Genomic DNA, 71,511 nt, shown 5'->3' on the forward strand with positions numbered 1-71,511 from the left:
ATGGCGGCAGGAGGTTGAACTCTAGGACGCGGTGCAAGAACACCAGGGTGCCAGGTGTTGAGTGGCCACGCCTGGATGACGCCTTGCCAGGGGTTGTAGGAGGACGCCCACTGTGGCATCGGCGCGGAGTTGCCACTGGGCACAGGTGGGCGCGGACGGTTGTCCGACTTGCGCTTCTTGCGATGGTCGCCGCGATCACCACCGTTGGAGGCAGGGACCGCAGGTGTGGGCATGGGTGGGGAAGGAGCCGGTGCAGACTTGGTGGGGTTGTCATGCGCCGCAAGAAGGACCGTCTGTGCCTCCATCTGTAGGGAATGCTTGATGCGGTGTTCCTCCTGCAGAAGATAAGACTTGGTGTAGAGGAACGTCGGCGGCGGCTTGAGAACGACGATCGCCTGACTGAACTTGTTCAGTCCGCGAAGGGTGTTGATGACAAGAGATGTGTCAGAGACCGCAGCGCCGCAATCGTAGAGGGTGTCGGCGAGGCGCTTGAGGCGGCCACAGTACTCACCGACCGTCATGTCGCCTTGGTAGAGGCTGTGGAACTCCTGTTGAGTGTACACGGCGCGTTGAAGACTGTTGTCGAGGAACTGGCCGGTGATGGCGCTCCAGGCGGTGTAGGCGGAGTTCTGTGGCCGGTAGACGTCGCTCCAGATGTCCTTGGACACGGTGGAGTAGAGCCACTGGACAATGCAGGAATCCACCTGCAACCATTCCGGGTCATCGATCATGGAGGCCGCGTCGACGGTGCCATCAACATGGCTGACGAGACCGAATTTTTGGAAGGTGAGGGTGAAGAAGGATCCCCATTGGCGAAAGTTGCCATCATCCATGTTGAGAGTGACAGGAACATGGTTATGAATATTGAGGAGGGTGAGGGTGGAGGCCTTGGGAGGGGTGGCTTCAGAAGCGCTGCCAAAGGGATTGGAGCCGTGAGAAGCACAGGAGCCGGTTGGGCTGGCCATGGCCAGGGAAGCAACGGAAGAAGAAGATCAAAGGAAGGCTGATACCATGTAAGAGTGTAGAGAATGGGAGAGAACACACCGCACAGTTTCCATTACATTCAGGAGGGGTTAAATACATGAACCGGTGAATCACACACTACCAGCCGATCCTATAATTCAGGCATGGTGGGTGATGGAGCCGGTGCTCAGCCGTTACAACGAGAGGACTAGGTCCTGACCACTCAATCCTAACTAACATGCTAACACTACTGAGGCACCGACAATGACAACGATGTTTTTTCTTTGGCTCGCAAGACTTCTAGCTCATTAGGATAACAAGCCTAGCCGCACTGAAAATGTGGCACGGAAACATTCAGCAAGGAACCAAATATGCCAGAAATAACCTTCCCTGAGTTAAGGTATCTAATTATGTATTCAAAGTTCTTTATCTCTACAACTAAAAAATCCCTCCCCCTCCCCCCGTAAACACACCCACCCCGCGTGCGATACTCGCTCGCTTTCCCCGGCACGCACGTGATTTCCTCCCTGCTCTCTTCCCCGACGGTCACGATCTCTTCCTGAAATCACGCAGATCTTGTCCATCCACCGATCCAATCATGTACAAAGGAAATCGCCTCCACTCACGCATAACAGATCCACGGAGAGCTCGACCTCGCCGTGCGCGCCCGCTCTGTTGCCCTTGCCCCGCCCCGAGCCCCCAATCCACGGCCGACGGATCGCCGAGAAGGAGAAGGACCGCCGAGGTTCGCGCCCACGCCATCGTCCTCCCTCACCTTTCTCTCAACTCGGCGCGGAACGGCGCTGCTCCGACCTGTCCTCGCCTCCTTGGCAATCAAATCATGTCCACGCTGATAGGTGAATGGAGATCAATGGATGAACTGTTTGTATCACATGCTATTTATTTGCTAGGATCAGATGTGTCATCCTAAGTGTGCTTAAACCCCAAATAACTGCTTACTGGTGTTTCCCTCGTACTATTAAAATCGAGTAAAGAAATAAAACGTGATTTTACTAATTTACTCAAACCTTCAGGTGACATGCTGCAGCAGTTTCTGATGATATTTTTTGAGAAGCTGGATAGAGGGAATTCCTAGGATGACGACTTTGATTAAAAAGTTCAGCCAGTCTAGCAAAATATATGAGGTAATTGCCCGTACAGATTGTGTCTCTTACATTAGTTCCATCAATCATTTGTGGTACACACTATAGTTTAAGGCAACAACAAATCTCACAATGGCATTTGGTTCTCTTACATTACTTCCGTCAATCATTTGTGTTACAACCATTCTGCGATTTGGACTGAAATCTAGAGCTATGAATGTTTAGCAGACAATCTTCGAAAAAAGTTTTGAAGTCTGGTTCTGAATTTGCATGTGTTCTACTTAAGCAATTGTTCTACTGGAACTAAACTCATCAGGTTAGTTCTGGCAGTGGCTATCACTTCTTAAGGTCTACTTTAGTTTTGAAACCAATTTTATTTTTCATAATACGGGGTTCTCTACTTGCAAAGAATTTATATGACAAGAGTTTGATTTCCAACTGTGCAGTTTCTTATTTAATAAACTCTGACATTGGAAACTGATGGCTGATTGAATCGCAGGACCATAGGAATTGGAAAATCATTCATGTCTAACTCTGATTAGTTTCACTTTAGAAGTGTGAGGAAGTTGCCTTAAGCTTCCTTGAAAAACAAAAACATTTTAAGAATTTATCAAATTCTGAACATTTTTGTTAGTCCAGCAATCTCATCCTCGGATGGGTTTTCTTTAATGATCTAGAGAGAACAAACAAATTAGTGCTGCACATGTAGGACAGCAACAACCATTCTTCATGAACCCTTTGTTTCTGTAATTTCGTTTTGAACGAAACAGTTGAACTTGCCTAAGTACAATCACATGAATTTGCAATTTGATATTTTGGAGCCATTTGGTGCATAAGTAGAATTTCTATAGCATACAGTCTTCTTGCTCAGGTCTGAATTTTGAGTTGTAAGCAAATGTGAAATACATAGTTGAAGTGAACTCACTGACTACTAATTACTCAAATACAGTGAATTAAAATGCTTGTGACATTCTCTAATCATGTCTGTTTTTTTTCTTGGAGTTCTACACATACAAGCAACACTTGAATAATTATTAGTGTGTTACTGTACTGATAAGTTTCATGCACAAGTGCCAGCTGGCATGCAGCACTGGCCATTAGATCACTCATATAAATGCTGTCACATATCTCTTCTCTAAGCCCTCGAGAACTGTTTTACTCATTTTTTTATTGTATCGTTAAGGCTATATAAATGAATGCTTCCACTATGGCCGTATGGTCTAATTCTAATAAACCTAACCATGGGGCAGGACTCCTACTGCAGTTCTTAATGCATAATGTGGATACCTCTCTCTTGCTAGATCTTGCGATGTTATTTTGTTTTCCTTTTATTTACATGCTGCACGAATTTGATGTCGACTACAAAGTTTCTCTCAAATTTTTTAACTACTGAAAGCCTCGGTTGCTTGAACTTCCTCCAATTTCGTTTTATGAATTACCCTGTTTACTTCTGTAATGTTGGATTGGGTGACATGGCTTATCTTCATGCGAATAACTTGATACAGCTCAGAAATCTCATATTGACCAATACAAAACAATCAAGATTACATAATGGTATTTTGGCTTTATATATTCCATTAGTCTTGTACCAAACTTAAAATAACTATGAACTCCATTTCTGAATGGAACCAATACTATGTTTGTAACTTGAATTATTTTCGTACTTCGATTTTTTTTGTTTTTCTAATGGCACCTAATATTATTTGCAGGTGAAATTATTTTATTTGAACTCATTACTTCATATAATTTTCATAGGTCATTTTAATGGAACCTTTGTAGGTGATTTACGGTATGGCCTACAAATCTGTGTTCGTCAAGGTAATATTTACTTCAGTTTATATGGCAGAACATGTGTTCTTCAGATAATAGTTGAAGAGCAGTAGCCTTTTCAAGAACCATTCGACTTTTAGAGATATCAGCTAAAATAACAGAAGGTAAACCAATGTTTCAGGAACCTTTTTATTTTCCCTTAATTCTAAGTTACTCCTTTGACATTCATGAATCATGGCACACAAAACCTCCGCCCAAATAGGTAGTCAATCGCTTCATCCTCGTCTCTGCACTGGGTACGCCCTTTTTGTATAATCCACTATTGCTGCAGTTTTCACTTTTCAATGCAGTGCCCAACGAACCAAATATTAGCACTTAATTGACGTAACCGACAAATGAGTTAGCGTAGATAAATTGTTTGCAATGCTAGAAAAAAACATGTTCACTTGATTTCAATACTGATTTTCATTATAGCATTTAAATGCTAATTGTATTATTCTATTATAGATTCATACAATAGATAATAATTCTCGTGCACCATTGGGAGCCTAACATTGTATCAAATATTACATGGCATGTACTATGTGTATGTGAACTTATATTAATTCAAAATGCATTGCAGTCGATGCTAAAGAACTTAAGAGGGAAAGGGATAGAGCTCGATGGCAACAACAAAAGGATGTTATTAATAAGAGGCGTCGTGAAACCTATCATCAAAGAAAAAAGCAACATGTTATTGGAACTACCAATTGTAATGCATCCTAACATATTAACATTGTCATGTAATGATGAATTGACATTTTTTTTCTTATTACAGATATATGTAATGTGTAAAATTTTGTAGATGACGACGTTGCATCAAATAAGGAAAACGTTGATCATGTTGAAACAAATGATTGGCTCCATAGGAATAATTTCTATCAGACCAACAATATTGTTGATGAGAACATATCCACACGATTATCATGTAATTGAAGATGCTGAAATATTTTAGGTCTTTCAAAATGATATTGCAATAATATTACCCAATAAAGCTAATGAATGTATTTGTATGATTACATTGATAGATGAGCCAGAAAAGCAAACTATAGAGAAGGAGAGCACTATTGGTTTCACCAGTACCCCTATTCCCGATACTAATGAAACATGTGTGCAAAGTACATCAAAAGGTAACTATAAGAGTGAATGGTACAAAAACATGACACCTGAATAGAGGGAAGCAAGGCGTGAACGCCAAAGGCTGCACAATAGGGAACCCAAGCGTAAAGAGGCATTAAAATTGTCTAAGAAAAAATTCAAAGAGGTGCGAAAGCACACCCTGCACCCGGACTCTGTCGCAATGGAGAACCCGTTATTTATTCCTGAGCTTGTGTGGCCCGCTGTGGGCCAATCTAGAGCTCATGGATCCACGGCGAAATCCAGTGATTGGGTTATCCCAAAGCCTAGTGCAACACCTATTTATATTCCTCCACCTCATGAGGAGGCCGATGATGAAGGATGCGATGAGTTACTGCCTGGCCATATGACATAGAGATCACATATTCCATCAGGACAAAGAAATGCGTTGTTGACGCGTCGTAACACGATGTTTGAGCATTGCATTGGTTCGAACACAAGGGCACCTAATAAAGATGGTGACTGCATGGCTAAAGACCGAGTGGATGCTAACACACCCTTGCCTCAATTAGCCATGACCAACAACGATAAATACAGGTGCCTCATTATCCCATTTAGGTGACCTATATACCATATTATATCTCACCGATCCATGGTCATTCTGTGATTAACAAAAAATGCAGCACCGTACGTTCAGGCTGCATCAGGCACACCGATGGCACCACTATTTGATAATTATGAATGCATGGCTGAAGAACACCTAAATGATAACACACCCTTGCCTCAATCAGTACTGACCAACAACGGTAAATATTGATGCCTCGTGATCCCATTTAGGTGACCTATATTATATATCATATTATACCTAACTCAACAATGGTCATTACATGATTTTAAAAAAGGACAGGACCTAGCCTTCAGCCTACATCAACCGCACCGACGGCACCACTATTTGATGACAGTGGTAATTTACATTATTTTCTAACATTCTATAAACTATTTAAACTCCTTTGTTTATATTTACCCATAGTTCTACTAACTCACGTATGTTTGACGGCCATAGATGATGATGAGGGAGATATATTTGAATAGGATGAGAAAGAGAATGAGGGATACCTATTTGCTGGGCAAGGTATTTGTGCGAAAGACCGAAAAGAAATCAAATCTTCAACTGCTTTATCTAAACTATTGTGGCTTAAATGTTATTTCAGATGATGACGATGTCCAAGACAATGACCTTGAGAAAGACATAGCTTATGTCCCTAAAGTACCTGACCAATACGAAAAGGTGTATAGTAACATGCCTACAGATACCCATATGCTAAAACATGTCGCAAATTGCGAGCACTACGATGCGAAAAGGTTTGAACATGAACCACCTGGGTTCTGTTGTCGCAACGGAAAGATCGAGCTCAATGAACCGAACGTACCTGATGAGCTTATGAGACTTTGGTCAAGTAACGATGTAGATGCTAGGCACTTTCATAACAACATTAGGTTTTTCAATGGTCATTTCTCTTTCACTTCTCTATATTGTCGCCTTGATAGCGCTACTGCAAGCATGAAAAACTGTGGCATATACACCTTTCGTGCACACGGCCAGATCTATCATAACATAAGGTCATTTGGCAAAGAAGATGGTAAGGAGCCAAGACGTCTTGAGCTTTACTTCTACGATGATGACCCAAGCCTTGAGCACCGCTATCGACGATGTCATGAAGAGAAGTGCCAAAAAGACAAGGAAGTCATTAAGAGGGTTGTGGCCATCCTTCGTGACAACCCATACTCACATTAACTTAGGAGTTTAGGCCAGGCTGACCACGTTGAGGACTATCGTGTCACACTAAACCTTGACCAGAGGCTGGACCAGAGAACATACAATGTGCCATCAGCTTCAGAGGTAGCTGCTGTTTGGATCGAGGGAAGCAAACTCCTTGGTCAGTTCCAGAATAGTGTTGTCCTACATGGGAAAGATAGAAGCAGACATGGCATCCGCTCATATCATGGATGTTACGATGCTCTTTCAAACCCTCTATTCTTCCCTAAGGGTGAGCTTGGGTGGCACATGGATATTCCAAAGAAAGGAGTTAGTATGGAAGAACTCATCGGGTATCGTGCCCTACAGAAGGCTCGTAGTGGGTAAGAAGAAGAAATAGGTTTGTTATTCTTCTTATTTAAATACTTCGCATACATGTACCTCAGTGGTTATTCTACAAACAACTCTAATTCATGGCTATTTTTTGTAGACTCCCCTGGTAGACTATGTGTGTCTATGCGTGATTACTACTGCTACAAGTTTCATATATGTCTAGAAATATTTAACCCCATACTATACGGCAAGCGTCTATTCCAGCAGTTTGCAGTTGACATGTACATCAAGATCAAGAGTTCTCAATTAGATTATATATGCAACCATCAAGATGATATCAAGGCCGACCTCTACCAAGGATTGGTTGATATCCTACATGCCAGTGAAGGTAGAGCAGAAGCTATTAGAAAACGGACAGTGATGCCTTCATCATTTATTGGAGGCCCCGTGACATGAGGCGTCGGTACATGGACGCCATGGCTCTGGTATGGAGTTTTGGTAAACTGAACATCTTCCTGACTATGACATGTAACCCAAACTGGGATGAGATCAAGCATGAACTCTACTCTAGCCAGACACCACAGGATCGTCCAGATCTCGTTGTTTGGGTCTTTAGAGAAAAACTACAAGAGCTGAAGGATAGACTACTAAAAAAGGATATCCTTGGAAAGGTGTGAGCACATGTTTATGTTGTAGAGTTCTAGAAGAGGGGTCTACCGCATGCACATTTTTTGCTAATCATGGATAAGAAGTACAAGATCATGTGTCCAAAGCAGTATGATCGCCTCATCTCAGCTGAGCTCCCGAACAAGAAGTACCTAGTCTTGTACAAGATGGTTACCAAACATATGATGCATGGCCCTTGCAGATTGCTCAATCATGATTTTCCATGCACAAAGGGTCGTGATTCCTGCAAGAACTGTTACCCTAGACCTTTCTACGATGTCACAGTACAAGGCAAAGATTCATATCCAGACGGCGTAAAGATGGCTGAAAAGAAAGAGTTCGCGGACACGAGCTTGACAACAAATGGGTCGTGCCTTACAATCCGTATCTCCTCTATCTATTCAACTACCACATCAATGTTGAGGCATGTGGGAGCATCAAAGCAGTCAAGTATCTGTTTAAGTACATTTACAAGGGTCATGACTGGGTGTCTGTGGCTATGAGAGAGGCTAACAAGGAGGATAGTGAGGGGAACATTGATGAGATCAAGCAGTACAGAGATGCTAGATGTGTAACCCCCCAGAAGCCTTGTGGAGGATATACGGGTTTGATTTGAGTGATAGGTACCCTTCTATTTTGTCCTTATAGCTATGTCTTCCAGACATGCACATGGTGTCATTTCATCGGTGCCAGTGGATTTGACGAGTGCTTGATCATCTAGGTGCTGACAAGTCAATGCTTACAGTGTACTTCGAGAAGAACAGGATAGATGAAATAGCTCGAGCTATATTATATCAGGACTTTCCCGAGTTCTATACGTGGTAAGCACAGGGCAAAGTTTGGCAAAATAGGGTGCGTCGTGATACATTACGACAGATTGGAAGAATCATGTCTGCCAATCTAGCCGAGGGCGAGCGTTACTATCTTAGGGTTCTCCTAAACCATGTGGCAGGTGCAACCTCATTTGAGTATCTAAGGACCGTGGATGGCAAAATCCTACCGACCTTCCGTGAAGCTGCAGAAAGAAGGGGCTTAATCGAAGAGGACAACACGCTGAACGAGAGTCTCACTGAGGCAACCGGGTGGATGATGCCATATGCGTTGCAAAGGCTCTTTGCAACAATATTAGTATTTTGTGAGCCCAGTGATGTGTTTGGACTATGGGAGAAACACAAGGAGGCAATGTCAGAGGACTACAGGTGCAATAATCAATCCACCTTCATGGTGGAGCAGATGGTCCTCATGGATATTCGAAAATTGCTACAATCAATGCAGATGTACCCACTTCCTGATATCAACAACACATATGATGCCTCTCATGATATTCCTAGAGAGATTTTTGAGGAGGCTAGCATTGAGGTTAACGAGGATGACGTGGCTCTGTCAGACACCCTTAACAAAGAGCAGCGGGCTACATACGATGAGATCATGTCCTCGATTGATACCGAGGAGGGGGGTCTCTTCTTTGTGGACGGTCCTAGCGGGACCATAAAGACTTATCTATACAGAGCACTTCTCGCTACTATACGCAATCAGAAAAAGATTGCAGTGGCAACAACTACATCTAGTGTTGCGGCCTCAATAATGCCTGGTGGCAGAACCACCCACTCGCGCTTCAAGATTCCCCTCACCATCGATAATGGGGCCTTTTGGACCTACACGAAATAGAGTGGTACTGCCAAGCTGCTTCGGACCGCATCCCTTATTATTTGGGACGAGGTGACAATGATAAAGAGGCAAGGTGTTGAGGCACTAGACAACAGCCTTCGTGATATAATGGACCGACTAGAGTTGCCGTTTGGAGGGAAGACCGTTGTAACACCCCTGGTGTTACGAGCTTGTTTAGCACCGCGATTTAGGCCTAAGTAAAATTTCCAGAACGAGTTTCTTGAATTTTAAAATTTTAAATATTGAGCTTATGTTTAAAATGCCATTTTTAGCAAACTATATTGAGCAAAGTAATTAAATAGCACTTAAATATTTTGTCTCTATGGGTTACTGCGAAGTATGAACTTTTGCGTAAAATAATTATTGGTGGAAATTAATCGGGTTAAAAACTTATAACAAAATGGAAATAAAAATGAGAGTGCCGCTGGCTACTCGTCCCACCTACTTCACTGGTACGACGGTGGTGTTTTCCCCTGCTCTGAATCAGTCGCCTGATTTATTTGCGTCGCGCCGTGTTGCCCTTGCCCTTACTATTATTATTTCAGCATCAGCAGCATGACAAGCCGCCAGCATCAGCAGCATGACAAGCCGCGACTGTTGGCGATTGATGTGTCGTCCGCCGTACAAAGTGCAGTGACTCTACATGCAGCGCTTACCACTCACCAGGTTTCCAGCGCGTGTGCCATCACTGTCGCTCAACCATGGTCTGCTTTTGTTTTTCCGTCGCACTATTGTCCTTGTCGCAGCGCCGTGGCCTATCTTCGCGTACTACATGACCAATGATGGCCGAGCCATGTAAATGTTGTTGCCCAGCTAGTCTAGTTCACTCGCTCGCGTCGTGTCCTGGCCTTGCACCACTACAACGTTGTCTGCCCCTGCCTGCCTCTGTCTTGTCTCTGTCCTCATCTATCCTTTTGCCTCTAAGGCCTTGACTCACGCTATCTTTCTCCCGTGCGTCCTTTTCTCTACGAATGCCTTAATGAAAGTTGGCTGAACTTGCTGCAGCACCGTCCTTCCTGTCCCCGTTGCTCGCCCAATTCCCTGCTCCATTGCGTTGTCTTTATTGCCTCCGTCCATTTCCCAATCTCAGCCTCCTTCCTAGACCAAAGTCATGGCACCACCACGACTGTGTACACTGACACCTCAGCTTTGTTTCCTTCCTCGCTCTCTTCCACGCGCAGCACCGCCTGCCGCTGGAGCCGGTGATGCGCCCGGCCACTGCCGCAACCCCCATGGCCGCACTGGACGCCAGCCCTGTCTCTCCCAGGTGCTAATGCCTCCCCGCGCGTGGCCCCTGCTCTGCTTGCCTCGGTCGCCGGTGCGCGCCATGCCCACTGCCTTCTCTCACCCACAACAGCCCTATGCCCCACCGTCGGCACACCTCCTAGCGCCGTTCGTCCCCGCTGCTGCGTCCCACAACGCCTAGTAATGCTTCCTGTAAATGCAATAACCCATAAGCCAAATAGCCTTGCATATCCTTGGAGTCTTTTTTTCTTTCCTCCTGTTGGGTAAGTCTAGCTTAGTACAATTGAGTACTCAGGGTTTTATTCCCCCTGTTGCAGGTGACAGGTGGATGCTAGAGCTGACCCTTGTGTGTGGATACCTCCTGGTGGGCTCAGCGAGGATTCCTTTACGCTGCGATCGTAGTTTATTTATAACTCTCACCAAATGTTTTTGTAAATGAAAGATTTATAATCTATTGTCATAACTTATATACTAATGCTTCATCATGCCATGAATATCTATTTATTTTCGTTGTAATTCTGATCACATGTTTATATTCCGTTGTTACAATAAATTATTCATAACTTTGGTAATATGATTGCATTCCACTATTATACTAATAAATAGTATACTCTGATGTTGTACTACAAGTGATGTAAGAAATAGTTAAGAATGATGTAAGCTTTATTCTCTCATTTATGATCCTGATGGCAAAAATGTGAATTTTTGGGTTCTCCCCTAGGGTGTGCCCGACGAAACCGAGTAATTTAGTGTTCTTTCTCGAGTGTTTAGTGTATAATGGAAGATAAGCACTCCTAGAGGCATCAGATTAGGTAGTTCTGCCACAACCATGGTGTTCGGTGGAGATTTCAGACAGGTTCTATAACATCCTCGGTGTTACACTATTTAGTTTTTGCTAAAACACCACATGAGCATCATACTTATGTGTAATTGTGTGTAAATATATGAGTTATAGAGTGTAAAGCAATATACAAAACTTGAAATGTTCATTTGAAACACGAAACGCATGTTACATTTCATGTCGCGTTGTATTACTTAGGGTTCTAAATGAATTTTTATTAGACGGAAATGCTATGGAACGCATATGCGGAACATTAGTAAAGTTTGTAGCACGAACTTCATAGGCGATAATGAAATACGTGCAGTTGAGGATGGGGTTCGCTAGCTAGTGTTTCAAGTAGCTTGGTATGGAATTCGACGCAAAACCGTTTGAAGCTTAGTCAATTCTCGTAAGTCTAAAAATGGGTCAACGAAGCCATGTTCGACAATTTTTATAGAACAATCGGGTTAAATAGTGGCAAGATATTTTGGCTTAGTTTGGTAGCCCTATGTACCCTCTTGAGTGTAGAACAACTGGTTTGGCTTTTGAATCATCAGGTTTGAGTTTTTGGGATGCTTTAAAAAGCGTGCATGAGATGGGTGCTGTGTCTGGCCACGGTTACAGTGCCGGCGCTCGGTGTCACCGCGACTGCTACCCACCGCAGCTGTCGTTCCCATGCCCTACCCAACTGCCCGTGTGCCTGCCACCGCACTGGTCGTCCCTACCACTGGCCCTGCCCTACTGGCCGCGCCGTCGTTGCTGCCTTGGGACACCACGCGCACGCACACACGCACGCACCGCTACCGGGCCAGCCTCTGTCCACCGTCGCCCGCACCGCTATGGCCGGCCATGCCACTGGTCCCGTGCTGCAAGCCGTGCCGCGTTGCTGCCCTAGCACCCCCACGCGCGCACACGCTCGCGCTGGCTGCTCTGCCGCCCCGCGCTCACCCGACGATGTCGTGTCGCTGCCGTGTGGGGACGCTTGGCTCTATCGCATGTTGCCTTGCCGTGCATGGGAGTGCCGCCTGCTCTGCCATCACCTTGGCATCAATGTTGTGTTGTTGCTTCCCCGGGTCGGCGCCGTCCACTGAGGCGTAGTGCTGTGCCGCCGTTGGCTTGTGGGTTGTGACAGTGCGGCCATGCGTCTTGCGCAGGCCTCGCTGTTCCCCATTGCCCGTGCGCACTTGTACTTAGAGTTGATGGCCGATTCCACCACGACAGCACCGAGCCAAACTCTGCCTACTTTCCCTGTTCCTCTGTCGCCGGACCACGCCGAGGCCTGCATGCAGCGTCGGCCAAATCAGTGAAATTGCGTGCGCCCGTGGTTGGAGTGGAGACCTAGCTACGTGCCGAAGCTTTCCACTACTGCTGTCGACCGTTGTCGAGCCTCAATTTGACGGTTTCGTCGCTGCCGGTCACTTTAAGACTTCATGGCAACGCCCGCCAAATTCCCCTAGCTCAGTCCACCTCCGTCCAATTCATTGGCACTGAACCTTCGCCCTGCTCCCCTCTATACCATGTGCACCCCAATTTGCCCTGCCACTGCCTACTCATCGTTGCCGCCATAGTCGCGCCATCGCTGCCGTCGTGAGGCTTGCCGAGCGCGCGTGGCCAGGCTCGCTCGGTTAGTCTCTGGTCAAGCCTTCACGACCGATAGGATCGGAGTGAGTCTCTGTTGCCCATACTTGAGCTTGTTCACGATGTCGGCACCTTGGCTTACGGAACATGCCCGCCGTCGTAGGGAGAAGTTCGCCGCCGTGGAGGAAGCTCGGGACAGCGTCCTCGTTCACCGTATCGCCTCCCACCGCTTTGCGTGGACATCGAGGTGAGCATCGGCTCCTTAGATAGGGTTGTGAGGGTCTAGTGTGGCCGGCGTAGCCACCCAGTGCTAACGTCGCCGCGCCGGTGCGTGCACGGGTGCTAGGGGACGTGGCCACGGTGAAGAAGGGAAAGGGAAGGGTGGTAGATGCAAACTCCGTGACTCGGTGAAATAGTGCTCGGGTGGGTTTCGTGAATAGAGTAGAGAATGGGGGGCCCTTTCACAAAAGAGCCAGCCACGTGCGGGCTCCACCATGGGCCGCATAGCGTGGGCCGCGTCGCGCGCCGCTGCATGGGCCGCGCCGGTTGCTGTGCATGCACGTGGGCGGGACGCAGGGGTGGGCTGAGCCGTCGCTCGTGGGTCGCGCTGTGAATTCATTTTTCAATTCTCCAGTGAATTACAAATGTTTATTCAATATAATTTTTAGCTGAACTTTGATAAATTATAGTAAATCTTATAGATATCCAAAAATAGTGAAACCAAGTTTGTTAGGTTCATAAAAATGCCATCTATCTGTTAGTGTAGTTAAATTACAGTTAGCTGTGATACTGATGGGGTCATAAATCCAAACTAGAAAGCTTAGTATTATGTAGATTAATATTTGTAGGAATTTTTTTGGTAAATTGGGATAGCTATAGCTATGAAAAATTTACAGTAGGCTCACTAGATTATTCTGTACTTGCTGTAAATTTTGTAGCCCTAGAATAGGTTGATAAATAGAGTAGCTATTATCCTTGTTTTATCATATATAGCGTAAATCAACATTAGGAGTAAGAATACATGTAGTTGCTATGATAATGAATGCCATGTTTCATACTTGTTATTGGTAACAATAGATAATTTAGTACCTTGATTGATAGCACTAGCTTAGTAGTTAGATAGATGTATTTTTATTTTAAGAGTTGTTGTTGTCGTATTACAAAGCATTGCACTATCATTTCATGTATGTAGATCATAAGTTGATAGAGTTCGTGCCCGTGGACGAATAGGAGTACGAGGAAGTGATTGAGGAGTACGAGGAGGAGATCCTCGTGCAGGAGCAAGCCCCGGAGCCTTTTTATGCTGACTTTGTTGACTTATCGTCTGCCCAAGGCAAGCCCCGATGCATAACCCCTATTTTATTATCACTAAATATATATATATATGATGTGCATTTAAGTTACAGGCATTTTATGAAAACTACATGCATAAATATATCTACCTATGAGTCCTACTAGTATCGATCGAGTAGTTGCTATGCTCAGGATATCGGTAGCGTGAATAGCCTGTCGTTACTCACAAATAGGTGGTAAATATGATCACTCATGATAAAATGGTGGAAAGAAAAATGGTGATCGGGCAGGGATATGATTGGGTACTGGTGGGTGTAAGGGGTTGTGTCCTGCAGCCAACATGGCATAGCTCGGTTACGTTTTTTCCCTGTCTATGTCAATTAAGGACCGGTCGTTGCATAAGTCTCGAGGCAAGTCACAGATCTATTATCCCGAGCACATACTTGGGTATGGGCGCAAGAAAGACTTGTTGCTCTCTTGTCATGGATCCGGCTCTTTTTAGACCGATCGATTGGAGGTGGGGATGGTGGAGGTCCTTGCACCGCACTGAATCTAGAACTCAGGAGTGGGGGCTTAGAGTCCAAGTTTGGACGGGGACCTAGACACCCAGGACAGGAGGATGATGGGTTAACCCTGCTTGTGCCTAGGGTACAAATAGGGCATGTGTTTTTGAGGTACCCAGCTGGGGGCATTGATTCGTGAATCACCGGGTAATCCAGTACGGCTTGTTTTTTGGTCTAGCACCGTAGTAAGAACTGAAAGATGGAAGACGATGAAATAGAATTGATTGCTCAACTCTTGCTTGAAAGTAGAACAGATGCTTACATAGAATGGATAGATAATAAATTAATACGGCTATTAATAATATCATAAGTAAGGACTCACTAATAGTATTGCTTTCTACCAAAAAGAAAACCAGCAAACCATAAAGTTTATCATATTCCTTGGAGTCAGAAAATTATCCCCACTAGTCGGATAAGTCTTGCGAGTACATTGTGTACTCAGGGTTTATTTACCCCTGTTGCAGGTAATACATGAGAAGTACCATTGTGTGGAGGATTCTTCTGGTGGGCACATATGAATCCTCGTTCCTTATCGCTAGATGTTTATTTTTAAAATTCCGTTGTTTATTATTTTGTACTCTCACATTTGGTAATGTAATAATGTAACTTTTAAGAACTTCTGATGTATGAAATGGACAAGTATTGTAACTCGTTCTCATTATTGGATCCTTGGGAAAAATATGGATCTTTTGGGTTCTCCCTTGGGGTGTGCCCGGCGGATACCGCCTACTGTAGCTTGCTTTTGGGGCGTTTAGAGTCTGGTGGAAGACGAGCACCTCCATAAGCGTGTTATTTCGAGCGGTTCTACCACAGGTTCTTCCCGTTGTTCGGAGAGGGTCAAGGGCTCAGGTAGTTGGTGCCTCGCTGCGGATGTCGTACCTTTGGGATTCCATGCGGCATCTAAAACTGGTGCGCAACATGAGGGCAAAGAGCAACCCGTGGTTTGTAGAATACTTGTTGCGCGTCGATGGAGGTTCTGAGGAGGTGACTGTTGATGATGAAATCCGTCTTCCTCATGATATATGTGAGACCCCACTGATGGGCCTAGCTGGGCCAGTCTGATGGGCCGGGTCGAATTGCGAGTACTGTAGCGACAAGGTGGTGTGAGTTATTGTAGCATCGCGGAACACTATAGCTACCGGAAGTTTAGTACCGTATCGATAGTTCAGAGTTCGTTGAACCAGCTTAAATAGCTAGGCCAAGGACGTATAGTAACCTTCGGTTAACCATTTTATGTGAAGCGAGGATGAAAGCGTAAACGGGTTGCTATGTAGGTGGGGCCCATCCCTCGGTAGAGTGGGCCTGTACCGTGTGCCGGGCCTGGGGCGTTACAAATGGTATTCAAAGCCAACTCTCATGGTTTTACGGACATATGACTCAGGAGCTTGGACAGGTTGCGCATGGCTCTACAAGAGCATGGCAGTTGGGCCGAGGAGCTGGGAATATAGACGTGGGCCAAGAGAGTCTCGTGGTTTCACGGATATATGACTCGGGAGCTCGGACAGGTTGGCACTTGGGCTGAGGAGCTGGGAATATAAACGTGGGCCAAGAGAATTGGTCCTAGACATTTGCCCCGTTTGGTAGGTTGGTTCGGCCCTCGACGAGGACGTCGAATCCTAAAGGGTGGGTGTATGTGAGACCTCGCTGATGGGCCTAGCTAGGCCAGTCTGATGGGCCAGGCCAAATTGTGAGCACTGTAGCGACAAGGTGTGTGAGTTACTGTAGCATCACAGAACACTGCAGCTACCGAAAGTTTAGTGCCGTATCGGTAGTTCAGAGTTCGCCGAACCAGCTTAAATAGCCAGGCCAAGGACGCGTAGTAACCTTCGGTTAACCATTTTACGCAAAGCGGGGACGAAAACGTAAACGGGTTGCTACGTAGGTGGGGCCCATCCCTCGGTAGAGTGGGCCTGTACCGTGTGTCGGGCCTAGGGCGTTACAATATATGTGTTCCGCACACCGGGAAAGATAGTGATCTTGATACTCTAATTGATTGCATATTCCCTAACCTTAATGCAAATATGTCAAGCAAAGATTATATCACCTCTCGAACGATATTATCTATGCGGAACGAATGGGTTGATATGATTAATATATAGATGATAGGTTGTTTTCACGGGGATGAGATGGTGTACTATAGCTTTGACTATGCGGTGGACGATCCGCACAACTACTACCCCTAAGGAATTCCTTAACACTTTGACACCCAATAGTCTGCCTCCACATGTGTTGAAGCTGAAGATTGGTTGTCCGGTCATATTGCTTAGGAACATTGACCCTACGAATAGACTTTGTAATGGTACCAGGCTTATCATACGGGGGTTTCAAAAGAATACCATAGACGCTGAAATTGTGTTGGGACAGCATGCTGGAAAGCGGTTTTTTCTGCCTCGAATACCCTTATGCCCGTCGGACGATGAGATGTTCCCTTTCCAATTTAAGCGAAAGCAGTTCCCTATTCGGCTCAGCTTCGCAATGACTGTTAATAAGGCACAGGGGCAGACTATCCCTAACGTCGGGGTATACTTGCCAGAACCAGTGTTCTCGCATGGCCAATTGTATGTGGCACTATCAAGAGCTACAGCAAGATCGAACATTAGGATCTTGATTGTGCCGGCTACTGAGAAGGACGTGAACAAGGGAAAAGGGAAAGGAAAGGGGAAGAAGAGACCGACAAATGATATATTCACAAAGAATATTGTATATAAAGAGGTTCTAACTCTATGAAAGAGGTAATGCATTACACGTCGATACATATTTTTTCAAGATATATCAATAGTACTTTAACTTTAAAAATTAACAAACAACTTATGTGCAGGATACTTCTAACTACAGCTTCAACTATCTACATGCTTCAACTGCAAGAAGTTAGATGCCGCATCTTGGACTTAAAAATCTTCTGGATTATCTTTGATTGGTGACCAGCTGCAGCTTGATGTTCATGCAAAGCACGTTCTCTTGGTCGAAACATTGAGAGATTAGATTCTTAATTGTACAATATATTGTAAAACATGTATTGTAAAACACAAACTTGTTATGATTAAGGTGAATGCTCGTATATTGCAACTTGTAAAACATCACGATTACAGTATCTATTTTAGATATCGTATAACACGCATTCATACATATGTTATCGTGATATTATGTGCACCCGTTGCAACGTACGGGCATTTAACTAGTATTATATAATTAATTATCATATACTAGTCAATAACACTAATACAGAAAAAAATTGTAATGGTCAGTACGGCTCCAGGCAAAACCTCATCTCTATCGAGCGCTTAACAGAAGTGACTTCTTAAGATGTTCGCCTCAAAATGACTATTAACATATTTAACATATTTGATATTCAAATTTTTTTAATTTTCAAACTACGTCGTATGGAGACATCCTAAATCAAAATTGTAGAGCACGAGAAGGTCGAAGACTTTATAGTTGAAATGTTTTGATTTAGAATCATTTATTGGGACATTCAATACAAGATTGCGAAATGTTCATAAAAATAGAGTTCTCTCTATATTCACAATTAAGTATGTAGTGTTGTGGTATAGAGGTGCTTTATGTGTTAAAGGTCATGATTTGAAATCTTTGCACGAAACATGTTTCTTGTGTTTTTTAGAAAACGCAGGCGGCGGGCGTCGTGGTTATTACCGGTTAGGCTGCATACAGGACAGGGGCCGTAGGGCCGTATATGCTTTGCATCCCTCTTATTAAAAATTAACTAGTATAATACCCGTGCTAACGCAACGGATTTATCTTGGAGACGCATATGAAAACAACCAATGTTTTTTTTCCATAGTTCAACTTTTACACAATATCTTTGAGTATGTATACAATCCGAGAAACTAAGAAGTCGTAGTAAAATTTTTCTCATATAACATAGAATATAAGTGTTTTAAAAAAGTATAATATATATAAATAAAATATAAAGGAGTACATTGAACATATCTTACATTGCTACAATCTTTAAATTTGTATTCCATGTCAGGCCAGCACTCGAGCACTTATGCTAGTTTCTTGTGGTTTAGTTTGCCACAACATCGCGGATCTCGTCCAAACTGGGTTATGAACGGTTGATTTTGCAAAATTTATAAGTATTTGATTAATTATAGTATATTGCCGGTGCTAATGCTACAGTAATATTTAAAACAACACAAATTAAACAACCAAAATGATGTATATGCTTTGATGATTTTTGAAAAACCATCTCCTAAAAATAGGCAGTTCTGAGATGGCATTGCTCATTGCAGGATAAGTACAATCCATAGAAAAAGCTACTGCAAAATCTCTCCACAGTAATAAATGTGGACTGATTTGTCAGCCTATTTGGTTATTCCTTTACCGCACTTACTCTTGGACTTCAAGGTTACCTTGTCCTGATTCCTTTTTTACTCTCCATGGTTTCTCCTTTCCTCAGGGCTAATGTTGATGGTTTCAGTCTCTCCTTTGCAGTTTTTACTATATTTTCACACTGTTCTGATGTCGCAAATTGTGGAAAGTACAAAGCACGAGGCTGCCAGCTCAAAATCTGCTCAAGAGTTCAGAATACATTATTAAAACAGCACAGGTGGATTTCAGGAACATAATGACAAATGGAAAAAAAACCCAGCAATTTCTAGTGAAGCTGAGGTCATGGTGTATTATGTAACAGAAGAAATACAATTAAAGATATTACTGAATTCTTACCCTGCAAACAAGTAGTGTCAGCCTGCCAGGATATAGGATGCACAGCCATAAGCTAAATGTCAGAAGTCAGATGCGTATCTCGTGCCACGGTGAGAAATCTAGGGTGTATAAATTGTTCGCACGATATCAAATCAACCCATTCTATACCTAAAAAAGTATGCTCAATGTAGCCGATACTCTGCAGAATTGTTCGATGCATAAACACAATAAAATCTAAATGTGCTGCATCCATTCATTGCAACAACTGTTCTTGAGTAATAGGAACCTACATTAGCTGCACGATGGCAGAAACAGAGATACAACTGTGATTGGTGAGGGTGCCACGAAAGTCCCACAACACCCACACCTCCTGCATTTTCCTCTTATGCCAGGAAGCCTGCTAAATTTGAAATGCTTATCAATCTTCCCAACACGCAAGACCATGAGGCCACGAAAATTGCATGCACGCAACTGACCCCCAAACTCCGCCACAATCACATGCTAGTTATCAGGGCATCACAGCAAAACCGCTGCCCACAAGGTGCAGTCAAAATTGGGGAAACATTACAATGACAAGTTAGTTTCACCCCAGAGTGGGTCGCTGCATGATATCATTCACATCAAATACCCACAAGATGAATTCTACCAACCGAGGAATATCACCACCAAAGTCAGTTCATTCATGAGCTAGCTTAGAATTAATTCACGAACATACGTGCCCGCACCCATGCTCATCACGCCGAATGTGGGGCAACCGCCCTCGCGGAGACGGAACCGGAACGAGACATCACCTGGTATGGGATTACGGACGGCGCAGCCTCGCCGGACTCGCCGTATGGCATCTCAGGCCACGCCGTCTCCAGCAGCCGCTCCCTCGGCACCGGCATGTCGGCCTCCTCCGGATCCTGCACCGCGCCACCCGCCGCACGTACCACAGCCAGCCCACCCAGATCAGGAGCGGCGCTACAGGGCAGCAACGAATCGGAACGTGCCGCGGGGCTCGCCGTTGCGTACCTGGGTGAAGAGCAGCGAGCCGAAGAAGCCGGCGAGGAAGAAGAGGGAGCAGGAGAGGAGCACCACGGGAAGCCGCAGTCGCGTTCGCATCAGACCCGCCGTGTGAAGTGGGGAGATCCAAAGAATATCGGCCGTCGTACGTGGTTGAGCAGGGAGAGAGAACGAGTGAGAGTTAATCTGGTGCATACGTTTTTAATGTATCTTTTTCTATATGCATTTTGTGAGGTGGACATAGTTTAGGTCTTGACTGTACATGTGTGATTTGTTTAGTGACTGTAGGATAATTTAAAGTGGTGTATTATAGGGGTAGAGATAGAGATAAGTAAATTTGTGAGGCAAACAGTAGCACATAAGACTAGTTGCTTGGTTGCTTAACAGGGAATAGGCTTGTTTTGTGCCCTGAGGTCAAGGATTCTAAAAAAAAAATTATAGATTTCAAAAAGTTATGCAACTTTGTAGTTAACAATTTTTTTATTAGAAATCATTTATCCAAGAAAAATTATGGCCGAATTTCCTCATATTTGAAATTCAAAATTTTCAAATGACCTTGGATGGACAAATGACCTAAACTAAAGTTATAGATCTCGAAAAGTTATAAATCTTTGTAGTTGACAACTTTTTCATTTAAATTCGTTTAGAGTCTCAAATACTAATTTTAAAATTAGATGGAGATAGAATGAGAATGACGAATATCTGATTTGGCCATAGGTGTCTTATAGGTGGAGCAGTTAGGGGATGAATGCGTGAAGCCTGAGGCCATGGGTCTGAGGTCATGGGTTTGAGTGCCGGTGGCCGCGAAGCGTGCATTTGGCTATGGGTCTCTCCTTGTATTTGAAAAAAGAAATCTTATTTTTCTCATCCCGCTTTGGTTGTAAATACAATAATTCATTTTTAGAAGGCAAGACCGGAGGAGTATTTTCAGATATGTATATACGCTAGCGAATAAATGTCGCAAGTCCAAACTTTGCATGCTCGTAACAGAAATAGATAAGCATGCATCCTATACTATACGTCTGGCTAGCTTTTACTACGTTCTAGACTAGACAGCATGCATGACTTGACCATTCTTCCAAGAGGTCCTTTGATTTGTACAATGCATGCTGTAACAGAATCAAAGTTGCCTCGACGATATGCATGTCCTGTTCGTGGAATTCTACGCCCCCCTTGAATTCGTACGTAGAAAAGATTAGCACGCCGGCCATTTAGGTACGTGTGCACTAGGAGCATTTTTTCCAAGCAAACCGTAGAAAATCCACATGCTTCTCCCACTATAAATACCCCCACATACTTGCAATATATCTTCACAAAACACACAACTAGGTCAGCTGCCTCTAGATAGCAGCTTCTACTATGGAGCCATCCAACAAGCTCGCTGTCTTGCTCGTGTCGTTGGCCATGGCTGCCGCCACTGCCGTGCACCCTTCCTACGCTCAGAACTCGCCTCAAGACTACCTCACTCCCCACAACAACGCCCGTGCCGCCGTCGGCGTTGGCCCGGTGACCTGGAGCACGAAGCTGCAGCAGTTCGCGGAGAGCTACGCCGCACAGAGGGCTGGCGACTGCCGTCTCCAGCACTCCGGCGGGCCCTATGGGGAGAACATCTTCTGGGGCTCTACCGGCGCCGACCACTACGCCAAAAAGCATTTGTAGGGGCGGTTATAGATCATTTGTGGGGGTGGTTTACCTAGCCGCCCCTACGCAAGGGTCTCTACAAATCATGCATTTGTAGGGACGGTTCCCAGGCCGCCCCTACAAATCGATTCGTAGGGGCGGCTCTTATTACCAGCCACCCCTAAAAATAAATTTGTAGGGGCGGCTGGAAACACCAGCCGCCTCTACAAATAGATTTGTAGGGGCGGCTGTAGTACCAGCCGCCCCTACCAATGGATATTTGTAGGGGCGGTTCAATCTAGAACCGCCCCTACAGTACGTTTTTCTGCTAAAAAATTACTTTTTCAATTCAAAATCGCTTTGCCGAACGTCCCACAACCAACGTTCTGAACCGCGTTCGCGTTGCCGAATGCCCCGTGACCAGCGTTCGCGTTACCAAACACCCCGCGACCGCGACTACAAACATAAGAGTATTCTATAAACTACAATTACAAGTCCAATTCACATGAATATATACAATCCATCATTAAATATACAAATTACATACACATTGTTATCAACGTCCTAGAGCTAGCCTTTCTGTCTCACAAAGGTGTTGGTACTGAGGATCTGTACCTAACTCAGACTCTCGGTCATGGTAGGCGCCTCTGACGTGTACAATCTGGTTCAATATGAAGTTGCAAAGGTCGTCGACGAGCTCTAAGAGTTGGTCATCCTTGTATGGGTCTCTTTTCATTCCTTTCTCTTCTCTCCACTATAAGAAAACAAGTTTCGGTTTAGTATTTTATACCATTTACGAAGTTTTTATACTATGGGTGAAGAGGTTCAAACTTACCCTTAAGGGGTGTCTCCTGTAGGCACCGGTGTTACCCATCATAGAACATATATAGTATCCACAATGAACACTCCTAGGCTTCTGCTTGGGGCACTGTGTGTTTTGCATATGAAAATGTTTAGTAATGCTTTTGACAGCCATGTAACGGAGTACTGAAGAAGTAAGTTACACTTACCGCACATAGTATTTTTATAGTCAGCTTTTCCTTCCTTGCTGGATCATGCCTTCCATGATGATTAGTGACATAGAACCTAAATGCCCTGTTTGAATTATTTTAGCAAATACAACTTATTAGTATCCAAAAGTGAACGTTACAAGTATGTATACAAACATATAAGCTAATGAGGATTGTCGATATGTATACGTCTTGAGAATCGATATGAAGTCTTTGTATGTCACCGTGTCCTTATCTAATGAATCAAAGACCCATGCCATGCTTCTCCTGACATCGACGGCTATACAAATCCAGTGGTTGCTGCATGGATTTAATCATAGAACTAGATAAGCCCTTTTGCATCGAATGAAATATATCGAACAAAGCTTTAAGTATAGAGTTGAGCTTACTCGAAGTTGTATGGTAGCCATATAGTAGAGTGGTGTTGGAGATTTTTGAAAGCCAAGGCAATGTATGCTGCAACCTTAAGTGACTCTTCCCTTAGCTTCGCACTACGGATGCGCTCTTTCTCTCAAAGAGTCTTTGCAGCTGCTAGCTCTTTGGCATCCAGTGTTCACCGTTTAGGGTAATTAAAATTTGTTTGGGCTATAGCTTGAGGGTCTACATACCCGGCTTTCACACTTGGCATTTGTTTAACAATGTGCACTTGCATTCTACAAATCACGGCGTGGGTTAGTTACAACATAATTCAAAGATTACATTCATATCATATCGGGAGGACAAGGACTTACAGGCACCACGTGTGAATTAGATTCATCTCTATTTCTCCCAGGTGAAAGCATGTGTGCATGTCATTGAAGTCAAAGACAATTTTCCTGGCTGGGCTTCCAAATGTGCCGGTGGGAAAGCATGCTTGTATGATATCTATGCTCGTTGGGAGAATACGCAAGTACCAATCATGGAACCTTCTCATTCCAAGTGGTAGGCGCTGGATGTCCCGGTTTGGTAGGAAGGGCTTGCCTCTTTCATATTTTTTCAGGCAATCCTTTGACCATTCGATGGCATCAATATTTGGATACTGCTTTGCAATTTGGTGGAGTTTGCTACTGACGGCCTCCTCAGAACCCCGTGATGGGACTTTTTTAACTTGATTTTCAGGCTTGAACTGATCATGGGAATACCACTTGGACACCGACGAGACGTCTTTGATCGGAACATAAACTGGCCTTATGTTGATTGGAATCTTCTTTCGGAGTTCCCATTCAGGCACGTCCTCATCTTCTTGTGCATCACCTTCTTCAGGAGACACTCGTTGTTCATGTATCGGTTGTGCTTGTTGAGAAGACTGTGGCATCTCATGATGCACTTGCCCGGTATGAGCTAGAGAAGGTTGTGGCATCTCAGGCACATGCTCGATAGGAGGCGGGGAAGAATGTGGCATCTCAGGAATGTGGGGGTCACGAGACGGTGAAAATATCTCCCCGTCCTCAACAACTCGCTCCAAATTTGGGAGAGGGAGAGGCGGCAAAGAAGCAGTCAATATAATGTCCCGTTTGTGCCAGAGGATGAACTGCCCCATAATGTCTCCAAGTAACACCAGCCCCTCGGGAGTTACGTAGTCTATCCTTCACTGTATGAACTCGGGCTTCACTGTATGCACCTCGACCCTAGTGTATTCTGACAGTATCTTATTATTGTGGTGTAAGCCACCAGGAGGATGTGCCACACCCGTTGCCACCTCCATCATAGTGTTCTGCCGGCCACTGAGAAACACCAAGGTGCAACTAGTAGGTTCCCGTATGAGATCGACTGGGATTGTGGCTGCAGTGGAACCTTGGCTACTAGGAACTTTCGGAGGGCTGCCAACTAATGCCAGTTTTCCCGACGGCGTCACTAATATACGTGGCTCCGTAGACATTCCTTGCCCCTCCAGCGCCTTCGCAACTAGAGCCTTCACTTGGAGCTCAAGACTAGTCTCCCGGTCTCAGCCATGTTTCTTATACATGTGCCTGTCCTCTTTGAATCCTTGCTTCTAGGTCATCCTTTTCCCTAGCCCCCTGGTGTGGCCCGTGTGCTCCTTGTTTCCCAAGCCAAGGCTAAGCTCGTCCCTCTCTCTGGAAGGATTGAATGAGCCCGTCTCTTTGTCTTCAGCATATTTCAGTATCCTTGATACCGCCTCTTGGGTCTCTGGCTTATCAAACTTAAGATTACTGCCGGATGGTTCTGTACTCCTCGCATATATCTAGTTCCTTGAGCGTACCTTCAAGTTCGTCACATCGATATTCCCAGCAGCTGCGGCCTCTTCATCCATCTTCCTAAATTGCTCTTCCTTGGCATAGTAGCCACCGGGGCCTAGATGATGGTGGTGTTTGTTTCTCTTCATTAGCTCGGTGTTACGGGCACTGAGCTCCAATGCCTCCGCTGAAGTCTTCTGAGCCACAAGCTCCTCCCATTGACTAGGAGTTATTTTGCCGAACTCGTTGAAGGGAGTTAACCCCTTTTGGATATACTTCGTGTTGAGCTCCGACCTCCAACGTCGAAATGACTCTCCCATCATCCTGATAGCATTTTTTTATCAATTCGTGCTTACCCTTCGGAAATCTAAAATTGACCTTCAGATGCCTATCCCATAGTGCATTCTTTATGTTCTCTGGTACCTCTTTTCAGTTAGGGATTGCTGGGTTCAATTTATCTCTTACTAGGGCCCCGATCGCATTACGGAATCATCCTCTTAATTCCTTTGGCTCAAGGATCTCCCCTACTGGCCCAACCTCCGTTATCACATAGCAAGCCTTATCTGGATATAGATTTCCTTTTCTATCCCCTCGTTTCCTCTTAGGCTTGATAGTCGTGGTTGTGTCTTGAGTTTGTTGAGCAGAGGATCATGATCCGTCTCTGTGGTTGTTGCCTCTGCTCTCCTTTTCTCTACTCCGTCTTGTCTAGTGAGATGTCGCGGATGTCGACATCGTCTTTTCTGAGTTTCAGGAGGGACCTGTATATATGATAGATCAAAGTGTTAGCAGAGGTAACACAACCAAAGCTTTAGCAAAATTTACATGCTAAGGCTTCTTCCCTACCTCCTCGTTCGGGTCAAAATCCTTGTCCAAATCTTCCTCCATTGGCCTCCTTCTTGCTTCAGGTGGGAAAGGATCCTCGGGACTTTCATATCCCTCTTCTGACGCATCATCCTCTTCTTCTTCGCCTTCAGCATCCTCTCCTTTGGGGCCTTTCTCCTCGTCACACTCCTCCTAAGTAAGCATCACTTCTAGATCCTTTTCTACCTCGTTATCGAACTGTTCCTGAGTAAGCTGGTCCTCTAGTGCTTGTTCCTCAAGGGTTGGCTGCTCATCATGCTTGGGGCATCGAGCTGCACTGTCTGTTGTCCGTGATATTATTTCGCGCTTTGTTCTAAAATATGCAAGAAAGTGTGCTTTAGGTACGTGAGAAGGTATAAGAAATCAAAAAGGTCTATAAATCAAAGTAGTCCTATAAAACAACAATATAAAAAATGAGAAGTAGCAGTGGTAGAGGCCTCAGAAACATGTCAATCATCATTTGATCTTGAACTTGGAGCATCAAGGCATCATAACAGAGAAGAGAGGAGAAGGTAATGTAGGGGCGGCTGCTAATGATGCCAAGTTCCTCATAAGTTCTTGATCATCAGCTCATATTCCATATAATGTATGGACTTGCTCATATTCCGTGCTTTCAGACCATCCTTTGACTTGTCTGTGTCCATCAAGGTAGCAATGAGACTCTCAAAGATATTCTTCTACACGTGCATAGCATCAATAGCATGGGGGGCCTCCAAGTCTAGCCAATAAGGCAGATACTGAAAGAAGATCGATTGTTTCTTGAAAGGTACGCCTTCGACAGGAGGTGTGCTTCTATCTCTGTTGGTCCCATCCAGATTCTTCTTTCCATAGACGACGCGTATGTTTTTCACTATTCTGTACACATGTTCTCCGTTATGACGTCTCTCCGGAGGGGGTTCAATCTCCGAGACGTTGTCATAAAATCTAAAGAACAATTTGCTGTGGTACTTGTGACTTGTCTTTAAGAAGCGTCGGTTTCTTAGGTAAACTATCTTCTTGGATGCATCCAGGTACACCCATGTAGTACCATCCAAGCAAACCAAGCATCTCGTCTTTCCTTTGATCTGTCCAGACAAAGCAAACAACACAGGGTAATCATTGGTAGTAACAAATATTATTGCTCTACATATAAAGTCCTCCTTTCGGAACGCATCGTACATCTGCTCCCCATGCCTCCATAGCCTCTCCATTTCTTGCATCAAGGGCTCGAGGAACACGTCTATATCAATGCCTGGTTGTTTAGGGCCAGAAATAAGAATAGTGAGGAGAATGTACTTTCTCTTCTGACACAACCATGTTGGAATGTTGTATATGGTCAAGATCACTGGCCATGTGCCGTGGTCGCTCATCCTCTCATTGAAGGGATTCATTCCATCGGTGCTCAGGCCAAACCATACATTCCTTGGGTCATCACTGAATTCTTTATGCTTCTCATCAAACCTTTGCCACTAACTACAATCAGCCGGGTGTGCAATCTTATCATCATCCACCTTGCGCTCATCATCCCACCATGTCATGAGTGTGGCTTCTTTAGGGTTTAGGAACATACGTCTCAAGCGGTCGGTCACTGGCAGGTACCACATTACCAGGGTAGGAATTCTTCTCTGCTTTGCATCGTTGCCTAATGGAGTGTCCTCTGGGGGCTGAGATTCTTGTACCACCTTTTTTGTACCCTTCTTATTCCTCTTTTTCCCCGTGGATGGTTTGTCCCCACCGTAAAGGTCATTGTTCTTGTACCGGCTGGCCCCACACCGGGGATATTTATCCAATGACTTGAATGTTTCGCCACGAAAAAGTATACAGTGGTTGGGGCATGCATGTATTTTTTCAACCCCCATTGTCAATGGACTTATGACCTTCTTCGCTTGGTACGTGTTGGCGGGAACTGAGTTTGGTTGTGGCAGCACCCATGACAGGAGATGCAATAGATCATTGAAACTACAGTCTGACCAACCGTACTTAGCCTTCAGGATGAGCAGCTCAAGCACAAAACGTAGTAATGTCCAATGTGTCGGACAACCCTTTTCAACACCATACACAGTCTCCTTCGATGCTTTTGTCACTCTTTCCAAATTTTCTAGACATTTCGGGCTATTTAGTAAAATCTCTGGTCCAAGGGTTCGAATCATATCATCTAAATCATCTTCAACTCCGACACGTGCTCCACCATCATTATTGGCACCACATTTGTCGTTACCATCCCAACCACCAGCATCACCACCTTGTTCATTGCCAAACTCAAAATCCATTCGTGCATCAAGCTCTGCTGAATATTGGGACAGAGATTCTATGGTTTCGTCGTCGTATTCCTCCCCATCCTCGTCGTTAACAATAACCGTTTCACCATGATGAATCCACACTGTGTAGTCCTCAACAAATCCTCGCATAATCAAATGTGATCTTATGATAGTCACATCTATCCATGCCATACGGTTCTTGTAATCTTTATAGGGGCAACTAATTGTATCCTTATTCTTTTTCAATATCGTTGCATGCTTCGTTGCGGCTTCAATAAATTTATCCACCTCTTCACAAAAACCTGCCTTGAACCTTAACGAACCATACATCCAAGAGTTCCTGTACTCCATCTTTTACAACAACAACAAAACAAATATTAAAGGACTACTTATTCAGATATATATAAAAATGAATCAAAGTAATAATTATTCGAGAATAATTGTATATACCTCAGATATATATGAATATAAATCTAATATAATTACATGAAGCATACAAACACACCATGGTAGAGAAAAATTAATTAATGGCCCATTTATCCATAAATAATTAAAATACATATTTATTGATTACAATAAACAATTTCAAAGACAACAATTAGCAATAATTATACTTTACCCAATATCTTTCATACAAACCATAATCCAATTTTATCAAACATAAATTTACAAAAACGAAATTAATAAAAAAACCAAACCCTAGATCTAGATCACATGCACATGAAACATACATAAAACTAACTAATGGTTCACTAAAATCAAGAAACATGGACCAAATAAGGGTATGATCTTGTTTTCCTCCCTAATTTACCCTAGTACATTTAAAAGTTGGGTCCAATTTGCTCATAAATAGCTCAAGCACCATAGAAGAGAGAGAAAAACAAAACTCTAATTATTCACTAACCAACCATTAAAACTTAAAAAAAAGTTTGGAATAGCATTTTCTTACCTTCTACAACCTCTCCACCAAAGGATTTGAGACCAAAACCTTCCCCCCTTTAATAGAGCAATTTTTAGGAGGTGCCCAAGGCATCCCCACCTTTTTTTCACGAGTTGGAGTGAGTGACCCGAGGAGGAAGAAGGAGCTGCATTTGTTTTATATGGGGGGCATTTGTAGGGACGGCTGGTGATTGAGCCGCCCCTACAAATCAGTGGGGCAGCTCAATCACCAGCCGCCCCTACAAATACCATTTTAGGGACGGCTGGTAATTGAGCTGCCCCTACAAATCAGACTCTATTTTTAGGGACGGCTCGTAACACCAGCCGCCCCTGCTGTTCCGTTTGTAGGGGCGGCTAGTGTCTGAGCACCCTAGCATGCCACTGTAAGGGCGGCTCCATCACCAACCGTCCCTACAAAAAATTCGAACCGTTGCTAAAAATCGTTTTACCTAATGGACTGAAAGGCGGCGGACGCGGTGCGGTCGTAGGTGGACGAGAAGCAGTGGTACAACTACGCCACCAACAGCTGCGCCGCCGGCAAGGTGTGCGGCCACTACACGCAGGTGGTGTGGCGCGCCACCACCAGCATCGGCTGCGCCCGCGTCGTCTGCCGCGACAACCGCGGCGTCTTCATCATTTGCAACTACGAGACCCGCGGCAACATCGTGGGACAGAAGCCCTACTGATCGATTGTGCCTGTGATCGACGGCTGATATATATATGGACACGTCCGTGTGCATGCATGCACCGCATGACTTTCCATATATGAATAAGATTTTATTAGTAAATAAACGGCCATCTCTGAGTGGAATATCTATAGTAGTCATCAATAAAGAGGGTCGTACACCTACCACTAGTACAGAGATGCTTTCTACCACTAGTATAGAGATGCTTTCTACATGCTTTGACATTTTTCACTAGCGTATCGCCGATATGAAAGGCCAGTAAAAATCAAGATCTTCACTGGCTAGTGTCTAAATCCAAGGTAGCGTCTAATGCCAAGGTGAAAGGCCAGTAAAATTCAGATCTTCATTGGCATGAGAACCGCTAGGTATTTGGCTTAAGAAAACCGTCTTCGTTAATCGATTTTCACGTTTTAAGTCACATATCACGCGATTTTTCGCATGAAAACGCCCGTTGCACAATCGTCGACGCTCGAACACACGACCTCAGGCTTCACAGCGTTCGTCCCCTAACCACTTCACCCATAAGACAATGTGTCCATTTAGGATATTTGTCCTCCCTATTTATGTTTATCTTGTTTTGAAATGAGCATTTGGGACCCTAAATAAATTCAAATAAAAAATTTATCAACTACAAAGTTTTATAACTTTTCAAGACCTACAACTTTTGTTTTAGTCATTTCTCCATGTAAGGTCGTTTGAAGAATTTGAATTTCAAATGTGAGGAAATTCAAACAAAATGTTTTTGGATAGATGGTTTCAAATAAAAAAGTTGTTAACTACAAAGTTGTACAACGTTTCGAGATCTACAACTTCCATTTTGGTCGTTTCTCTATCTAAGCTCATTAAAAAAATCGAATTTCAAATGTGAGAAATTCAAATGTAATTTCGTTAGATAGATTATTTGAAATAAAAAGTTGTGACAATTCCATCGATCATCACCATCCTCCAAAACATGGAAGACTTGAGTATAATAACCCCAACACTTGTCATGTAAAGTTAGTGGAATTTGAGATGCCACGGAAGATGGGTCAAGAGGAAGCCGCTTCATCAAGCAAAAGCATAGCTCTCACATGTGATGAGCACAAAAGATGACGCCACTTGTGTTTCTATGTAGTCTGAATGATCAAGCTAGGCACAAGAAGATGATGCCACTAGATAACGAGAGCTTGTACTAGCAAATAAACACCAAAATGAGTCCATCAAGATTCAAACAATTTCAAGCTAGGCACCATATGATAAAGCATGATTTTAGGAAAAGAAATGAAAGTAGTTTCATATTTTTCCAAGCTACAACAAAATTTCTACGGATTTCCTAAGAGTAAAGCAAATTTTATGATTTTTAGTAGAAAATTTTATGATTTTTACTTGCATTATTTTCCATATAAAATTTTTTGAATATTTTTTTGAAAATTCATTTTTATGAACTTTTTGTATATTTTTTAAAATATTTCTAGTCTATTTTACCTCCCTGAACTTTTAACTAGTTCAATTATACATCCCTATGATGAACCATCGTCAAGACCACACAAGGTGCAAAACCAAACGATTTTAAAAGTTATGAGGTGTCAAAAAATCGGTTTTGTAAATAAGGAAGGTAAATCGGATTGCCGCAAAAGTTAAGGGGGTCAAAAGAACTATTATTTTCATTATTTCAGGTCACCAGCAAACCACGTCCAGCCCAAGAAATTCTCTAGTCCCGGCCCATCAAGCCCAATAATGCGTAGACCCAGTAAACGTAGTATCGGCCCACGAATCCAACCACGCTTGCGCCTGCCTTGCCGTCTCTTGCCGCGGGCGCACGACTTTTCCCCCAACAACCCGATCGCCCACGCAAACCTCTCCCCAACTCGATCAAACCGCGGACGACAAAACCCCCACCAAAATTCCCCCAAATTTCATACCTCCTCAGCCCCAGGAATCTCGAATCCCGATGCTCCCAGCCTCCACCGACTCCCTGGTGATCGTCACCAGCAGCGCATGAGCTTCCTCCGCCTGCTAGCGGACTCCTTCTCTTCGCTGCTCTTCTCGTCGCGGGGTGGGGGAGCGCCCATGGACGCGGCTGGGGCTGCGCCGTCGCCGGCGGTGGTGGTGGGGGAGCGCGTGGCGGTGAAGCTCAGGGGCTACTTCGACCTCGCCAAGGAGGAGATCGACAAGGCCGTGCGCGCCGAGGAGTGGGGGCTCCCCGACGACGCCACCGCGCACTACCGCAACGCGATGCGCGTCATGCTCGAGGCCAAGGCCGCGCGCGTCCCCGACGCCGTCTCGTCCAGGTGCGCCCGGGTTCGGTTCCTCGTCCCCGTCGCAGCTAGAGCCACTACAATGGTTGGTGACTGACTAGTGGGAGCTTGCAGCGAGAGGGGGCAGGTCAGGGTGTACCAGGAGAAGATCGCCAAGTGGCAGGCGCAGGTCGAGGAGCGGCTCAGAGTGCTTGGGCAGAGAAGTGGTGAAGGTGTGCACTCCTTTTTCTTGTCAATTCAGTTCCACTATGATAAGCCACTGCGTCGCTAAATGTGATCAGCTATGTGCGCTTTGCGTCTAGGATAATCTGCCCTACAGCCATTGTTCACTCTGTTATCTGCTTGAAAGTATGTGCTATTATCTAGACTAGACATTCACTTAGCGAGCTGTTCAAAAGTTTGGTATTTTGTTATCTGATTATTAGGGCGTGTTTGACATGGCTTCTCGCGGCTCTTCTCCTCTTACATCTTGTACTGTAGCGGCACTGTTTATAGGAGCCGTTTTTCTCTCTCCGGTCAAAATGAACTGGGAGACAGGAGAAGCCATGACCATGAGTTGTAGCTCCTCTGGCTTTGGCTCCTCCGGTACTGTAGCGAGGAGCCGGAGCCCGAAGGAGCCCAGCCAAACACGCCCTAGTCAGCAGTGTTGTTGAGTAAGGGCTTCAAATATTATTTGTTTCTACATATGGATTTTTTCCTGATTTCCTTGTTCACTGTACTTCCTTGGGAGTTAATTGTGTTATCTTGTCTGTGATTTTCAGGGGCCACTGCTGCAGTAGTGCCTAAGAAGGTACAGTTTCTCGACATCTAGCTGCATGTGGGTTTGTATCTTGTATCGAACTTTTGTTTCACAGCTTAAATATTTGTTACCTTCTGAATTTTAATGTCTTCATCTAGGTTATTTGGCATAGGAATGTGATATAATGTACCTAGTTTTTTTAAGTGAAATTAAAACAGGACTATATTCTATGCAAACTTTTCCTCCTTGCCTGACTAGCCCTATTTCGGTGATATGTTGAAATAGTGCAACGGACTACTTGTTAAGCTATGTTCTTGTTGGGGGTGGTCAGGGAGCCACCCTCTATGGTATAATTTTTTCAGTTTTGATATCAAAATATCAAACACTAGAAAAGTTACAAGTATGATTATTGTAGGTTGCTGCAAGCAATCCTATTAGTAGGACTGCAAGAACAGCGCCAAATAGCATCCAAAGATCTCCTTTGCAAAATAGTCCTACCTTCAACAGAGGTGGCCAAGCATCTGGACATCAGAAGATAGGAAGTGGAGCTTCCAGACCTGTTCAAAAGGCTGGTGGAAGCTATGATGACAAGCTTGTTGAAATGATTAATACAACAATTGTGGATAGAAGCCCTGCTGTTAAATGGGATGACGTTGGTATGCTGCTGAGTCCTCTATAGTCCAGTAAAACATTTGTTACAGTATCCTTGATCAGACGTTTGATTTGTAGCTGGTCTTGACAAGGCAAAGCAAGCACTCATGGAAATGGTTATTTTGCCTACTAAACGAAGGGATTTGTTCACCGGACTTCGGAGACCTGCTAGGGGTAAGAGCATTCTGAAACTGTCTTGTTTTGCACACTTGTTCTATTAATAGGAAGATCTGATTAAAGTTCACATCATCTTTTAGGTTTGCTTCTCTTTGGTCCACCTGGGAATGGAAAAACAATGCTTGCCAAAGCTGTTGCATCAGAATCTGAAGCAACATTTTTTAATGTTTCGGCTTCTTCATTGACATCAAAGTGGGTATGTGCTTATCCTTAACTTTGTGACAATTTTTCGTTGTGAACAGTCTAAATTAATTCGTTTTTCATTGGAGAACAGGTAGGAGAAGCTGAAAAACTTGTCAGGACACTTTTCATGGTTGCAATTGATAGACAACCATCTGTTATTTTTATGGACGAGGTTCGTGTTGCATGCTCTTTGTACAGTAATCATTTGTAGTTAGCTTCTCGATTCATATTCTTTCTGAAATTTATGTAATAGAATTCTATATTTCTATTCAGGTTTGCTTTGCTTCCGTTTTCTCTAGAATCTTTTATTGATGGAACCTTTTGCGAGATTTAAAAGTACTCCCTACCAATTTGTTAGAAACCTAGAATGGTGATGTATCATTAAAAACAGAAAGGTTTGATCATTTGAAAAAAGTATAATTATTAGACATGGAAAAGATATAATTTCCATCCACTTGTTTTCCGTATGTTCTCCACAAAACAGTGGATTTCATTAAACATTGCATTCTGCCCTTAGATTTATGCGACATGTTTTTGTTAGCATTTAACTTCTTTTGGTTGTCCTGTAACTCCGTTGTTTTTTAGTTTGTGTCAGTGTTTCGAATCACTGACCGGTAAATTTGTGTTTGCACGTCTGGCCCGGATGGTGTGCTTGGAGGGCACAGGGGTTTATACTGGTTCGGGCGGAATGCCCCTACGTCCAAGTTGAGGCTGCTCGTGTTACCGGCACTTGTTTGTAGTAGGGGTTACAAATGGGCGAGAGAGAAGGTCCCAAGTCTCTGATGGAAGGATCGAATGGAGTTGAGTCTAGTTGAACTCGTTGAGCCGTGCCCTTCATCTCCTTTTATAGATGAAGGGGGAGGTGCAGGTTACACGAGAGAGAGAGAGAGAGAGAGAAGCGAGGAGGAAGAAGGCCTCCAGGGTCGCGGCGCCCTTCATCTCCTTTACGTGGGTCCCCCCGGTCCTGTAGATGATGACGGGGACGGCTCCACGTCGCGACCCTGTTCGCCACTGGCGCTACACGCGGGCATCGTCAGCCTGTCGTGGCGCCCCATTTCGTCCTGGCGGGCAGCATGGTCAACAGGTACCCCTGACGGAAGTCGTACGGGGATTAGGTAGCATAGCGCCGGCACGCCCGACACTGTTGGCGACGTGGGTCCTCAGGTATGCTCGTCGTGGCCGTGGGTCACGTCAAGACGCGCCTACTCCCTTTCTGGTGTCAAAAGTTTGACCCTGGGATCGTACTCTTAGACCCGTAGTGGTTGAGGGCGGTACGGACCCCCGTCGGGCGAGGTTGAACCCCCCTTCGAGGGGTCTAGCGAGGCAAAGTCCGCGCCCGAGGGGTCGGGCGAGACGGAGCCCGCACCCTCAGGGTCAGGCGAGACGGAGCCCGCGCCCTCAGGGTCGGACGAGATGGAGCCCGCGCCCTCGGGGTCGGACGAGACGGAGCCCGCGCCCTCGGGGTCAGGCATGACGGAGCCCGCGCCCTCGGGGTCGGGCGACACGGAGCCCGCACCCTCGGGGTCGGGCGCGACGGAGCCCGTACCTTCGGGGTCGGGCGAGACAGAGCCCGTACCTTCGGGGTCGGGCGAGACCAAAATACGCTCTTGACCATCCGGGCGTGTTAGCGTTCGCGGCCATCAGCTTCCTTCTTCCAGGTATCCCTAATACTATACCCGACAGTTTGACATTTTTGTTGTGGCCTGTTCCAGAAATCTATTTGATATACACAGATTATTTGTTTTTATTTTGTGATTTTGCAAGTAAAATCTTTCTGATATTTGCTCTGGTGAGCAAAAGGATGTCTATATCTTCTGTTAGTTCAATTGCCATATGATATTCTTACAGTATTGAACTGCATTTCTTAGGTGATTTTATAGATTATCATATTTTAGTTGCTTTCTTGTAATATTGGAGGCTGAGGCTTCTTTGTGGTGGCTGGTTTTTACTTTGCAGATTGATAGTGTCATGTCTACAAGGTTGGCTAATGAGAATGACTCTAGCAGGCGACTGAAATCTGAATTCCTTATCCAATTTGATGGGGTGTCCTCAAACCCAGATGATTTAGTAATTGTTATAGGTTAGCATCTTTATCTTCCTCTAGTTGTTTAATTACGCTTAGCTTTTACCGTATGTTTGGATCTAGCTAAATATATGATACATCTTACATGTGCAATTGTAATTCTAGCTAAATATATGATACATATTACATGTGCAATTGTAAGTTACAACTAGATAATCCTGAAACCCCATACTAAAATGTTTATTTGCAAGTTCTGCTGTTTTGGATTTGATATCCAGTATTTGGCAGTCACTTCAATTTCAATGTAAATGACCCTTAACTTCAACTCCTAGTATTTGGTTTCCATTACTTAAGTAACCTTGTCTAGGACATGTTAGGAATTTTGCTTTGTATTTTGGCTTCTTGTGGGGTCAATTCTGGGCTCCGTCATTTCTGAAGCAGTTTTCAGCCTTATAGGGCAGGAGCTGTCATCGCTACAACAACAACAAACAAAGCCTTTTAGTCCTAAGCAAGTTGGGGTAGGCTAGAGTTGAAACCCAACATGAGCTGTCATCACTAAATTAGTCTAATTAATATTCCACTTTACCTTCTCAGCTTTTAGTGACCACATTTCTCATGATTACTTTTTTAGTAAAGAAAAAGGAGCCTGGAAACTAATGATTGTTCTTTGCGTTACCAAAATATGACCTTTACTTTTGTCTTCTTTACATAGCGGCTGGTTTTATAGAAGACAACTCTAGATTAGCTGTGTGCACTATGTATATGGATCCTATTTGACATGACATTATCTGTATATAGGATTACATGTGTTTTTTTATTTTTTAATGCTGAATTATCTTTTCTTGTGTTATCTATATTTTGTTGATGCCAATTCTCTGTCCAGGGGCTACTAATAAATCTCAAGAGTTGGATGATGCTGTTCTTCGAAGACTGGTAAGATCTATTCTAACATAGATATGGTGTGGTACTGTTTTTTGTTGAGTTCAGAGTTTGTGCAGCATGGAAGCTTTACACCTGATTCCTGAGATACTTGCCTCAATCTCTATTGCATTAGTGGATTAGCCTGTGAGAGAAATTTTCTGAAACTGAGAATGAAAAAATGACAGTTTGAACTAGTTACAGTAGCAACTTGTGTTTGTCAATATCTTTTAGTAAAGTAGATGGCTACTATAAAGCATGGTTGATGACGCAACATGTAATTCATTGATACTGTAGTATCATTATTCTGTTCTGTTACTGTATTAGTCAGTGAGTGAGTTAGGAGCTGGGCCTTAGGATCATTGTTGAAGGATCATTGTTGAAGTGTTGTGCACTTATTTTCTCATTAATACCATACTATGCTGTCTTGTTTTTCTAGATATTGAATGCCACTTTTTTTTATCTGATAAATAGGTAAAAAGAATATATGTGCCACTACCTGATCCAAATGTACGGAAGCTACTTCTGAAAAATCAGCTCAAAGGACAAGCATTCAAATTGTCGAGTAAGTGCTCCAAGGTTTCTCTTGATAACTACTTGATCGTGGTGGTTGTATACATAGCATTTTTTTTTTACGTTTGGCACAGTAGCTAACCTGGAACTGGTTCCTGACAGACTATGATTTCGAAAGACTTGCTGTGGAGACTGAAGGTATTGTATATTCTAGTTAGTATATGGTTGTTTTGAAAACATGGGCTATGTTGTTCCTGACAGTCCTGTTTGTAGGATATTCTGGAAGTGATCTGAGAGCCTTGTGCGAAGAAGCTGCAATGATGCCAATAAGAGAGCTTGGTCCACAGAATATTCTTACTATTAAAGCAAATCAGGTACGTTTTTAAAACAGTCTGAACTTAGATTCATTTGTTCTGAAATTTTTCACTGTTAAAATACCAGCTCAAACAGTCTTGTAAGGTATCTTTACAGATAACATAGCCTAAGCAGTTATTGCCTAGTAAAACTTGGGAATGTCTGGTATACAGAGCAGTTAACCCCGTTTCTAACCTTATATCTTCAGTTGCGACCTTTGAGGTATGAGGATTTCAAGAACGCGATGACGGTGATCAGGCCAAGCTTGCAGAAGAGCAAATGGGACGAGCTGGAGAAATGGAACGAGGAATTCGGTTCCAGCTGACGGCGACGCACGCTGCCTGATGATGGTGATGATCAAGCGGCCCTATTTCCATCTGTACATGATTTATGTCTCCCGCATTGTGGCTCACAACACAAGTGGTCACACACACGCCCATTGATGCGTCCTCGTTGGGCTGGGCAGCACAACATCAACAGAAGCAGAAGGTATATTGCTTGGGAACAGCCCCTATATAGTATAGCCATTGAAATGCTGCTGCCCAAGTTATTGGGAAAAAAAACCTCGTGTGTGTTGTTAGTCGATGAGCGAGCTGCTTGGGCCGCCGAGGGCGAAATCGAAGTGCCGTCGTTGTGTAAAAAGACAAACACAAAAACTAAAGGATTAATTAATGGCTTATATATATTTTAACATTTAACAAACAGTTGAAGTTTAGGGTGGTGCCGCTGCAACGTGCCGGATCCGATCCGATCCACGGGCAACAGCAGCAGCGGCACGGGCGCATGCCGCATATCATGTGCCGGTGCTCGCAGTGTACCGTGTACAGTGTAACGGTGAACCGTGAACGGTACGATATACGGTATTCGCAGTGTGGCATGTGGGTAGCCGAAGGCCTGTTTAGTTTCAACAAGTTTTTCTAAAAAGTGCTACAGTGGACATCGTATTGAATCTTACGATACGTGCATGGCGTATTAAATGTAGACGAAAAAAAAAAACTAATTGCATAGTTTGATTGAAAATCGCGAGACAAATGTTTTGAGCCTAATTAGTCCATGATTGAATACTAATTACCAAATAAAAACGAAAGTGCTACCGTAGCCAAATTTCTAAATTTCACCCAACTAAACACAGCGAGTCTTCTTTTCTTCCTGTGGTCTGCTGCTGCTGCTATACACATGCGACTCAAGTTCAGCCTCCACAACCATGGTGGGACGGGCGTCAAAAAAAAACATGGGACGAGCGTACTACATCATACTGTAGCAACATATGCCTCGGCTCTAGAGGCACACGGCTTGTTCGCTTGTTTGTATACGATCGTAGATTATAAGTTGGAATAGTATTTTTTCTAGAATAGTATTTTTCTCTTACACCAAACCAGCCAACAGTAAATAATTCATGATCGTTTATGATGAAACGAACAGGCTCACAGATGGGTGCTCGCGTCCCGTCAGGGCCACCAGCAACGACGATCCGGCCATGGCCGCTGCACCTGCACTCCTCTTTTCTTCTTCTCCTTTCACCTCAGCCTCACTACTCGCTCTGTGAATTCCTTGCACGCATCGAGAGGTGAGATTGAAAGAAACGAGCCTTCAGAGATAGATCTCAGCGTGATCGGCTAGGGCTAGCTGGCTGGGCTGGCTGGCCAACCCCTTCACATGAATACTATTCATATATGAACCAGCCAACTGAAGAGACATCTCTCTCACGAGTCTCGCGGGGCCATGCAATGCAACCGAGTGAGTGCCCTCCTCTAGTCACCTAGGCACCTAGCTCAGCTAGTATGTGTGCCTATGACACTGTGTGTGGGGTCAGGGGGTGGGGTGTCACGCCCTACCCTGCCACCACTCACACCACAAAGTGGCAAGAGTGCTACAGAGGATAATGTAACTTGTTTCTCATATCATATGCATCAACAATTCACGTCCATTTTTTCATATAAGAGATTTACTATAGCGTCGTTTATATGATGTGTGTCTCACTCCATAACAAAGCACCAAACCATCTTCGCTCTCACCTAGGGTTAACGTCATAATAACCTGTCATTTCTCCACCAAGACATGTGGAGCAGCCATACGAAGGGGCGGATCCAACGGTGGGGCAGGGGGCTCAAGCCCCCCTATCCATACCGAAACAGTGGAACCTCCTGTAGAGCCCCTATGAATTTTTAGGCAAAGTTCTATAGTGTAGGGGGGCTGAGACTTAAGATCGAGCAGCAGTGTTGTTCAGTCCCCCCTCAAATATTTCCTAGGATCCAGCCTCAAGCACCGCAAAGACAACGATACAACTGATGTGCATATGGTAAACTCTCTTAGATCTATTTTGTTTCTGTCTGTTTCGTATAACAGGTCATCTTCGAGTAGGCTCTTCATTATCCAGGTGTATGTTACATACAATAAGTTTGTTCGAGCTTGTTCACATGTTACTTGTCATGAAAATGCGATGGAATACTTACAACTGCATACTAGGGTGCCCTATTGTAGATTTCTACATATCTTAAAGTTGATGCAAGTATGCCGGTTAGTTCCTCCACGACCAAAACACAGAAAAGCAATACAAGGAAGAGGTTGTCTTCACTAACAAAATTTCCACCCCCTTTCCCCTTCCATATCAACTTATTTATACATAACACAATGTTCTGCCTTTTAGGATTTAGGGGTGTTTAGGATTCTTCACCTAATAGACATCAGCTAAACTTCAGCTTGGTTGAAGTAGCTAATTAAATTCAGCTAAAATCTAGCTAGGGTTGAAGTAGCTAAACTCAAGCTAAACTTTAGCTGGTTTTTTAGCTGGACCATTTGGATCCCTGACAGCTAAATTTAGCCATCTAAAGTTTAGTCGGATGGATCCAAACAGGCTCTTAGTAATTGAATCTATCTATAAATAAGATGTTTAGTATTTGCCAGGTACTGAGAATATGGTTCACGAAATGTGGAGTCCTATAAAACTAATTATGCTACTTTTAAACATTGCGTCATATGAATTTAAAATTTGGTTATAAAATTGAAAGGAAATTTATAAACGTTTCAAATGAATCTTTTATTTTAATATTACTAGTTACTAGTTACTAATTTATATACAGGCACGTCATATATAAATCGAGATATGTCGTCGAAATCACATTCCAAGCGAAGCCTCCCGTCCATAGGAGCGGATCGTGTTTGAGAACGGGTCGACCCGCCCCTTGCAGGGCCCCCCTAGTCCCACATCGCACGCCCAGACAGGCCTCCCAACATCCACTGCCTTCCGTCCGTCTCAATCCCCTCGTCGCATTCCGCAGCGCCTGCTCCTCCTCGCCCCCTTCTCTCAGCGGCGACGCCTCGGGGCGCTCCTACCTGCCCCATCTCCGGTCTCCCCCGCCGTCGGCGAAGCAGCCGGCCGTCGCAAAAGCCCGATCCGGAGCCCCCCGCGAGGTCAGGTGAGATCCCGCTTCTCTTCTCCCTCCTTCCACCACTAGATCTGCGCACCTCACCACACCGCTCGACCACCTCCGATCGCCGCGCCCGTCCTTCGATAGCCGCCGCCGTTCTGGAGCTCAAGCCTCCTTCGTTCGCTGCGTTTACGTGTTGTTCCCCTGCCAGATCTGGGTTGTTTTTGGTCGATTGCGCTGGTTTTGGAATGATTGCGACGCCCTAGTTTGAGTGTCTCTTCTCGCGGATTAGAGGTTGTGTGGTGTTGGTGGCTAGGTACGTCGCTAACTAGTTATTTGGATCAATCATTGCTCGTGGTGTGTTGTAGAGTAGATCGCGTCGCGTGTGCGTCTGTTGTCCATCTCGTTGTGTGCATCGGCCATTCGTCTCGTCGTATCGAGATTCGCTCATTTATTCAGGATCTGCAAACATGCAATTTAGGATTTGAATATGTCGTTACATAAATCAGATTTCAGAAACATCCATGTAAAACTTTTTGGTTCCCAGAATTTTCTCCATGCTGCATGAGTGAGAAGAAAAAGCAACCAAACAAGTCAAAAGCTATGCATAAATACTCCTGGGGACCAAATGACCAGATCTATTCATGCCCAATTTTACTTTCTCAGAGCATTTGCCTGCACTTGATTGAATTCCTCAGAATGTTCGGATGCCAAATGATGATGTTTCTTTCCTGAAATCATATTTATAGGCAATATAAATAGGCATCTTTGTGTGGCCTTTTTTTTCCCGGATCAACCAATTATTATTGTTTGAACTGAAGCCCGTGCCATTTTTAATTGGGTAGTTGAGACTCACCTCTATAGATGATGTTATGAAATGTTTGACCCTTCGAAGTAATTTGTGAAATTGTGATGTTCTACTTGTCAACATGATTCTTGAATTGGTTAGGTTTTATTTAGATCATATGTATCAGTGTATCACGGTAGTATTCTTGTGTTGTTCAAGCAAGTCAATCCCAGGGAGCTTTTAGTTGTAAATTTGCAATAGTTTGGTTCTTCTTCTTTGGTTATGCCATCAGAGATCTGATTTTTGTATATTTTATCCAAATGTTCCTTTCTAATTTGCTTCTATTTGTTTATGCAACCAAAGTTGTCTTAAGTTTTTTTTTTCTTAGGAATTTATATAATTATACGAAGCTCCTAATGTTGTTTCCAAATTTAACAATCCAGAAATCCTTGATATACCCGATGGCTATGATTGATGAGCCTCTGTATCCAATTAGCTGTACTGATTGACGAGCTTAAGAATGAGGACATTCAGTTGCGTCTAAACTCCATTAGAAGACTTTCGACAATTGCACGGGCTCTTGGAGAAGAAAGAACCAGGAAGGAACTGATTCCCTTTCTTAGTGAAAACAATGACGATGAAGACGAGGTTCTTCTTGCAATGGCTGAGGAATTGGGTGTGTTCATTCCTTATGTTGGGGGTGTAGAACATGCTCATGTTTTGCTTCCACCTTTGGAGACATTGTGTACAGTGGAGGAAACTTGTGTCCGTGATAAGGCAGTTGAATCTCTGTGCCGTATTGGTGCACAAATGAAGGAATCTGACATTGTCGACTGGTTTATTCCAGTAGTAAAGGTAAGAGGTTCATTTATAGAAAGTATTTGGTGTAATGTTATTGTAAATAAATATGCTGCCATTGTTACTGCATTTAGTATTTGTGGATGTGCTTTTGTTGGACCAAACAATCAACATTATATTTCATGTCACATGCACTATTCATCTAATTTTCCTTTACCTTATACATGGCTAGGTTCACTGCTTAGGATGTGGCATTTATTTTTCCCACTTCCCATGCTTTAGTAATTTAATGTGTTGTACTGATAGGCTTCATCAATTTGTTAGATGTCATAGGCAGTCAGCTAGGCCACATAGGTCAGATTGGCAGTATGAGAGGCCCATTGGGTTTAGGATTACAAATAAGATTGCCACCTCGCTTAGGCATCAAGTAAGCCTCTCTATATAAGGATACGATAAATCAAAGGCAAGCAAGAATTATCATTAGAGATCCTCATCTACTCTTGGGCCTTGAGATTGGGCGTCACCATCCTTGGCGTGCCAAATATCAAGTGTTTGGTTTGGCGTCCATTCACTCTTGTACCATCAAACCCCCATGTTCTGCACGTCTCCCTAATCCAGGATGTGACATTAGACCTACTAACTGTTGAGTCAAGCAGCATTTTTCGACATGCAGTCAGTGCTTTGCTTGCTGTACCATGTGCCCTATCAACTGATACTCTAATATTTCTCTGTTGTAGTTTGATACTCTAATATTTCTCTGTTGTAGTTTTGCAATTGCTTGAACTTCAAATGCCAAATTATACATGCTTAACATTGATTGATTAGGATGCATCATTTTCTGAGTATAGGATCTCCTGCTATGGCACCACACGATGCCATACTACATGCCATTGTGCCACTTTCTATTTGATCTCTTATTTGTGCAGATTTTCATACTAATACGGTTTTACCGATTCATTTTGTTTAACATTCAGTGTTTATTGTTAGAAGTAATTCGTGCATGTTATTTCATGTTATGTTCTACTAGTACCTATATGTCCATCCATCAATTTGAATTATCCATGTTTTACTCTGTTCAGAGGCTAGCTGCTGGTGAGTGGTTTACAGCTCGTGTATCGTCCTGTGGTCTTTTCCACATAGCCTATCCAAGTGCGTCGGACCAATTGAAAACAGAATTGAGGACTATCTATGGTCAGTTATGTCAGGATGACATGCCTATGGTCAGAAGAGCAGCTGCATCAAATCTTGGAAAGTTTGCAGCCACAGTTGAACAGAATCATTTGAAGACAGAAATAATGTCGATATTTGATGATTTAACCCAAGATGGTACACTTCATTTGTTTCTTGGTTCTTGCAGTGATTATGTCCTGTTTCTTGTCTTTCTTGTTTGAGATAACTGTTTGTGTATCATTTTTCTCTAAATAGTTTTCCATATGCTTCTCTGATCATCCTTGGGGCCTGAAAATTGAAAGAGAATTTTAAACATTTTTCTCTTTTGTGGCAAAAAAAAGGAGTTATAAACTTGGAAGTTTTTTTGTAATGCTTGAATCTTAAAGCCAAAATTTTCTCTGAAAGGCGCACTACAGCAGACCTAAAATCTACCTGTGTTTAAGAATTTATTCATGCTTGAATCATTGAGTTAGTGTTTGCATAGTCATACGCATTTGGGACACCATCAGGACTGTCTAAAACGTCGTGGTCTTTATTTTCAGATCAAGATTCAGTGCGTTTGTTGGCTGTTGAAGGTTGTGCTGCTCTTGGTAAATTATTGGAACCACAAGATTGTGTAGCACACATTCTTCCAGTCATTGTCAATTTCTCCCAGGTACATTGCTCCCATGTTGGACCCATACATTTTGCAGCAAGTAATTTGCTTTCTTTGTCTGGATAAATTATTGGAAGACATGTTTGTAGTTGCTACAGCTTGATAATTTCTTGGAGTCACCTCTTAGTTTTTCAACTTATTGCAGTTCAGTGAGTGCATCACCACTGATAAATGCTACTTGCTTATACTCGCTTTGTTTAGGATAAATCATGGCGTGTTCGTTATATGGTCGCCAATCAATTATATGAGCTATGTGAGGCTGTTGGCCCTGAGCCTACAAGGTATTATTTGTCCTAGCTGAATTCAACCAATTATTACAGGGTTGTAAAACATGTATCTGAATTCTTGAGTATCATGTAAACCCATAACCTTTTCAACTGGATTAATTGTATTTCTCTGTTTTTGGGATTAGAGCTGATTTGGTGCCTGCATATGTTCGTCTCCTTCGTGATAATGAGGCTGAAGTGCGGATAGCAGCTGCTGGAAAAGTAACTAAGTTCTGTCGCATATTAAATCCACAGATTTCAATCCAACATATTCTTCCGTGCGTTAAGGTGGGGGGCAAAGCAATTATTGAACACCATTTCGTTGCTATTTTTCTTCTGAGTGACATAACTAATGCCGATTGCATTTACAGGAATTGTCATCAGATTCATCCCAGCATGTCCGTTCAGCTTTAGCCTCAGTCATTATGGGAATGGCTCCTGTACTGGGAAAGGTGATATCAGTGATGCAGACATATGTTTCCAGAATATAGTGTTGACAACTGTTGGCATTCCATGTAAGCTGATCTTAATACCTGTTTTTTTGGCAGGATGCTACCATTGAACAGCTTCTTCCAATTTTTCTCTCTTTGCTGAAGGATGAATTTCCTGATGTTCGACTTAACATAATCAGCAAACTTGATCAAGTTAATCAGGTCAGTAACATTTTTGCTACTGGATTTATTTGCCTTTTCTTTTCTGTTTTGGATTTTTAAAGTCTTCTTTTACCAGCTATTAGTATGTTGGATTTTTTTTAAGTTGCTGTCCTTGAAGGCCTTGCCTTTCTCTTCGAAATTATCTGATGATTGGTGATTTTTCTTTTGATCTTTCAGGTTATTGGAATTGACTTGCTATCTCAATCACTGCTACCAGCCATCGTAGAACTTGCAGAGGATAGGCACTGGAGAGTCCGGCTTGCAATAATTGAGTACATCCCATTGTTGGCGAGTCAGCTAGGTGTTGGGTTTTTTGATGACAAGCTGGGGGCACTCTGCATGCAATGGTTGGAAGATAAGGTTTGTATCATTAGGGTTATGTCAAAACAGTAACTCTATAGGGCTGTCTCCAGCATCTTTCCCTCTTATCTTATATCCTTGAGTGCATATAGGACTTTGTGATGTATTGACTAATCGTTAGATTGACTAACCGAAAATTTGGATTTCAGGTCTTTTCAATCAGAGATGCTGCCGCTAACAACTTGAAGCGCCTTGCAGAAGAGTTCGGTCCAGAGTGGGCAATGCAGCATATAATTCCTCAGGTTATTTATCTACTATCTCAATACCTTCTATTTCCTACAACTGTGCATAATATAATCCTTGATGCTAATTTATTTATCAGCAGTAGCTACAACCTTTGTAAATGTTAATTATCTCCAAAAGACGAGTAAAATTGATTATTATATCCAAAAGAATTGTCCACCCCAAAAATTAAACATGCTGCTGCACATTATTATCCTGGTATCCAGCGACGGGTAGCTAAAATTTAGGAAATGCGCTAAAAAAGTTCTCGTTTTTATGGCATGGAGTTTCTCCTAGTCTTAGAGCACCTGCAGTGTGCAAAAAACTGATGCTTCAATTAGGAGAGAACATCCAGGAATCATTTTCAACACTGCAAAGCCGATGCCTTGTTAAATTTTTCAGTCATCGACACTTGAAGAAAGCATCGAGGCTTGAAGATTAAAAAAAAATGATACTCACTTGCACAACAATTGTTCTGGGTCCCATGTTGTTCAAAGACATGTCCAGGCATCCAATACACATTGTGAGCAAAGATTTTAAGCATCGGGGACCCATGTCAGTCAGCATTGGAGAGACACTGCGGTTGCTCTTACAATCACTTGTTTGTTTTCCCAGGTGCTGGAGAAGATCAACAATCCACACTATTTGTACCGCATGACGATTCTGCAGGCTATCTCCTTGCTAGCTCCTGTCATGGGTGCAGAAATCACTTGTCAAAAGCTGCTTCCAGTCGTCATTAATTCTTCAAAGGACAGGTGAGTGACTACTGACTAGAATGTTAAGAAAAATCTTAACCTGTCAGGGTCTCAATAACACGGTCTAAAATTTTCAGGGTTCCTAACATCAAGTTCAATGTTGCAAAAGTACTACAGTCACTTATACCGATCCTTGATCAATCTGTGAGTTCCTCTGGTTATTTTGCATGTTACCATTTTTAAAGTGCTACTTTTGTATTCCGTGTTATTGGGGAATATCATCAATGCTTACTCTGCAGGTTGTGGAGAAGACCGTGAAACCATGCCTGGTTGAGCTCAGTGAGGACCCTGATGTCGATGTAAGATACTATGCAAATCAGGCACTGCAGGCGTGCGATCAAATGATGGTGTCAAGCTAACTAGTCTTGTGTTAAGTATTTAGAGTTTGATGTTTAATAGTCCAATTTTGGATTACCTGTAATTTGGCCTTTAGATTGAAGAGTTCCGTCTAGCCTCAGTAACAGATCAACATTGCCTTGCTGATAAATGGACGGTCCTGATCCCTTGTTCGTTGTGTTATTAATGTTGTATAATTGAGCAAGACACATCACGTTACTATGTGTGTTTACAAGGCAGTTTGAACTTTACTGTCTTTGTCTTGTCCAGTTTGATGCTTGAGCCTTGCACTTTCGAGATTCTCTCCCAAGTAGTTGAACAAACTACATAATTCATTCGTTGCTAGTTGGTTTTCCAACGCATGATCGTCTTCGACCACTTTGGTCACTACTATTTGAATCTTGAATACACAGCTTCATTATGCAAGGATCTGTACGGTACTGTTCACCTGCTCACCACTCTCTACTGCACCTCTGCATTATCCACGACTGCAACAGCCCACCGGGCTGCCTGCCGGCCATTTATTTCAGTTTCAGTCTCAGTTTCTTGCACAGAACAAGGTGTAGAAGAAATTGAAATGAAATGAGAAACCATGCGTCATGCATGCATCACTGTTCATCGTTGAGGATCTCCCCGGCCGTGGTTTTGTGTGCAGGCCAGGCACAGCCACAGGAAGGAGGAGACAAAAGCTGCATCCTGCATGTATGTTGTTGGTTGTTGCCGATCCAATACAACTGATGGGATTGGGATGGGACCTGTGATCTTACACAAAATAAGGGCTTCTGTGCGTCTGCACATCACAGTTGCAGGACAGCAGTATTGCTTTCCTTGGTTGTGCGCAGCGCACTGTAGCTGTTGTTGCGGTTCAGGATACTGGAGTACTCGTACTCCACTCTTTTAACCAGCATTGTTCATGACATTACATTATCCTCGTTACTGCAAAATCTTAGAGACTGCATTTTAACCTGCTGCTTAAAATAAAATAAAGCAAAACTGAACATGTACATTGTAGTATCATTATTACCCTGTTCTGTTACTGTATTAGTCAGTTAATGAGTCAGTCAGGAGTAGGTAAATGGGCCTTGGGATCATTGGTGGAGTGCTGAGCACTTATTTTCTCGTCATTACACATATGCTGCCTTGTTATGTTTCTCTATATATCTTGAACGCCACTGTCTTTGCTATCCGATAAACAAACAGGTGAAAAGAATATAATGTGCCAGTTACCAGATCCAAATGTGCGGAGGCTACTTCTGAAAAGTCAGGCTCAGCTCAAAGGACAAGCATTCGAATTGTCGAGTACGGAGTAAGTTGCTCCAGGGTTTCTCCTGATAACTACTACACTTGATCTGATCGCGGTGGTTGTATATGTAGCATAGAAGAATATTCTTACTATTAAAGCAAATCAGGTAGGTACGTTTTTAAGCAGCCTGAACTTTAGATTCATTTGTTCTGAATTTTGTCGCTGTTAAAATAGCAGCACAAACATACTTTTAGTAGTTGCTGTAATTCCCAGTGAAACTTGAGAATGTCGTCGTCATATATACAAAGCAGTTAACCCCGTTTCTAACCTTATATCTTCAGCTGCGACCTCTGAGGTAGGAGCGAGGACTCGAAGAACGCGATGGCGGCGATGAGGCCAAGCCTGCAGATCGATCCAAGAGCGAATGGGACGAGCTGGAGAAATGGAACGAGGAATTCGATCCGAGCTGACGGCGTATGGTGACTGCCTGCCTGTTGAATGCTGACGATGATAATTGAGCGGCCCGCCAGCGGACACCGGTCCAAGTCCAAGGCTTTCCTCGCGTTGGCCATGGCCAGGCAGGCCTCCTGATCCTGGCTCTGGCTGTGATGCAACTATGCGAGTGAGATCGATCTGATCTGGCAGGGCAGCCCAACAGGCAATGCACGGCAACAGGTGACATGACAGACAACTGCCGGCAGTGTCTCGGAGGACGGAGCAGGTCGCCGGAGTTTTTAGTCAGGAGAGCAACGACGGGCATCCATGTCCTCCTCCTCCTCCTGGCATGCATCGCACGGTGATGATACAAGTGCTAAGCGACAAGTCAACGTCGAAGCTAGAGCAATGCTAGCTCTGACAGCATATCATCACCAGCGTGAATGCAGTCATGGCTTAGGATTCTCGTTTAGGTGAAACGGACTAATAAGCCACATGTCTGCATCGATCAGTATTTGAGAGGGGTGTGGGGTGTGATTGATGAGCTGGTCTGCAATGCATCGGTACGTAGCGTACGGCATTCGCAGTGTAGCATGTGGTGTGGTGGCTGGCCCCCGCCATTTTGGGTCCCCGAATGTTCTTTTGTTCCTGCGACGATCTGATGTGCAGCCTGTTCGGCGGGAGCAGATTATTACTACTGGCTAATTTGGTATAAGAAAAAAATACGGTTCTGGCTGAAAATTTACGACCGTTTACGACGAAGCAAACATGCCGCTGATCTGCTGCTCGCCGTGGAGTGCCCGATCCCGGGACCCAAGTGGTGGTCCGGTGGGTGGGTGGATTCATCAGGGCAGGCATCAGCAGACTCGCCCTCGCCGCCAATCGGATCTGGGATTTGCGATTTGCCCATGCTCCGATCCATCGCTTAGCGCTTGCCCATCACTCATCACAGTTTGCAGCCGCGCGCGTTGACAAAACATCTGCGCCGGCCTCCTGGCACCAAACATTGGTCATCTATACAAAATCTAGTTCCACGTCATCCAAATGAATTAAAAAAGTGAAGTAGTAAATTTTAGTAGCAAACCTTTCCAAAAAAAATTAGCGAAGCTCAACAGTCGTTAATTACTCCCTTGCGTTTTTAATAGTCCATGTATCCAACAGCACGTGACTGAATGTTAGTCGCATAAACTTCAGTTCGTTGGACTAGCTTACTTCAGCAGCAGACAACATGCATGGGCTACTACTGCTAGTAGCATAACACGAGTCATCAAATTACCTTACCTTGAAATGATTCATGTTCCTTATAGTTATATATTATATCATTAATTAGGAAGGACAAAAAGAAGAAGAACCCTAGAGGAACTTGCAATACAGAACACTCTCAACACTGGACAGATGCACTATTAGGGTGTGTTTAGGTGGTCCCAAATTCTCAACTTTAACACTATGTAAAAAGAAGATTCTCCGTCACATCAAACTTGCGGTACATGCATAGAGTACTAAATGTTGATGAAATCAAAAACTAATTGCACAGTTTGGTTGTACTTTGCGAGACGAACGTTTTGAGCCTAATTAGTCAACGATTGGACAATTATTACCAAATACAAACGAAATGCTACAGTACGCAGCAGGAAATCCGGCGGCGCCAACTCTGGCCAACTAAACAAGGGCTTACGCTGAAAAGACTTGGTTCATCAGTAGTACAAGGGTGAAGTGTCAAGTGTGTGCATCTCCTTCTCGCCCATCTTCACGGCGCCGACCGTGGCGCAGGCCGAGGTGACGCCGCTTTCCGCTACGCAACCCTACTGCCTACTGTCTACTGTCTACTCTACCTAATAATAAAAACCTCACATCCCACAGCTACTTCTCCTAGGAGGCTAGTAGCTGAGATCGCACAAACACACACGCCGGAGCGAGGACATGTCACATGTCTCACGTCCATCGTTCACATGCTGCTGCTGCTGCTGCTGCTGCTGCAACATCCGCCATCCGCCATCCATCATCCATGGAAGCAGGCACGGGTCTCTGTTGCTCCAGGCCTCCCCAGCCATGATGGGTCGAGCGTAGTAGTACAGCGTACACGGAGGCACCGATGGGTAGTGTGCCTCACCTTCACGTCCATCCGGCCATGGCTGCTGCACCTGCACTCCTCTTCTCTTCTTCTTCTTCATCTTCTCCTTTCACTTCACTGCTCGCTCTGAATTCCTTGCACGCATCGAGAGATGAAATCGAAAGACACCTCTGATCGACCTCTCTCTCTCTCTTCGAATTGGGGCCGGCCGGCCGTGCAACCGAGTGAGTGCCCCTCCTCTGCTAGTCACCGTTCGCGTGCTTATAAGCTATACTTTTTCAGTTAACATATAGTATTTTTTTCTCACAATAAATTAGTCAACAGTATTTCTAATCACGGAGCCAAACGAACGTGGCGCACACGCCCTACCCTGCCATACTACCTCTACTCGGACATTACTACTCATCCGGCCTGCTGCGACTCCAGAAGCCAAGGTAAACGTGGCGCGAGGCAGGCAGGGCACTGGTGGATGCTACACTAGACGTGCTGAAACATGCTACACTAGATCGGTAGGAGATGGACAGTTCACGCTGTAGGACCAAGGATAGCTGCAAAGGTTGAGACCAGAGAGCTCAACAGTACAGCTGAAACATGCTACACAGGGTCCTTTTAGCTGAATCGGTGGGGTTCATTCCATTAGGGACGAGACGGTTTGATTAAAGGTTAGCTCCGTGTGTTAATGAGAGAGAGAGAGATGCACAGCAGAGCAGAAGCAGTTCTGTCTTCTGTGTGTTGTATGTATAGGACAAACTGACACAAAATGTGTCACTGTAACCATATACATATATATATACACACACAGGACCTTTTTGCTGAATTAGTGGAGTTTGGTAAATGTTCCATTTGCAAATGTAGGCATGTGTTCTTGCAACTTTTCATGGACCAAAGCAATACAGGCTTTACCTGTATCTCAGCAGTGCAAGTGATTGGAGTAACAAACTTTTCCTCTCCTCTAGCTCCCCCCAGTTCTGGGGCTGCCATCATCACGCTGGCTGGCCCTGAGCCCCCCGCCCCTCCTTCCCTCACATCACATGGTCTGTGCCAGCAATAATATGCCCACTGGACCCAGTAACGGGCCATCACAGTACCACTGCGCCCTTGCCCTTCCTAGAGGCACACTGCCTCTTGGAGATCATCCCCTCACAGGCTGGGATATAGCAGATGTTACCTCTTTCACTCACTGACTGCATGCTTTGCTTGGTGTAGCGCAAGGCTTAGTTCTCTTTTAATTACTTCTTATACCTGTGGGCAGCCTGCATTGTGTCATTGTGTGTGCATGGCTGGATCAGATATGAGGGGCTGGTGCATGCAATGCAGGTGTGGTCCATGTTGTGGCTCATTCTCTTTGTACACGACTGGAGTAGCTTGCTTGCTTGCTTATTTCTGTCTTAGTTTATGGATAATGGCCCCGTTCGTTTGAAGGAATCTGGAGGAATTTGTGAGAGGAAAACATTGTTCCGAATGAAAAAAGCGGATCAAACCGGATTTAAGGGCACACGAACGGAGCCAATATAAGGATATAATAATAGTGGGACGCTGCCAAGTTGCAGTGGTCACAAATAAATCATAGCAAGAAAGAAACAGCATGTTCGTTTCGGCTTATTCGCTCGTATTTGGCTTATAATTCACGGCTTGAACAATATTTTTCTCTTACACCAAATCAGTCAGCAGTACTTTTAATCATGACTTATAAGCCAATTCAGTCGAAACGAACAGGCTGAAAGTCAAGAACGGCCCTTGCTCCTTGAGTTGGGTGTGTAGATACATCACATATGCCCGTACCGTATGTAGTGTGTGCCACATGCTCTCAGATCTTGGTCAATGCCATCAATCAGCCTGTCTGGTTTCAGCCAGGACTTATCACTCAATCAACAGTGTTTTTCTCTCACAGTAAACCAGCCGGGCTACAGAAACCAACGAGCTAGCAGGACGGATACTTTTAAGTTCCATGGCATGCATGGGCACGTACATATATGTGCCATGGCCACGTTGTACACACACAGCACTTTTTGGACGCCATATGTTCCTTCCATCATGCCTTGTTCATTAGGAAAGAGAGAGAAAGAGGAAGAGGCAGTAGATAGATAGTAGATACCCATCACGGATTCTATGATGGGTTCAATCAATCCATCCCATATGCATACAGTTTCCACTCCACATAGACAGTGCACGCGTAGTACACACACCGTGAGGGCATGCTTGGAACGAAGCATTTTCAAAGAAATTTTAAAGGATTGCTAAACCTGTATTTTGCTGACGTCACCTACCGTTTGGAACGAAGGAACGAACTTCCCGTTCCTCTCGGAAGGTTTCCTTCGCTCAGGAATTTTTACATCCACTCTTGGCCAAAGTTTTCGCGGAAGACTGAGGCGCTCGCGCGCGCGCGAGAGAGCGCTCGCATGGAGCGCGGACGAGTGTTTGCCTGGCCGCACTCCTGCGGTCCCGTCCCGCTGCGCCGCTCCAGATCTCGCCGATGTTCGGCTCGCTCATGCCGCTCCAGGCCTCGCCGGCACCGGGGCTGCCTGCGCCGCTCCCGCTCGAACGCTTCACTGCGCCGCTCGTGCCCCGCTTGGCCGCTGCACCGCTCCGCCGTCCCTTGGCCTCACCAGCGCCTGGTCGCATCCGCTCGGAGCCTTGGGCCCAGTTTAGTTCCCAAAAATTTTGTAAAATTTTTCATATTCTTCGTCACATCGAATCTTTAGACGCATGCATGAAGTATTAAATATAAATAAAAAATAAAACTAATTATACAGTTTAGACGAAATCCACAAGACGAATCTTTTAAGCCTAATTAGACTATGATTAGACACTATTTGCCAAATAACAACGAAAATGCTACAGTGTCCATTTTACCAAAAATTTTGGAACTAAACTGGCCCTTTTTCTAGAAAAGGATAAGGAGAGAGAAGGCTGCTGGATTTTTTATTTGGCTCCATCATATTCATACGGTGGATAAGCAAGGACATGGACCTGCGGGCCCATGCGTAAGATAGTCATGAAGCCTTGTTTAGTTGGAGAAATTTGGACTGTAGCATGTTCGTTTTTATTTGGTAAATAGTATTTAAACATGGACTAATTAGGCTTAAAACGTTCGTCTCGCAATTTCCTACCAAACTGTGCAATTAGTTTTTCTTTTCGTCTACATTTAATGCTCCATACACGGGCCGCAAACATTCGATGTGACAGGTACTGTAGCAACTTTTTGAAATTTGGGTTCCAACTAAACAAGGGCGAAAAAAATGCGCAACTAAAATATTACTATCATTTAGCACTAATAATGACACTTATACTCACATATTTTATGATTCTCGTGTTATAAATTGCTGTGTTCCAAACGGCCCAAATTTTCTATTCCTGTGTTTTGAAATTCCGTAGTTTTTTATTTTTCATCATACCTTATTTATGTGTTTTTTTCTATTCCTGTATTTTGGATTCCTTCGTTGCAAACGGACCAATGTATGAATAAGACCCCGTTTAGTTCCCTCCAAAATCCAAAAAATTTTGCGCAGTATCCGTTACATCGAATCTTACGGCACATGCATGGAGTACTAAATGTAGACGGAAAAAAAAACTAATTGCATAGTTGGGTGAGAAATCGCGAGACGAAACTTTCGAACCTAATTAGTCCATAATTAGACACTAATTGCCAAATACAAATGAAAGTGCTACAATACCCAAAACCTAAAAAAATTCGGATCTAAACGCGCCCTACGAACAAAAAGGATATATAGGTACACACTACACTACGGTACGGGTACTGTTCACCTGCTTCACCACTAACAACTGCTGCTGCACCTCAGCGTTATCCACTGTACGCTGGACTGCAACAGCTCGCCGGCCATTTATTTCAGTTTCAGTTTCAGTTTCTTGCTGCACTGCACTACACAGAAGAAAATTGAACCCAGAGGGAAATGAAACGAAACGAGAAACCAACCATGCATCACTGTTCATCGCTCAAAATCTCCACCGACCGTGACTTCCAAAGCACAGGCACACAGAAGAAAGCTGCGTTCCTGCATGTATGTTATGTTGTTGCTGCTGCCGATCCAACTGATGGGATGGGACACAAAATAAGGGCTTCTGTGCATCTGCACAACCACAGATTCACAGTTGACAGCAGTATTCCTTCCTTGGCCCATGTTTAGATCGCAACTTTTTTCAACTCGATAAATAGTACCATTTTCGTCTTATTTGATAAATATTGTTCAATCGTGGACCAACTAGGCTCAAAAGATTCATCTCGTTATTTTCAACTAAACTATATAATTAGTTATTTTTTTACCTACATTTAATACTCCATACAAGCGGCTAAAAATTGATGTGATGGAGAGAGAGTGAAAAAACTTGGAATTTGGAGGGTATCTAAACAAGGCCCTGGTTTGTTGCATGCGCTTCAGGGGTTTAACTCAGCATTGTTCAAACATTATATTATCCTTGTTACAAAATCTGAGACTGCACTTTAACCCTGCTGCTTAAAGTAAAAAAAAAAAAAACTGAACATGTACTAATAGTTTTAACTGAGCTAATGACTTGTTCTGAACATTGCAGTGAAATGTAACCTGAAAGCGAAACCTTCCAGAGAATTGGCATCAGACCCGGAGAAGATGGGAACAGCTCATGCTCGCTGTTCTACTGTTGCCTCGTTGGTCCCTACTTCCCTGCCTGCCACGCAACACACCTCCCTCTCCCATGCTCCCTTTGTTACATAATCAACTGCTACCATGTGTGAACATGATAAGAGGAAAACGACGTCGAAAAGGCTCCCTGCTGTGATACTGTAGTCGCTGTAGATGCAGACGCCGAACTACTCACATGCAGCACCCTAGGCACATGCAGTGGCCGACGCAGAGTCAGCCCTGTATGTTATCTAGTTACTGTTACAGCATGTGCGCTGTACTAGGATTAGATGGATATAGTTGTATAAATAGACTACCACGGTAACTCAATAAAGAGAGTTCAGATTTACCATCTCACAGATAGAGCTTCGACCAACACCGGTGTCTTGTACTATGTGTGCATGCTATGTTCTCCCTTCTTCTTCTAGCTCCACCCATAGTATGTGGAGACGGACAACGCTTATTCGTGGTCGACACGGCTAGTGGATGCTTAGCAACACTAGCAGGTACTCGGTAAGACTGATGAGTGGTTCACTCACCTGAGCCGGTGATCCTGTGGACCAACAAGTGGTATCACAGTCGTACAAGCGCCATCGTCAGACTGACCGCTGGCGATGACGGACGATTCGGAGATGGGCGACAGCAGTGGCACTGCTGTAGCTGCCCAGCCACGACCAGAGGTCGTTGTTCGCACGGTGCAGGAGGTCAGCGGCACCAGTTGGCCGACGCTGACTCGCACCAACTATGGAGAGTGGTCGGTGACCATGAAGATCAAGCTTAGAGCCCGACGGCTCTAGAAAGCTGTTGACAAGGACGCCGACAAAGAAGAAGATGACATGTCAGCGCTGGAGGCTATCCTCGCTGCTGTACCGATGGAGTACAGGGAACCTTTGGGGGCGAAGAGCTCGTCTAAGGAGGCGTGGGAGGCTATTGCAGCAATACGTGTCGGTTCCGACCGCACAAAGAAGACAACGACCTAGCTTCTGAAGCAGGAGTACACCAACCTTAAGTTCAAGGATGGTGATACGGTGGAGGACTTTTCTCTCCGCATGTAGATGCTCATCAGCAAGCTGAAGAGTCATGGCGTCACCATCGACGAAGAAGAGGCGGTCTCCAAGTACCTCCACTCTATGCCAGCAAAGTACATCTAGATCGCTCTCTCTATAGAGATGATGCTGAACTTGTCCACCCTTACTATTGAGGATGTGACAGGCCGTCTGCGAGCAGTGGATAAGCGCCTAGAGCAGACGACAGCAACGAAGGACAGCGGAAAACTCCTGCTGACGGAAGAGGAGTGGGCTGCTCGGAGGAACTCCAGGAAGGTAGCCTCCTCTAGCCACAGTGGTGATGGCAAGCGTCACAGTAAGGCTTCTTCAGAGAAGAAGCAGGTCGACCCAACGCTTGCCGATGTTGCGGAAAGATAGGCCATTGGGTATGGGAGTGCCCAAATCGCAAGCAGGAGAAGAAGGCTCAGGCTCATCTGGCGTAAGCCGATGATGAGGATGAAGCCACTATCCTGATGGCGACATTCTGTGCACTGCACGACGTTGAGGTCAAGGAGAGGGAAGAGGTGACGACGGTGGAAGGACCTGGGAAGGCTCTAAAGACCGTCAACCTCGACGAACCACGTGCCCAAGTTTACCTCGGACGTGTGGGTGTCAACTAGGAGCAGCGGTGGTATCTGGACTCTGGTGTCAGTAACCACATGACGGGCTCTAAGGTATCCTTCTTTGAGCTCGACGACGATGTTACCGGTAGGGTGAAGTTTGGTGATGACTCAAGGGTGGCTATCCAAGGGCGCGACACCATTATCTTCAGATGTCAGAACAGGGAGCACCGTGCGCTAACAGATGTATATTACATCCTGCAACTGCGTTCCAGCATCATCAGCATTGGTTAGCTGGATGAGCGTGGTAGCGAGGTACTGATAAAGGATGAAGTCCTTAGGATCAGGGACCGGGAGCAGCGACTTCTTGCCAAGGTAAAGAGGTCCCTGAACCGATTGTACCTACTCGACTTGAAGATAGAGCAGCCAGTGTGCCTGGCGGCAAGGCACTCCAAGGAACCGTGGATGTGGCATGCCTGGTTTAGACATCTCAGCTTCGACGTGCTTGGTCAGCTAGAGAAGATGGTCCAAGGGCTATCCCACGTCAAGCACGGAGGCGAGCTGTGTGACAACTGCCGGGCTGGGAAGCAGAGGAGGCTACCTCTCCCAAAGGCCGCCAAGTATCACGCGAAGGATGCTCTCGATCTCGTTCATGGCGACCTCTGTGGGGCGATCATGCCTGCTACAAACGGTGGTCGGTGGTACTTCCTTCTACTCATAGACGATTGCAGTCACTACATATGGCTATAACTCCTGACAAGCAAGGACGAAGCGGCGGTGGTGCTCAAGAAGTTCAAGACACACGCGGAGGCTGAGGGAGGCAAGAAGCTCTACGTGCTAAGGACTGATCGCAACGACGAATTCACTTCGGTGGAGTTCGCTACGTACTGCATGGATCAGGGTGTGGGGCAACACCACACCACACCGTACTCGCCACAATAGAATGGCATGGTGGAGAGGCAGAACCAGACGGTAGTCGGCATGGCCCGATCTATGATGAAGGCCAAAGGCATGCCGGCAAGATTTTGGGGAGAGGCAATGACCACGGCGGTGTTCATACTCAACTGCTCTCTGACCAAAGCCCTGACGGGCAAGACGTTGTTCGAAACTTGGCATGGGCACAAGCTGAGCGTGTCCTTCCTTCGAACATTCGGCTGCATCGGCCACGTCAAGAAGACAAAGCCGAACCTCACCAAGCTAGAGGACAGGAGCACACCCATGGTGTTCCTAGGCTACGCAGAGGGTACCAAGGCGTACCGACTCTACAACCCACATGGAGACAAGATGCTTATCTCACGCGACGTTGTGTTCGACGAGGAGACGGCTGTAACAGAACCGACCGATTATACGAAATTAAGTAAGAAAATCATCCGCCAGAGCAGACGATTTAGCAAACTTAAGCCCATATAATCCGGTAGTCCGTGAAATCACGAAGGATTTCAAACCAACTTCCATTCTAGCCAAGATCGTAATAAGTTTAGCGGTCACCATCACATATTACATAAAAGTTTGCAATCTCAGATACATCAGAGTTTCAACATAGTTATTACAAAACAAGTTCGAATAAAAGTAGCGGAAGCCATTTATTCAAACCACACACACTCACGCGGAGTTTAAATATAGTGCCAGCGAATGATCATCGCCAACAAAAGCATCAGACGAGACGTAAGGAATGACCATGCCCATGGTCCTAAGCATCACCCATTATAAGATAAAGGTAGTTGATACAGTAGCCGTAATACATCTGCCCATCTGCAACAAGTGGGAATAAAACCCTGAGTACGAGAAGGTACTCAGCTAGACTTACCCGACATAACCAAAAATAAGTGACACCAAGGATTATGAAGGGCTTTATAGTAGGGTAGCTGACTCATTTGCAAAAGAAGCATTTTTAGCCTTTCAAGAACCTTTCTAAAAGCATTATTGTCAATTTAATGATTATTAACCTGTCGACTAGATTTGCACCTATACTAGAGCAAACATATGATTAAGCAGATAATGATAACCAATGATCATTAAACAACTTCCATCCTGTCATATTCACTATAACTGTCCAAGTTTCCATAAACATTTACTACGATGAAGTAACTCAAGTCAAGTGCTCACTATCCAGGAGCGATGGCGATTCAAATCGATTTCTAACCAGCTGGTGATTTATTCCTTATACAAACCTCACTCACCCGCTAAAGTGAGATATTGATCACCGAGTCAACTATCTAGGAATCTCGAGTTTGCCAGGAACCACATGTACCTGGGGGCCGACCGACTGCACTTTGGTCTTATCATCTCGCCCCCGTGTCCTACCACACCTGCTCCGGCACAGTGCGTTGCGGGCAATCTACTCGGCCTGAATAATCTCTCAGCTTCACGGTCGGAAGGTACTTTATCCGGTCAGCTAAATATAAGGCATGCGTTCAACATGACTCGAGGCCTAACAACGGTCGGTCCTTAATCGATACAGACGGAAACACTACAGTCCAAAACTCTGCAAGTCTCCATCTGGTCTCAACTTCATTTAACACTTAGTTATACCATGACTTCATAGTCATTCAAGCAGATCCAGGTAACCACCTATAGCTCGCAGGTGATAGGAAATCACCCGACTTCTACCGGTCTAAGCCAGCTAAGCATTGACTTGACTGCGGATACCCGGGTAACAAGGATATAGTATAACAAAGGTAGACAAGGTATAATGCAGCAACGGTTGCAAACAACTCCTGAACGTAATGCATCAATTAAAGTAAAGCATTTAATTAAATAATTGCAAACCGGGAGAAAAATGCTCCGGGGCTTGCCTCGTTCAAATGAACTAGGTTGGTGATCCACGCACTCCGACAAGTCCTCTCCTTGCTCCTCTTCCTCGGGCACCTCCTGTGCCTGGACTTCTTGTGGATCGGTCCCAGTCTGCTCTTCCTGAACTGCTATTAGCAACTCCTCCTGCGATCCTGTATGATGCATATGTATAAGTGCTAATGCATAGGTGCATCAAAGAGGTGGCATGTAATGATCATGATGCATGAAATGTGGATGAACATGTTTAACTTCATTGGACATAGTCGTAGCGAAGTTCTTCTACAAGGTAGTCAACATCATCCAAGAACATGTACTATTATCTACTACGACAACCACTGTACTAACATGCCAAATCACCACAGCAAATCAAGATGCTTCAAAGATACACCAAAGCGAACATTATTAACTAACTTGCATTAAAGAGGATTATTTTATTTCATTTTAAACTAGGGCTACAACAGCAACCTATATTTCTAGTGCTTATAAAAAATCTAAGAAAATTACAGTAGTATAGTACTACTCTAAGTAGACTACCATAAAATTTTCATGGCATTTGGATAAGTAAAATAGTCTACACAAAAATGACAAGGCATAAGTGCTTAAAAAGGCATAAATAGGAAACCTTAGTTAAAAGTGTCAAGCAACAGATTTCTCATTTTTCCTAGTATCACTCTAGCATAAGAATAGCACTCACCAAATTTTACCTTTACTGGATCTATAGAAAAATTATGAAAATTCACACAAGTATTAATCAATGATAAAAGGAAAATCTATAACTCAAAAACTACACATGCACTAGCTCTGAAATTTTAACCAGAGCTTCTACTAAGCAAGACTAGCATACCCACAAAATTTCATAATTTTTGGACCACAGAAACTCAAGATAAAATTTCAACAAGTTTGCATGCATCTAAAAACACATTTCAAAGTCCTATTTAATTCATCCAAAATTTCTAAAACCTATGCTCATATAATATTTTTATTAAATACTAGACATTACCAGGAACTCAACAAAATTGGAACCATAACATTTGGATCTACCAAACTTGATTTACACATTTTTGAATCATGCACACAAATCTGTGAAAAACAAAATAAACAAAACAAAAAGGAAAACCTAATCAGCTACTGGGCCAGCCCGAACGGATTAGGCGGCCCATGACTGCGCGTGCACATAGCCTAGAATGGCGTAGCCCAGTTCTGGCTCCCTCTCAGCAGCGGCGACTGACAAATGGGACCCGCGCGTCAGCGAGAGAAAACAGGGGACGGAGGAAGACGACGGCGCGGCAACTACGAAATTCACCAATGGCGGCTCCCCACGATGATGCGCACCCATCCATACCTTCACTTCAACCTCTACCGTACCTTAGCAATGACGACATCAGCAACGGCGGGCGGCAGCGAGGTCGCTACGGCACTCCGACGACGGCGAAGCCCCATTGCCCCAAACAAGCTTGGAACAAGCTTCACGAGACTACTACGGAGCTACCCAAGCAACTAGAAGAGGACGAAAGAGTTCCTAGCTACCCCGACCACGGCAGCCTCAACTCCAGTGAGGACACGCGCATGGCGGCGGTGGCGGGAATGATCAATGCGCCCTTACCAAAGCTCAAACGGTGCAGCCAAGGGGTGGAGGAGGTAGAGGAGGACACGGCGGAGCCGCGCGCTAACTGGAGGTGGCGATTTCGCAGCGGCAAGCGAGCTGGGCGATGGTGGCTTGCTCGGCGGCGATGGCGGAGGCGCGTGCTCGGCTCTGAGTGGACTGACGAGGCGAGGGGATGCAGGCGAAACAAATAAGCGAGCTGATGGGCGTGTGGCGTCTTCGTGGCGGTGATGGCCTGACTGGTGGGGGCAGCACTGACATACGGCTTCCACTTGGCACGCTTGGCCCAACGGTGGTCAGCCACAATGGCCTGAACCTGAAACACTGTTGCGCGATTGAGTCAAGTCCTCGACGTCTGACAGCAAGTTTTCAACGACCAAAAACTTGTAAACGGTGATGATCTAGCCCTAGGTTATGTTGACAAAGTTGGAGACTGAAGTGAGAGCTACAACATTTCCCATTGGCACTCGAACTGATTCGGTCAGGTTAAGGAGATACAAGGCTCCAAACATTGGTAGAATAACTGAAAATCAACATCCAGACTTAGAAAATTCAAATTGTTGAATCAAACTCCAAATTCTGACTTGTGGGACCATTTAGAGCATGTTGTGCCCATTTTCATGACTTGGTCACAAAATAACTTTTGTTCCTTATATAATTTGCTACAACTTTGTTTTAGGTTGCTCAGACATACAAACAATCTAAGCTATACTTTTTAAACAGTCAAACCAAAAAGTCCTAGGGTCAAAACAAGTCAAACCCTGACTTGGAAACTTAATTAGGCAAAATGATCAACATGAACATTGTTCCTAATGACTTTCTAAGCATAGCTAAGATGTTTAACAATATTTTTAGCCATACCACACATTGGTCACACAAGAATCAAGCACTGAATGTACTGAAACGATGAAAAACAATTGAAATGTTACTTTTGTTTCATAGTCATGTTTCACATGTTTCATGATCTTGTTGCATTACAATAACTAGCTAGGTTCCACTAAAGTGAGTTGCACATGTTGCACTTGGGTGTTGCACACTCTTTAATTCACAAAAACAACACTCATGAAATATACAGTACGTTGCAATGTTTCGATAACATGTTTTATGTGATATATGCTCATGAATGGATGAATGATGCTCATGTTCATGAAATGCAAGTGCAATTAGGCAAGCCTAACACCAGGGGTGTTACAGCGGCTTGGGACTAGAGCAGTCCAAGCACGGGGGAAGCTGGTGGCTTCACCAGCACCTTTGTCGTCGAGCACTTGGTCATCCACGGTGGTGGAGACACTGGGAAAGAGGTGTCAAGCACTCCAGCGATAGAACCGAGCACTCCTAAGGTAGTGCCAAGCACTTCAGGAGGGATGCCGAGCACTCCAGGAGGAGTGTCGAGCACTCCTAGAGGGATACCAAACACGCCAGGAGTGGTGCGGGGAGGTTTTACAGTGGTGGTGACCACTCCAGGATGGGTGCTAAGCACTCCCGTGGTAGAGCCAAGACATCTTAGAGTGGTGTCGACCACTCCAAGACTGAGGCAGAGCACTCCTACAGTGTGGCCAAACACTACAGGAGTTATGACGAGAAGTCTAGAAGTAGTGCCAAGCACTGAACCTAGGGTGCCGAGCACTTCGGCAGAATAGGGAACTTCATCGATGTCAATCGAGTTTGCCTCACCTCCAAGTGACATCACTGAGTTCATGGATGCCTTCCATGAAGGTGAGGAGGTGTAGTTTCACAGGCTGGACAACATCGTCGGTGGCACAGGTTCCTTAGGTCTAACGAGTAGGCTACTCAATAACACAGAGCTGCTACTTGTCAGTGCTGAGAAACCACCCATGTTCGCGCTAGCCAAGCACGATGGAAGCTAGCGACAGGCGATGCTGGAGGAGATGAAGGCGACCGAGGAAAACGAGACTTGGCAGCTCGTCGATCCACCTACAGGATGCCGTCCGATCAGCTTGAAGTGGGTGTACAAGGTCAAGCGGGACGAGCTCGGCGCCATTGTCAAGCACAAGGCGCGCCTTGTCGTCCGAGGCTTTGTTTAGCGCGAGGGCATAGACTTCGAGGAGGCTTTTACGCCAGTAGCATGCATAGAGTCGGTTTGTTTGCTACTAGCTTTGGTAGCAGCAAAGGACTGGCGCGTCCATCACTTGGACGTTAAATTGGCCTTCCTCAATAGCAAGCTGGTAGAGATGGTCTTCGTCAGGCAACCTCTAGGTTTCGCCTTCAAGAGAGAGGAGCACAGGGTGCTCCGACTGCGCAAGGCGCTCTACAGGCTATGGCAGGCCCCACGAGCATGGAACGCTATGCTGGGTGAGCTTGGGTTTTAGAGGTGCGCAACCAAGCACGCGCTCTACACGCGGCGATGGGGGAAGGAGGAGCTTGTCGTCGGTGTGTATGTGGATGACTTAATCGACACTGGCGCTCGCATGGAGGATATCAATAGCTTCAAGCGCGAGATGGCAGCTCGTTTTCGAATGAGCGATCTCGGCGTACTCTCCTACTACCTCGGCATCGAGGAGAGATAGGGGAAGGAGGAACTCATGCTCGGTCAGAGCACGTATGACTCCAAGCTATTAGAGAGGAGTGGCATGGCTGAGTGCAAGCCATACGTGACTCCGATTGAGGAGTGGCTGAAGCTGATGAATGCCAGCACCACGGCGAAGGTGGATGCGACACTCTACTGGAGCATCGTCGGTGGTCTACGCTACCTAGTCCACACAAGGCTAGACATTGCGTTCGTCGTGGGCTACGTCAGTCGCTTCATGGAGGATCCCAGAGAGGATCACTAGGCTACGGTGAAGCGGCTACTGCGCTACGTCAAGGGAACGGTGGATGAAGGGATCATTTTCCCCAAGACTGGTGGGAGTAGGCTGCAGCTCACTGTGTTCAGCGATGCAGACATGGCGGGGGAGATCGATGGACGACGGAGCACCTCTAGCGTGCTCGTCTTCCTCGGGTCGGCCCCAATTTCATGGTTATCGCTGAAACAGAAGGTGGTGGCGCTATCTACGTGCGAGGCAGAGTACGTAGCGGCGGCCACAGCGGCGTGCCAAGTTGTGTGGCTGCGCCGGCTGCTAGGCGAGCTGACCGGCGTGGAAGCTCACCCAGCAGCACTGATGGTGGACAACCAGCCCGCCATCGCCCTCGCCAAGAATCAGGTTCTACACGACCGGAGTAAACACATCGATGTGAAGTTCCACTTTCCCAGGGAATGTGTCGATAGAGGGCAGATCGTCATTGAGTTCGTCGAAAATGGTCGGCAACTCGCGGACGTCCTCACCCAGCCGCTCGGACGCCTTCGACTCACGGAGCTGAAGGAGATGATCGGCGTGGAGGGGTACAAGGCTTAGCAGTAGAATTAGGGGAAAATTATTAGATAATCTACTGCTACCATATGTGAGCACAACAAGGGGAAGGCGGCGCCGAAAAGGACCCCTGCTGTGATACTGTAGCCGCTGCAGGTGCAGACGCCGAACTGCTCACCTTACTGTTACAGCATGTGCGCTGTACTTGGACTAGGTGAATAGAGTTGTATAAATAGACTACCACGGCAACTCAGTAAAGAGAGTTCAGATTTACTATCTGGGCTTCGGCTAACACTGGTGTCTTGTATTGTGTGTGCATGATCTATTTTTCCTTCTTCTTCTAGCTCCACCCATAGTGTGTGGGGACGGACAACGCTTATTCGTGGTCGGCACGGCTAGTGGATGCTCGGCAACACTAACAGGTGCTCGACAAGACTGATGAGTGGTTTACTCGACTGAGGCGGTGATCCTGTGGACCGACACCTTCACCGGTTCACCCTGACTGTACAGTTGTTGTTGTGATTACCGGAACAGGACTGAAACAGAGAGCAAGAACAGGAGATGCATGGATGCAGATTGAGAAACTTTACCAAGAGCTGGCTGGCTACTCGTATACATACACAGCACACATGCATCCAGCATTGCTGCAGGGATGGCAACGCAGGCTCTATCCACACTGCATTGGCATGCATGGCATGGAGATGGAGCCATGGAGGCATGGAGCAGCTTGCAATAGCAACCTTTTGACTAGTCCAAAACTAGGCACGCAGCCCTTGTCCCATGTGCCATGCACTCATGCATGGTCATGGCCGGCCGCAGCTGACCTTGTGATGCGTTGCGACTTGCAAACCAGGCAACGAGTGGCAGCAGCGAGCTGGCTGGCTGCGGCTGCTTGGCCTTGCCCAGCTCTAGCTCTGCCTGCCTGCCAACTGCCATGCATGCAGCCAGTTATTGCTCGGCAGGTACAAAGGTACGCCTTTGCGCAGCACAGTGCACACTACACGGCCCGTCGCCGTTGTGGGCTTGCGGCTAGGCTTTCGGCCAGGCCAGAAGAAAAGAGAGCGAAGCCATTGGCTGATTCATGTTTACTGAAGGCAATGCAAGCTTGGACGTATCTCTACCTTTGTTTTGGCTCTCTTCTCTCTCCTTTCTCCTTTCAGTGAGAGAGAGTAAGAGAGAGGGGTTTTGGAATGTTTATATTTGTTCGCATGTGGTGTCCATGGGTACCATTGAGCACTGTACTGTGTGTAGCCTAGCCAGGCTAACTGTCAACATCTCTCTCTCTGCCTCCTGTGTTGTGTAGCTGCTGCCTAGCTGCTTTGTTTATGAATGTTTTTCCTCCGTTGATGGCTGATGCTACTCTGCTTGGCCTGCTGCCTCGTGTTGTCACACACACACACAGAGGGCGAGGCTTGGGTTGTGCATGCCGGCCTTGTAATCGATGCAGCTCCTATAGCGGTGGTGATGAAGGCTGCTGCAAAGCCTGAGGCTATACTTGCACTTTGGGTGAGCCTGAGCTGTGTGAGTTTATGGATCATGCATGCATACAGTACACCCATCAGGGCTAATATAAATTAAGGCATCTCGTCTAGCCTCTGCATGCTAAAATATTTCTGCTCTGCCGTGTTGTGTTTGCTCGATCAGATAGATCATCGATCGAGCCAGTACTTTCTTGCTTTGTCTCGCCTCTAGCCTACACACTACGGGAGACGCGTTTTTTGTTGAGTACTCGGCGCTTTACCGAGTGTCGAAACACGGACACTCGGCAAAGCCGGTACTCGGTAAAGGCCGCATTTGTCGAGTACCAAACACTCGGTAAAGACGGACACTCGGTAAACGTCATCTTTGCCGAGTGTGAGGCACTCGGCAAAGAATAACCCTCGGCAAAATACCTCAGGCGATGCCGGTGGCCCCTCCATCATCCTTTGTCGAGTGCTGGCCGTTAGCACTCGGCAAACGTGTTGTCTTTGCCGAGTGTCTGGCCTGGCACTCGGCAAAGAGGTTTCTTTGGCGAGTACCAATTCCGACACTCGGCAAAGTATTTTTATTTTTTTTATTTTTGTTTTTAAATTTTTTCTGTGGTATTTATACAGTACCTTGAAACACATGTTCCAATTTGGAACTTTTCTATAACTTTTTGGTATATTTTTTAACCTTTTTATGTTTACTTGAATTTTTCTCGAAAAAGTAAATTTGAACTGCACGTGCATGAAATATTGGAATTTAGCGATTCAAAAAATGGCATTCATATTTTTGAGTGTATTTTGAGGTCGTGTGCAGGGACATTCATAAAATTTCAAAAATCTGTTTCACGAAACATGACCACCAACTTGTTAAAAAAGTGTTTTTTAATTATATAAAATGCAAACGAAGTCCAAAAATAATGAAACTTGTCGAGGTGTCCTGTCATCGCATGTAAAGGCTGTGGTAAAAAATTAGAAGTTTCCGAGCAAGTTGTGACGTACGATGCCTAAAACCCAGGCATCGTACGTCACAACTTGCTCTGAAACTTCTCAATTTTTTACCACAGCCTCTACATGCGATGACACGACACCTCTTTACCGAGTGCCAGGCTTGCAGCACTCGGCAAAGAATATTCAGAATTTTTTTTCATCTTTCGGATTAAAAGAACCCCTGAATTTCTTTGCCGAGTGCCCGCATCTCGACACTCGACAAAGGGCCGCCCCACTTAACCCTAGCGGGCCGGCCGGCCCGCTCCCACTCTCCCTCTCACAGTCGCGCGCCCTGGCCCCGCCCCGCCGCCGTGGACCACTGGCGCCGCCGGACCTCCACCGCGGCCGGCCCGCGCCCGGGTCTGCCCTCCCCGGCTGGTGGTGCGCCGCCCCGCCCTGGCCCCAACCCGGCCCGGCCCCGCCCCGCCGCCGCCCGACCTCCACCGCAGCCAGCCCCGCCCCGACCCCGCTCCATCGCCGGACACGGACCCACCGGTGGTGCCTTGCCCCGGCTGCCCCCCGCCCCTGAATCGCCGGAGTGGAGGAGAGGAGGAGCAGGGGAGTAGAGGAGAGAAGGGAGGTGGAGGAGAGAAGGGAGAAGGAAGAAGGAGAAGGGAGGAGGAAGGAGAAGGGAGGAGGAGGAGCCTCGGCCGCCGGCCACGCCCCTCGCCGTTCGTCTCCGCCGTCGTCCCCGCCCCTCGCTGGAGACGAAGGTGACCCCAGCACCGCGTCGCCCGACTACACCGCCACCCAAGGTATAAAGCCCCCCCGGTTGTCGGCCTTTGTGCCTTGTATGTCATTAACGATCTTCATGCCGTATGTGGATGTGTGGGCCTTCGTGCCGTACGTGGATGTGTGGGCCTTCGTGCCGTATATATGTTGTCGGCCATCGTGCTGGCTTTTTTCTTGCAGGTTTTGGAAACCTCCCCGTACAGGGGAGGTTCTACCAAAATTTTTAACTTATAGTATTATAATTCTTGTTTTACAGAGCAGGACCTGTCGGAGGGGACCCGGAGTACGTAGGCGACCCCGATCGTCTTCGTCGGCGCTGCGGTCCTGCCTGCACAGCGTCGCCTCGCCACTACCCCGCTAGCCTGACTCCACCGCCACCCTAGGTATAAATAACCTCTCTTCCTATGGCACCTTCCGATCATACCGAGGCTCCAACAGCTATTCATGACCGAGGAGTCTACGAAACAGATGACATGGCACAAGAATGGCATTCGATACAATCCTGACAAGATGGTACATCTAGCTGATGGTGAAGCATGGAAAATCTTTAATCGCAAGCATCGTGACAAAGATCTCGAGGCCCGTAATGTACGTGTTGCGCTGGCAACGGATGGGTTCAATCCTTATGGAATGATGTCAGCCCCATACACTTGTTGGCCCATGTTTGCTATCCCCCTCAATCTCCCCCCCCCCCGGGGTCCTCCTTCAACGACAAAATATATTCTTGACGTTGATAATTCCTAGACACCCGGGAAACAAAATGGGTGTGTACATGGAGCCTATTTATGATGAATTGATCAGTGCTTGGAATGAAGGGGTATGGACTTACGACCGAGCTATAAAGAAAAACTTCAAAATGTATGTTTGGTACCAGTACTCTATGCATGACTTCCTGGCGTATGGGATATTCAGCGCCTGGTGTGTCCACGGGAAGTTCCTATGCCCGGTATGCGAGACAACTCTAGAGTTCATTTGGTTGAAGAAGGGTGGCAAGTTTTTGTCATTCGACAAGCATCGACAGTTTCTCCCTCTTAACCATGCATTCAGACAAGACACCAAGAACTTCATGAAAGGTGTCAAGGTGACCGACCCTGAACCTCAAAAGATGACTGATGCCACGGTTCATGCTCAGATAGATGCTCTCGTGGTCAATGCACAGAAAGATAGTCGAAAGAAAGATAATCCAAAGAAAGATTGCTTTGTGGGATATGGTGTCGAACATATGTGGACTCATAATTCAGGCTTGGAGAGGCTTCCCTATTTTGATGACCTTCTCCTTCCACATAATATAGATGTAATGCACACTGAGAAGAATGTCACCGAAGCACTTTGGGCAACACTCATGGACATTCCTGATAAGACAAAGGACAACCCTAAGGCCAGAGTGGACCTGGCAACGCTATGTGATAGACCAAAGCTAGAGATGCTACCTCCAAGAGACGACAAGCCATGGAAAAGGCCTAAGGCCGATTACATCTTAGAAAAGAAGCACAGGACAGAAGTGATACAATGGATGTAGACGTTAAAGTTCCCGAATGGGTATGCAACGAATCTGAGGAGGGGAGCGAACCCAGAGACTGGCCGAGTCTTAGGGATAAAGAGTCATGACTACCACATATGGATTGAGTGGCTTCTTCCATCGATGGTTCAAGGCTACATCCCTGAGAATGTCTGAAAGGTGCTGGCAGAGTTGAGCTTTTTCTTCCGCCAGCTTTGTGCCAAGGAGGTATCTGTGAAAGTGGTTGAGTTGGAAAAAGTGGCACCTCTGTTGCTCTGTAAGTTGGAGAAGATCTTTCCACCTGGCTTTTTCTTATCGATGCAGCATTTGATTTTGCACCTCCCGTCCGAGGCACGAATGGGGGGGGCCGTGCAGAACCGTTGGTGCTATCCAATCGAGAGATGTCTAAGACTATTCATAAGAAATGTGGAAACAAAGGCAGGATTGCGGCTTCCATTGCTGAGGCATTCATTCATGAGGAGGTGTAAAACTTCACAACAACATACTATAATGAGAACCTTTCTAGCGTGCATAATCCACCCGCTCGGTACAATGAGGACGAAAATGAATCGACCCTTAGCCTTTTCAAAGGGCCACGCGGGAGAGCAAGTGGAGCGACCACAAAGACATTGAGCTATGAAGAGTGGCGCAAGATCATGCTCTATGTGTTGACCAACCTTGACGAATTGGAAACATATCTGGGGTAAGTTCTCGACGAACTTGTTACATACTTCGTAACTTTTGTACATCCAACAACATTGTTCCTTATCGGTGCAGGGATTTTTTTGATGAATCCTGGCATCATTCAAGGCCACCTTCTGACCATGAACGAGAGACCCTTCTTCAACATGGTTCGCCTGATTTCATTACATGGTTCCAAAAAAAGGTACCAGCCAACTTAGCTCTTACTAAGTTTGACGTTCCAAGTTGCCTGATTTTATTTCTCTCCTGCTTGAACTTGCAGTACCAAAGGGATGTGTCTATAAGTGCTGAATTATGATAGGTGGCCAATGGCTTTGACTATAAGGTCTTGTCATTTAACGCTTATAACGTGAATGGATATCGCTTCCACACAACAAAGTACGAGCAGAGTCGTCCCAATCCAAGGACAACGAATACCGGAGTATTTATGCCCGGCACTGATCAGGAGGAGTATTATGGGACAGTTGAAGAAATATACGAGCTCGACTACCGTGGTTCCAAAGCACTTAATCCTGTCATATTCAAATGCCAGTGGTTTGATCCTGCAGTATCGAGAAAGTCCCATCAACTTGGGATAGTCAAAACTCGACAGGATTCCTTCTATCTAGGAGAAGATGTCTATATTGTGGCTCAACAAGCCACACAAGTTTATTATTGTCCATATGCTTGCAAAACTGACCCACGTCTTCAGGGTTGGTATATTGTGCACAAGGTATCACCACACGGTAGATTACCTCGCCCAAACCCTAATGATTACAACTTGAACCCAAACACGCATGACGGAGAGTTCTATCAACAAGAAGAGGGGCTACCAGGGATGCTTGAGATAGACTTAACCGGAGAGATCAAAATGGAAGCAGATGAGGAATGGGTTGTTGACAAGGACGCTGCAAATGAGGTGCATGATCCGAAGGACTTGGAAATGCTTGACGGACTACGACTAGGCAATGACAACGATGATGATGAGGCTGTTGAGGATTTGGACAATCTTGATAGCGATGACGATACCTATCGTCTAGATAATCCCGATCATGAAGAATATTAGAAATACATGTAATACTATATTATTTTGTAATTACATTTTCTTTATTTTGCATCTCTTACTAAGTACGTCTCGTTTATCTGTACTTACTGGTTTACTCTTTTTAATTGCAGGTGATGGGGCCCACTAGGAGGAGCTACCCCTTGGTTTTTGCCAACCAGAGGGACATGGTG

General features: G+C 45.1%; 4 protein-coding genes, 1 long non-coding RNA gene and 2 pseudogenes across 5 annotated transcripts; 6 read left to right on the forward strand and 1 right to left on the reverse strand.

Moving 5' to 3' along the window:
* Positions 1–1,570: 1,570 nt before the first annotated feature.
* Positions 1,571–4,185, forward strand: LOC136529733 (uncharacterized). The gene is made up of 3 exons (XR_010777401.1): positions 1,571–1,820; positions 1,998–2,108; positions 3,846–4,185. It is a non-coding gene; the product is annotated as an uncharacterized lncRNA (long non-coding RNA).
* Positions 4,186–5,034: 849 nt separating this feature from the next.
* On the forward strand, positions 5,035–7,497 carry LOC136525525 (uncharacterized; annotated as a pseudogene).
* Positions 7,498–16,934: 9,437 nt separating this feature from the next.
* On the forward strand, positions 16,935–17,746 carry LOC136525526 (uncharacterized; annotated as a pseudogene).
* A 1,000-nt stretch (positions 17,747–18,746) lies between these two features.
* LOC136529311 (probable prolyl 4-hydroxylase 9) lies at positions 18,747–20,752 on the reverse strand. Its single transcript, XM_066522393.1, has 4 exons — positions 20,554–20,752; positions 20,331–20,444; positions 19,245–19,402; positions 18,747–18,944 (listed from the first exon to the last, which is right to left on the reverse strand). The coding sequence occupies exons 1-4, from the start codon at positions 20,737–20,739 to the stop codon at positions 18,938–18,940; spliced, it is 465 nt and encodes a 154-aa protein (XP_066378490.1). The 5' UTR covers positions 20,740–20,752; the 3' UTR covers positions 18,747–18,937.
* A 1,196-nt stretch (positions 20,753–21,948) lies between these two features.
* LOC136525527 (pathogenesis-related protein PRMS-like) lies at positions 21,949–30,071 on the forward strand. Its single transcript, XM_066518483.1, has 2 exons — positions 21,949–22,199; positions 29,912–30,071. The coding sequence occupies exons 1-2, from the start codon at positions 21,949–21,951 to the stop codon at positions 30,069–30,071; spliced, it is 411 nt and encodes a 136-aa protein (XP_066374580.1).
* A 1,835-nt stretch (positions 30,072–31,906) lies between these two features.
* Positions 31,907–38,568, forward strand: LOC136528287 (uncharacterized). Its single transcript, XM_066521229.1, has 13 exons — positions 31,907–32,341; positions 32,423–32,520; positions 33,070–33,098; positions 33,463–33,703; positions 33,777–33,872; positions 33,956–34,071; positions 34,150–34,230; positions 36,015–36,138; positions 36,965–37,014; positions 37,474–37,564; positions 37,675–37,710; positions 37,786–37,886; positions 38,075–38,568. Exons 1-13 carry the CDS (start codon positions 32,049–32,051, stop codon positions 38,189–38,191), a joined length of 1,473 nt encoding a protein of 490 aa, XP_066377326.1. The 5' UTR covers positions 31,907–32,048; the 3' UTR covers positions 38,192–38,568.
* Positions 38,569–42,482: 3,914 nt separating this feature from the next.
* LOC136527431 (serine/threonine-protein phosphatase 2A 65 kDa regulatory subunit A beta isoform-like) lies at positions 42,483–47,492 on the forward strand. Its single transcript, XM_066520163.1, is given in 13 exon segments — positions 42,483–42,515; positions 42,517–42,876; positions 43,899–44,145; positions 44,532–44,644; positions 44,846–44,925; positions 45,057–45,198; positions 45,282–45,362; positions 45,459–45,563; positions 45,741–45,923; positions 46,073–46,165; positions 46,761–46,900; positions 46,978–47,044; positions 47,140–47,492. Coding segments are annotated over 13 exon segments (1,764 nt in total). The 3' UTR covers positions 47,260–47,492.
* Positions 47,493–71,511: the final 24,019 nt, after the last annotated feature.

The sequence above is a fragment of the Miscanthus floridulus genome, chromosome 19 (assembly GCF_019320115.1).
Source record: "Miscanthus floridulus cultivar M001 chromosome 19, ASM1932011v1, whole genome shotgun sequence".
Classification (NCBI taxonomy): Eukaryota; Viridiplantae; Streptophyta; class Magnoliopsida; order Poales; family Poaceae; genus Miscanthus; species Miscanthus floridulus.

Bases quoted from the DNA above. Each gene is read 5' to 3' on its own strand.
- LOC136525527 (XM_066518483.1), top strand. From the start codon at position 21,949: ATGGCTGCCGCCACTGCCGTGCACCCTTCCTACGCTCAGAACTCGCCT. The intron at 22,200-29,911 runs GTAGGGGCGGTT...CGCCACCAACAG, and splicing joins CACTACGCCAAAAAGCATTT to CTGCGCCGCCGGCAAGGTGT.
- LOC136528287 (XM_066521229.1), top strand. From the start codon at position 32,049: ATGAGCTTCCTCCGCCTGCTAGCGGACTCCTTCTCTTCGCTGCTCTTC. The intron at 37,015-37,473 runs GTAAGATCTATT...TCTGATAAATAG, and splicing joins ATGCTGTTCTTCGAAGACTG to GTAAAAAGAATATATGTGCC. The intron at 37,711-37,785 runs GTATTGTATATT...TCCTGTTTGTAG, and splicing joins ACTTGCTGTGGAGACTGAAG to GATATTCTGGAAGTGATCTG.
- LOC136529311 (XM_066522393.1), bottom strand. From the start codon at position 20,739: ATGCACCAGATTAACTCTCACTCGTTCTCTCTCCCTGCTCAACCACGT. The intron at 20,445-20,553 runs GTACGCAACGGC...GGCGCGGTGCAG, and splicing joins GCTCGCTGCTCTTCACCCAG to GATCCGGAGGAGGCCGACAT. The intron at 19,403-20,330 runs GTGATGTCTCGT...ACTCTTGAGCAG, and splicing joins CGTCCGTAATCCCATACCAG to ATTTTGAGCTGGCAGCCTCG.